Source organism: Anser brachyrhynchus (assembly GCF_964034855.1).
Source record: "Anser brachyrhynchus genome assembly, chromosome: 1".
In the NCBI taxonomy this organism is placed as follows: Eukaryota; Metazoa; Chordata; class Aves; order Anseriformes; family Anatidae; genus Anser; species Anser brachyrhynchus.
This window is the reverse complement of record NC_137694.1, coordinates 149,021,671-149,093,759: the sequence shown is the minus strand read 5'-3', so window position 1 is coordinate 149,093,759 and position 72,089 is coordinate 149,021,671. Positions and strand designations below refer to the sequence as shown.

Sequence of the window (72,089 nt, the reverse complement as noted above, 5' to 3'; positions counted from 1 at the left end):
CAGCTACCATTGTGTGGTTCACAGAAGATATATTTCCCTAATGCAACCGATTTGACAAGGACAGCGCTCAGATGCTTGCAATGATGGGAAATAGCGTAAAACACTAAGGCTGTCACCACTGTCAGAAGGGGACGTTTTTACCACGGTATTACCTGGTCACGTTAGCCACCTCGTGCAGAAATGTATTAGAATCAACTTTTTGCCATAAGACAAGCGAGATGTTAACCATAGAGGGGCACGTGGATGGTTACTTTGGGTGATAACCTACTTCCCTATAGGATTTTAGCGAGCTCTGTAACTAGAGGTAATTTTGTAGAGGTGGAATTGCTATAAAGCCTTTCTAGTTGTGACTGGGAGAGAAATTTTGCTGTGTTTTATAGGTGACTAGTCAAAACAGGTTCTGCTACTGCTTTCTAGTTCCTTCTAACTCAAATCTTCCTGCCTTTGTAAATATTCCATGTTAGATACCTTGTTATAACAGAAGCCTTCTGTGTTTGGGAAGATAAATCCCCAAATGAAATTAGGATAGAAAGATCTATCAAATAGAGATAAGTCTGAACATTCAGAAAATAAGAGCAGACAAAGACATGAGAAGAGGAACACAGAGAAATTGTACTCTGGCCATCTTCTTGAAGAAGCTGTTCAAGAGAGAGCAGGAAATGACAATATTACTAGGATTTTTTTTTAAACCTGTCCAAAAAAAAAAAAAAAATCAGATTTTGAAACTAGGTTTTGTATGGTTTTGAATTAACTTCTATAGAACCCTACAGTCTAAATCCAGAGATGTAAACAATGGATGAAATTGATCCATCACATTTCTCCTTTAAATAAAAAAATAAAAAGCATGATTTCCTTTGCTTGCATAATATATATATTTTTCCCCTCACAGGGTCTATAATGCTGTATTTGAAACTCTTTCCTGTTTCTAGGACTTTCCTTTTTCCCTTTTCTGTAACTCACAATTGACCCTGAATCTTGTTCCAAGAACAATTGGGACTGTTTTAAGAAATCAATAGGAACTTTTTATTGCTTGCTGTTCCTTGCAGGGCTCCTTTATTTCCTTGTTCCTAACTGTGCTGCTGTCCTATGATATATATATATATATATATATTTTTTTTTAAAATTAGCAGACTAGTAAGCAACCATGTAAATTGTCTTGTTGGTTCCTTTTCCATTTGGTCAAAGGAAAATTCAAACAGAAGTGCTTAAGAAAATTGCTTTGTGCAGGGAACAAAAAGAGCTTCTGTCAGTATTCCAGGGTGGAGGAGGATGGATGGAAGAAATGAGTGTAGGGGATTTTCCTTCCTTCTAGGCTTTGTTCCTATCTCTGGTTACCTAAACCATACCCTGATAAGCAAGACAGGCTTTACTGCTAGTTTATAAAGAATCTGTTCTCACATGTACAGAGCATCTCCTCTTCTATTACGTATGAAGAAACATATCAGATATGCCTGAGCTGAAATCAAGTCCTAACTCTGGCAGTCACTGAGAATAGTCATTACTTCTGGGTGTTTATCATCTTACAAAACTGAGTTCAAAGATACTTACAATGAGATAAAGAGAAATCTTGGCCTTTTAAAGTCTATGGGAGTTTTGCCACTGATTTGGCTGGAATCAGGATTTCACCTTGAATATTTAGCTTGTTGAATGTCCTAAACTGCACTATAGAGCAGATGCTTTCCAGTCTTTAGTGGCTAATGTCCCCAGCTCTTGTAGATCCCTGCAAGACTTTAATTCCCGATCTCTGCTTGTCACATGTCCTATAAGCTACTTTCTTTGAAAACTACTTTAGAAACAGGTGTGTACCCTGCACAGGTGTTAGACTGATGCAGAGTCTAAGTTGGCAGTCAGTTGGTCTTCTTGTGAGAGGTATTATTTATTTATTACTGATTAAATCAAACATCAGGCCTGACAGTGAAGTCTACTTATGATTTTAGCCTCCAGAAAAGAAGCCGGAGTTTCATTTTATTATGAGTTTGCCTTAGAATCGTTTCATTCAGATTCATGACCCTGCACTCATGTATTGATATTCAAGAGATTAATCTTATTTTAAATGACAGGTGAAAGTCTTCAGATCAGGCACATGGTACATATCTATCTGTGCAGCAAGTCTCCAAATGGATTCTTCCTAGATAATTAACAGATTTCAAGGCACTGACACAGTGATAATAATTCATCCCAGAGTTCAGATACATACTTGATTGACTTTAATTTAAATATGTTAAGGTAATAATAATAATAAATTCTGTAATTCAGGCATTGTAAGAGCTTAAAGGCAAGTGTCAGTTTGTGCTGCACCTCCCAGCAGATTAGTTTTCTAATATATCTGTTTTATAATGAAATTGAAGTGGCGAAGCTGTAATTTGGGTTATCTGCCAAATGTTCTTATGCCTATTTACATTATAAGCTTCAGCTGAAACTGACACATATTAGAAATTTCCCAAATACACACCAGATTCATAAAGCACACAGAGAGAATGAGACATTTTTAATTCAAGATGGAGACTCCTGCTCATCATAAGTCCATCTCAGTCATTTCGTCCCAATAAGCTTCTTTTAATAAGCACTAATAACTGTACTGATTGTACAGATTGCATTCTCAGGACCTGAGAATACCAAATCTCCTGCCACAAGGCTGAGTGGTCTAACTGCTTGGCTATTAACAAAACCTGGGGGCCATCATTTCTTCCTCTGAATAGTCAAGGAAGGTCGTGCCAGGGTGTTGGTCATGTTAAATTGGATCCCAGAGAAGACTTTGGTGCTTGGTCAAGTGATCTCCAGCCTTTGAGAGGGTGCCAGTCACTTTTTAAGGCTGGCCACAGAGAAGAGCCCTTTAGACATACAGGATACACCTTTACAGAAATTAAACAGCAAGCTGCTCTGTTACTACGTCTCTAGCTTATCTCTTACCATTCCTTTGCCCTATACCCACTCCTACTTACTGGTTCCAGAGCAGCCTTTACTCACATGCATGTCCTCTGCTTGCATGGTGGGCACCCTTTGATAAATCTGGGGGCTTACATATAAATGCCCTACAGGGCCTTTCGGAAAGTGTTTTGGTTGTTAACAAGAGTAAAGGGCAGATAGACAGTCGAGGTGGGGAAAGAAAACAACACCTCAGGACACAATTTTTGATAAAGGGAGAGAACTGTGTCAAAAATTTTGATACTTGCATTTTTCAGACCTTATGAATTTAGAAAATCTGAATAGTCAACACCTTACAGTAGGAAAGAAATCTGAATTGTTCGCATTAATAATGGGAAATTATATGTTTCTTCTGTATGTTTCAGGATTTCATTTGCAGCTCCCTGTATGACCCTAAATATTTCAGGAAGGAAGTTTGGTCACAACGAAATCACTAAAATAAGGATTTTTCTGCCATTATAAAAAGCCAGGTATTTTCCTCAGAACGCTGGATGAATGGCAGTTTCTGATCTTACTGATGCTAGGCTGAATGTGAAGAAATTATAGTGAAAGCACTGAACTATATTTACATTCATGCAAAACCAAGGGGAGACCAGAATCAGCAATAATATAGCTTTTTTATTTTAGAAAAGATCACCAGTATTGTCAATATCTACTACAGTCATAGTTCTTAAGGAACTGTACCCTGCTCTCCTATTTCTACTGATTAGTCCAATGAGCTCAATTAAAGCAAAGAAAGTTGTTTAGCATTAAGTTTGCTAAAAATAGGCCTGAGGCCTTATGGCCTTAGACAGATTAAGCTATTTCTCAGGTGGTGAAAGGACAAACTTCTCTGCCATTATGTCATTATTGAGCTATATCTCTCTGAAGCTAAACTTACGTGTTTAAAAAAATAAAATTATAATACTCAGCACCTTAAAAGAAATCACTATTGTCACCTACCTGTGTTTTCCTATCTTTTTGTCCTACCTGCCTACAATGTGGAAAGTATTAGAAGTGAACATTCGTTATTTCCCAGACTTATAAATAAATCATACACTTTTGTTCTGTCTGCTTTTCTTCTGATTGCACATCAGCGAGTGATTGCAATTGCTTCAGCATAGATATATTTTTGTAGAGTACATCCCACAGTCAAATAAGCAACTTTCACATTTCTGTTAAGAAAAACCTCTGTGTAATTTTATTCCTGTTTCACATTTCTAGAAATCCTTCCCCTAACCTTTTCTGAAAAGCATCAGTGTCTATAATGCTAGAGTTAAAAGCATCAGCTTTCTCACTGTGGCGATTAAGCTGCTCTGTGATTAGCAGTGGGTTATGCAATAGACTAGGAGACATTGCATCTATCCCTCTGCTTTTTCTCCAAGGGCTAGTAAAGTAACTTTTTATGCTATCAAGGACAGAAGCACCCTGAAAACCCATATAGATCTATGGTCCTGGAGAAAATACAACTGCCATAAATGCCTTTTTTTTTTTTTTTTTTTTTCAGTAACTAATGTGTATGTAGCTTGCACCTCGGTCCAAAACTTTTGAAAGTGAAAATCTTTTTCACCGGAAAACATTAGTCATGAATTTGGTACTGTGCAGGTACTGTAATGAGTACAAAGGAAATGCAATAAATGAATATTAACATAAAATTTTTACTTCGACAGGTTTATTTCTTCAGTAGTTATTTATTCTTTAGCAGTTTCATCATACATCATAGCCTGGCACAATATCTTAGTAGGATACAGCTTTTACACCAGGCTAGATACATTTGTACCAACATTTCTTATTTTTTGAGGGGTTTTATAGCTTTGTTGTCAGGCTTTCCCTTGGACTAAGCCTTGGGTGAAGCAAACTTCAATGCAGGAACAGCATTTAATTGTTAAAAAACATTCTTAAAAACCTGGATCTCTCCTTTCTTTTAGATCAAATTGTGGCAAGGAGACATCAATGACATCAGTCTGCTTACCGGAGCAACATCTCTCCTGCTGTGTTACTTTCTCATTCCTATTCTGACAACCCCTCTCCTCCTCCCGCCACCCCCTGGTCTGTCCCTCTGGCTAGATGTTTACAGGTTAGGGAATGAATGAGGACGCATTTGCTCTCTAACACTTTGTGATCTGATTCCACAAATAGTTTCCCAGGCACAGAGTCCAGCTAAGATCAATGAGATCATTCACATAAGCAAATAAAGATTTGCAGGATCAGGCCCTTGATCGCCTCCTCTCTTCTCCTGGGACTAATATCCTTTCCCAGCACCACCATAACAACACACTTTGGCATCTCTTACTGTTTTCCTGCCAGTTTGACCATTCAATATTTTTTCCATCCCTTAACTTCCTTGGAAGTTCCATTTGCCCTTTGCTTTCCCAAAGTTTGTTTGGGAAAATTGAAAACTCAGGTAAAATTAATTTAAATGGTTGTTTCCTCTTATGTTTAATTACTGGAGCATGATTTCTTCTCTGAATCCTGAAGTGTTAGTACATGCTTCCTCCAGAGGCTTTCTATCCTGCAGTGGTTCAGCTCCCATGCTCACTATGCCACAGAGAATTATCATTATTACTGAAAAATTATTTCTTTACATCTATGCACATCAAGAGCATCATTTTTACAGTGGGTTGCATCATGTGATGTCAGAGGTTTAAAGAAAACAATTTCTTAGTGGGAAAAATAGAGTAACCACCAAAGAGCCCAGGGCTGCTTCATTTGAAATCAACAGAGATTTGGACATGGAGTTCAGTGGGAACAGAATTAGCTCCCAAGACTGTAAGACCACACAGCCCCAGAGAGCCTGATTTACACAAACACTTCTTTCTAAAAGAAATAATATATTCCCCGAAGCAGTAAGGAGAAGAGCCTGTAAATGCTTGAGTGCTTCCTCCTGTGCCACCAGTACCTTGTTGCCCCCACCCGGTCTTTTTTATGGTGGGCTAGAAAGGGAAAAGGAGAGACTTTCAGCTCCCAGAAAATCTCTCTCTGATAAGAGGTGTTTTCAGATGGGGTTCTTGTGAGATCAGTGACGAGAGAGGGCTTATGGGGAAGGGAAGCATTTTCCCCATTTCCTTATGGGGAAGGAAAAGGTGTGCAGCAAGAGGCTGTGGGAAGGGACACAGAGGAGCAGTGCTACAGTGCTTCCTTTCCATTTTGATATTCTGATATTTAAAAATTTGATATTCTGATATTTAAAAATTAGGGCTTGTCCTACATTTGTTGCTTTGGTAGAAGCCTGCAAATTATACTCAGCTGTCACGTGGGCACCTGTAAGTGTACAGAATTGCTAGCAATGGATGTATAAGGACCCTGACAACCTCCCAGCGTTCATCCAGAAGTCTTCTGATGGAGATGGGACTCTTTGGCAAAGACTGGGTGTTTTGCTGAGAGGCAGGAGGGTCATGAGCAGGCTCCCCTTCCATCATGCCATGGCTGCATGTGGCCTGTGTGGGTGGTTAAGGGCTGAGGGGGGTGTTTGAACTACCATGTCAGCTGTCTGAACCTGCCAGTGTGGTCAACAGACTTGACTCCGTACAGCTACAGGTACAAAAATCCAGCAAGTCTCTCTGTAGACGTGCCTTACAGATAGTGTTGTAGACAGGCCATAGAAGTGCTATATTCATCCTGAGATCCATTATATTGAAAAATAAGAAGAGTTCCCTACCTGAACAGCCCCTCAGCCTTTCAGGACAGTGACCCATCCTTGCTCTTATTATTACCTGTGACACCTCCCCTGAGATGTCTTTGTCCCTTATGAATGGAGATGGGATGCCAATCCAATGGGGCAGCTAGAGAGAAAATCAGCAGACATAAGTCACAAGCTTTGGAAAGTTACCCAAATGTAGTCCTGCCATTTACCTTAATGTATTATATTTTATTCTGTTGCATTATCCTTGAATGCCTAAGTAAGCCTGTATTATGGCATTATTTGTTACCGGCAAGTTATTGGCTATGCGGCTGTATTTCAGTACAGAGAAATAAAAAAAAAAAAAAGTGTACAAATTGTGTAGTGGCTGTTCCTGGGCTTACAACCATTATATTCCCAGTGGACATGTTGACAAAGATTTTAACGGTTGTGAACCAGCTATTTCTGTGCTCGTGGCTATTAGAAAGTCTCCACCGAGAAGCCAAAGGAGTTTATAATGGTCATGAACCAGCTATTTCTGAGTTAATGGCTATTACAGATTCCTGAGAAATACCAGTGAAGTTTATCATGTTCACAAACTGAGTGTTTCTGTCTCACAGTAACTATAAACTCTACTGAGAAAGTGAAAGAGTTTGTAGTGGTCACACATGAGCTATTTCTAGGCTCAGTGCTATTACTAACTCAGATAAGAAGCCAAAAGTTCACAAAGTGGTATTTCTTTCGCCCCTGGCAAACTTCATGTAGAAACTGATAAAGCTACTAATGTTTCTCAGAAAACCACACTCTAATTCACAATAACACCTCTCAGAGTACTACAGTGGCACAAAATCTCTGCTCTGCTTAGAGCCACTGTGGCAACTTGCCAGGAGCCTGAGGGCTGCAACTCATTTATATATGCATTTACATAAATTTACATGAATTTTGTGTCAATTTGTATTCCATCAATGTTGCAATGAAACCTATACTGAAGTGAATAAACAACATATAGTTAACTGACTAATACTAACACCATTTTTCTATTTTTCATTGTATTTCCTTTCAAGCTCATTTCCTTTTCAGCTTTCTAATGTCTATTCCTTAGCCAGATTGACTTCCAATCTTGGACACAGTCTGTTTTGTAGGGTAAAGAAAAACGCTGTTTCATCTATGTATGATGGCAGGGAAGCATGGGGTTGTGGCTTCAGCAAATTGCTGATGCTGTACACTTAGCAATCTCCCCAACCACCAGCAACTAATATACATATTAAAGAGGGCAGTGCTAGCACAGTCCCTTGCTGACCTCCAAATGTGAAGCCCTCAGAATATTCATGAGATTTTAAATATACACATTAAAAAATCCTGAATATCAGAAGTAGTAGGTCTTTTTGAATGAAAATGACTGTAAAAGTAGAGTTTTCGAGACAAAAATATCTCAGTGGACTGAATTAATCATTTAATAGCAAAGGTCCCCTTTGTGACAGGATCTATTAGGAATTAATGGACTTTGATGCCATTATGTACATTTGCCTTCTCTTTAGGATGCACAGTTTATATAGTGCTTCATTATTCTTCAGTGCAGTTTTCAACAAAGGCCACTATGACTTCAGATAATTATCTGTATAAACCACAACCTCATATTCCACTTTCTGCTATCCTCACAAAACCACTGGCTTCGAGATGAGAAGAATTTCTCACTTGTTGCTTAAGGGTGTGACAATATTTTAAAGTGGAGATGGATTTAAATCTTTTGTGGGTTTGCCCTGGTCAGGTATCAAGAAAATAGCTTTAAAGACCGAAGATCCCTCCGCAATTATAAAGCACTCAGATGGCTGATAACACTTCCTTGAGAAACCTTGCTAGGTTAGAAGTGATGGAAGAGGCTACAGCTAACCACTGTTAACTTCAGTGTTTTTAAATGCTGCAAGTACAGTTTACTTTGGCTAAAACCTATTTTTAAAATGTTTTTCAATTTCTACTCTTACAGTCCAGGTAGCATGTAACTTTTGTTGGTGAACAGCTACAGTAATGAAAGCATTTTTAACAGCATGGTCCTGGGCCAGGACCACAGAAGCAGGAAGATTAGGCTGTATCACTGAGGATGAGGCAGGCAGAAACTGGTCTTACATGTCTTTGTGCAAAGTGCAAGCCATAATAGAGTCTTTTACTGCAGTAGATTCAAGAGGAGAATGAGGAGGCACTAAGAGCTCTCTCCCAGTACCTCTCCTCCCAAACCCCAGAAAGTTTTGTAGGCTATTAAGGTACAGAGGCAACATAACTTCTGTGCTGCTGCTGTAGCAGTCTGCAGGATATTGTGCCCACTTTAGATGCAGTGCCCTACAGAGCTCCAGTTACATCACTTAGGATATCTGTCAGTCTTGTATTCTAAGAGAATGGTCTTTTTTCCTGACGTTGGCCCTTCAGGGAAATAATCTTCCCCTGTTTTAAAAGATGTCCCTCATTTCAGTGTTGCACAGGCAAAGAGAAGATTGGATCAGTCAGTCAAACCATCGGACATTCACAGTGCAATGCTAAGCAATATAAATGTTGATTAAGTCTTGTTTTAAGTGCTAAATCCACCCTGGAGAAATCCTTTAACAAAAAGTAACTACCAAGCTCAGAAGAAATAAGGTTCTCCTTTCTGTGTTGTCTGGAGATTACACTGAATTGAAGGCTTTGTAAAAATAAAAATAAAAAAATAAAAAATCATGGATTTGCCTTCATGTTTTAGATTGCTGCTTAAAGCACAATGTTGCTTCACAGTTCTGCTTGGTAATACCAACAAGCAATTTAATGCAAGCAAAAAAACTTAAAAAAAATATTAATAGCTATATAAAAAGCAAATGGTTGACATTCACAGGCAGCAGACGGTTGTGAAGTGACTGAACACTGTGTGCAAGGTAGAGTTTTGATATGTGGTATCCAGACAACTTCTTGTGATGCAACCAGGATGTTTTTAGAGAGAATCATTACTACAGCTCTCTGGAAATCTCCACCTGGCTCAGTAGCTCATGACTGGAGAAGTGCAGTTCCTTTGGGGTTCGCAGCTCCAGGTGCAGCTGGGGAGAAACAGGTTCCCCTGGAAGTCCAGGCAATGACATGGGGAGGGTGGCAGAGGACAAGAGTAAAATATTTGTGGAAGAAAATGGGTTTGGAGTCTTTCCATTTCTGTGCCAACACACTGCTTGAAGGAAGATGAACCTAGCTAGAGTGAGGTAGGGACCTGGGGGCAAGCCAGGGAGGTGCTAGGAGTGCTCACTCAGAGCAACATCTTAGTGGTTTGATCTAATCTTTGTTGAAAGCTGTTTAATATATCAAAGCATTATGGCTTGAAATCAAGGTCTATACACTCAATCACAGCCAACAGCAGTTTAGAATCATAGAATATCCTAAGCTGGAAGGGCGCCACAAGGATCACCAAGTCCAACTGTTGGCTCCACACAGGACCACCAAAAAATCAGACCCAGTGTCTGAGAACGCTGTCCAAATGCTCCTTGAACTCCGTCAGGCTCAGTGCCGTGACCATTTCCCTGGGGAGCCTGTCCCAGTGCCCGACCACCCTTTTGGTGAATAAACTTTCCCTAACACCCTAACGCCTGACCCTCCCCTGTCCCAGCTCCATGCCGTTCCCTCGGGTCCTGTCGCTGTCCCCAGAGAGCAGAGCTCAGCGCCTGCCCCTCCGCTCCCCTCATGACGGAGCTGCAGGCCGCCATGAGGCCTCCCCTCAGCCTGCTCTGCTCTGGGCTGAACAAACCAAATTAACCTCATCCGCTCCTCATATATCTTGTCCGCTAGACACTTCACCATCTTCATAGCCCGACTTTGTATGTTCTCTAATAGTTTTATGTCTTTTTTATATTGTGATGCCCAAAACCGCCTGCAGTACTTGAGGTGAAGCTGCAAAAGCGCAGAGCAGAGCAGGACAATCCCTTCCCTCAGCCAGCTAGCAGTGCCGTGCTTGATGCACCCCAGGGAATGATTGGCCCTTTTGGTTGCCAGGGCACATTGTCCTTTCGAGTCCTGCATCCAAGTCATTTATAAAAATATTGAAGAGAACTGGCCCTAAGATGGAGCTCTGTAGAACCCCACTAGTGACTGGCCACCATCCTGATGTAACCCCACCTAGTGCAACCCTTTGAGCCTGACTTGTCAGCCAATTGTTCACACAATGTATTATGTATTTGTCTAGCTGTATGCTGGACATTTTGTCCAGAGTTTACATTTTATGTAAGTCATCTCTTGTAGAAGAAGTGCAACTAGATTCCCTTCTATGCTCAACTTCTTCTGGCATATGGAGATTACCACATTCCATGCATCTAACACAGGCTGAATATTTTCTATACGGGAACAATACTTAATCCTTGTTGTATATATAGTGTCTGATATATATTGGTCCTGTACAACATAAAGCAGTCTGAAGTGACAGGGGTCTGTGATTGGGTTAAGGCACAACTTCTGTATTTTCACTTGGCTGACTTCTTGTGGACTATGACCGACCAGTGACTCAGTGGCCACATTCTGACAGCAAGTTGGCATATACCCACTCAAAGGCAGAAACTGTCACTTTCTGCAAGGAATAAAGAAATGATTTCACATGGATCAGATCACAGTGATTACCATAAGACATATCACAATATATACAGAAGTGTCTCAGTTACAGCAGACTCTCAGATGTAGGCCTGCATACAAATGGAGCAGATGATTAAAATAAGTCTAATGTAACTCCAAAAGAAGAATGCTGAGAAAAAAAAATATAATGAGTAATGTGAAAATACAGTAAATAACTTTTTCTTTTTTTCTGCAATGGCAACAAAAATATTTTCATCTGCTGTCATGTCAGTAGATCACTTGATTGTGATAAGAAGTGCTAGCTTCCTAGCTTCATGCATAGCTAAAATGATAAATATCTTTGTGAAGAAGCTTTAGGTATAGCAAACACAATATTAGTGTTCTTTCAATTAAAGTTAAAGATATAAAAATTGACTTGAGAGAGTGTTTTCTCTTTGACCATGGATGCCTTAAGCCATGGAAATTCATGACTACTACTGGTAGTTTTCATCCCTCCACTGCTGATACAAGACTTTGCAGCACCATGTTGCAGAAACAGTTGTGTAGGCACAACTAGGGGAATAATGAGCTTTAGTACAAGGATGGGAGCTACGGATTGGGACACGGAAGATGGGAACTGTTTAAGCAAGTTTTAGCAAGGCAGGAAGATTTCAGTAGTTATTTCAATTTGTTGTCACTATTGCACAGAAAAAAAAAAATAAATTGAAATCTTCAGGCTTGTACTTACAAGACAATTATCTCTATGCTGCAGCAGGATCTCTCTCTCTCTCTCTCTCTCTCTCTTTGCAGGATCTAAAAAATATTTTCCATTTCAGTCTTTTGATCCTTAGAAGAGAATTACCAAATTGCAAGTTCTGTGCTCTTTATGAATGATGTAAAGGAAAAATTTAACTGCTACTTCTATTCATTTCATAAAATGCTCGAAATTATTATAACTTTAAATTGGGACAACATGCTTTGTATGTGCCAAAATCTATGACAGGAAGCATAAGTTTAAGTAAAGAATTGTTGATAAATTATTTGGTAAGAAAGGTTGCTTTTATTTGAAGAAATACGATGACAAAGCAGAACAAATGGAGAGGGATTTCTCTCCTGCATGTATTTTAACTCTTAAGTTCCTGATTTCACATTTGATTACAGCAAAAATTATATTACGCAGTCTTGATCATGTTCTTTGAAAGGTTTATCAGGAAACCGTGAGCATTACTGAAGTATTACAAAATAACAGAGGACTTGGTATGGATTTTTGGATCTCAAGATGAACGTTTGACATTGAGGAATTCCACAAACTGTGTGTAAATACTTTAGATACAAGTCCGATGTTCTACCTTTGAATACCATTCACTTAACGGAATTCCATTCACACTGCTGGAATGTTTACTCCAACTTCTGCAGCAGAACAAATAATTTTTTGTTGAGGTTCTTAGAGTCAGACCTACTAAATATGGTAAAGCTTGAATCCAGATTAGAGCAAACCTCTTCCACATTATTATTATTATTATTTTATGATTCAGTTACAATGAGGTATTGAAATGTATTCATACTGACTGTAACTCCCATTAGAAATAACATACTGAAACCTAGGGTAATTGAATTATATATATGAAGTTAACAGAAATGTACACTAAAAATAGTGTTAGAAAAGATAGTTTTTCTGAAATGTTTTTTGAAATTAAGCCTGGTTTTGGTTGGAGATTTTCAATTCATGTTTTTGTTCTTTAGTTATATTTCATAAATATGATTACCAAAGTCCTTTATTTTTATTTATCTATTTATTTATTTTTATTACAGATAGTTTTCTTTTTCCTCCCCTCGAAAATACTTTATGTCCTTTATAACAAACATTTATGGTGTTCAGTATTTTACAAGATAGAGCCCCATTAGCACAGTACAGAGAACAGGATAGTTCTCTACAGTTCATTACTGATAGTGCAATGAAGTGCTCTGTTTATTTTAGACCTCACATCACACTTGTCCCCAAAGTATCTTAGCAGCTCAGTTCTTGAACTTATCTTCCTGTGAAAAGCAAGATTGCTTCTTCTTATGCATGTGCTAGTGCCTTATCCAGTGTAGCTTGTGATGTGTCAAGATATGAAATTTCCACTGCTTCCCTTAGGAGGCTGTTTTACCTTAGTAGATCTCCCTGGCAAGTAGCTTTAGCCAGAGATGCGAGTTAATTTCGAGCTGATAGTCTGAATTTTTCCTTCGCTATTAGAAAGCTTTCTGGAAACCTCCAGTATGCACCAAGAATGCAAACATTCATTTATTGGGATGAGAAAAAATCTTGAAAGCATCTTCTGCTGAATGCTGATGCTGCCCCATCAACACCACTAGGTCACGAGAGTATGGAAATTCAATGAGTGGTGACTCATGTGCCTCTGAGCTCCCATTCTGTCAGCAGTTTCCATTCTTCTGCTTCACTGATGTAAACAACAATGAATCTGTGCTGATTTACCAAAGGAGAACTAAGCAGTGCAGTGTCCTTGTTTTGCTAAATTTAATATTAATTTTTGTTTGTTTTCTTCCCTTTGTGCATCTTTTCTTTGTTGTGGCTAAGATAAGATCCAGGATACAGCTACCTAACAGTAACTTCCAGGCAGGACAGCAGCTGATTTACTTATTGTGAGACACAGAAACACAAGCAATATTGGAAAGACTGGCAAGGCATCACCGAGTAGCATTTCCCACACATTGTTAACCAAGAAAAGGAAACAAAGGGATGTGGGTCACATTGGCAGCTGAGGACCTGAGTCTCCATGAGCTCTGGGTTCCCTCTCCCCCTGTCCCAGGTAGCTCTGAAGCAGCCACCCAGTTTGTCTCATGTCTGTGGAAAGTCAAAAGTCGAAAATGCTATTTTCTGAACTGGCCTGTGACTCTGGTCATAAGGAAATCAGAGCTGAAAAGTGGTAAGTATGCTGCATTATTCCTATGATTGCATGTCTGAGCATATTCAAACAAGTGTATCACTGCCCTGGCATCACTGCTAAGAAGAGATCAGAGGGGATTACGAAGTATTTTGACATAATAATAGTTAATCAGCTGGGCAGACTCAGACTGCCCTGATCAGTAGAAAAGGTAATGGGATTACTATCAACAATTAAATAAATAAATGGAGAGAGCACGCTACTCACTGTGCACACAAAAGCAGACACGATGGTTTGGGAACATATGTAACCTCACACAGATTGTTTTTTAAAGATTTCACCAGCTAATTCACTGTAAAATCTGTGGAATATGGGAATCAAGCTTGTAAAATACTGGGGAACCACGAATGTACACTTGTGACTAAATAAATCCAGTGATGAAAGAGAACCATATAGCAAATTGGTTCCAGTCTTTCCTCTTGGTGCAAAGCAGGAAGTGCAAGTGTTAAATATTTGGTATTGATCACTGAGACTCAATCTGATGAAAGTAATCTGAGGACCCAGTCTAAGTGGTGCCTATATTGCCTGCCATTTGGCAATGCTGCTGGCAGATGAGGGTGTTATTGACTGTAGTTCATGTTGTTTATACATTTCTCTGAAACAGTTAATTTTAGCACAGTGGGAATGAATGTCTTGCTACAAGTGGGACAGTCAGAATGAATGGCTTCATGGGACTTTTAATTACTTTCTTTTGTGCTGTCATCAATTAATAAATGCAGGAGCAGTTTTGCTACTGTCAGAAGACACTTTCAGTGTTGTTTGAAGAGGGTAACTACAAAAAGCCAATTAAAATGAATACTTCTGTGAAGAAGGTTCTTTTCATGATAGTGTACCCATTTTTTTCTTCTTGCTCTTCAACAAGGAATGAAATCTCTTTAATGGTGCACTGCATGAAATATTACCTTTGTGATCTGAATGCACTGCAGCCTCTTAGAAATACGTTCCTGCCTCCTTGTACAAGCAACACCGTGCTGATGCTTTTCATGACAGTACCAAGAAGCCCTAAGCTGACAGTATTTCTGTTCTCAATTACTTTTACAAGGCCTGATGTGTCTATTGTCAAAATGGAAAAAAGTATCTTTTTTTTTTTTTTTGATACCTCTATTGCTATTGCATTTGAGGACCTTATAATCTGCATTACCTGGAGGTTCAAAATGCTTCAGTGAAGTACCGTGATCCCTCACAGGGACCTCCCTGTGTCTTTATGAGTAGTCTGGAGCTTGCTTGTCCTGGTGAATTGCTAGGGTGATTCCTGCTCCGGTTCTGACCTAAATCAACTACTACTCTCCTGCTCCCTGGGAAGTACTTGGGAGCTTTATGGGGATGGGATCATTTCCCACAGGCGGGCTGGAATGTGGGCAAACTCTTCTAGAGGCAGAGAGCATTGAGAACACGATCAGTGGTAAGCCAATTGGATTCAGTGCCAGAGTACAGCTCATGGCATGTTTAATTCTCTAGTAAAGGAATTAAATAGTGCCCTGTTTAATTTATTGGACCCCCCCCCCCCCCCCCCCCACACACACACACAAAGGTTTGAGTTGCTACTGATGTAAAAGAGTGCTTGGGTAAGTAAAAACTACTTTAAAGCCCCAACTACTGTCATAAATAGGGAGATAACTATTGACACCTATAACAATGACAAGTGCCACAATGGTGTATATGGAATATAGAATTATATACTCTACAGAAACCACATAAAAGTAATGGAACACTATTACTAATATAAAGTCACCTAGGTTACAAAAACTCATTACTAAACTTCTTGCATTTCTAAGGAAGTGCAAATAAATGACTTTGCACTTACTGAGTTACCTAAAGACAGTGCAGGCTAGGGCAATAGAGATGAGTGACAGACACATTTCAATAATGTCTTTGTTCATGCATATGATTCTACCTAAGAAGAGTGGCGATAAATGCCTTCTAAAGCAAATTTGAAACCAAGAGGGCCAGGTTGCTGTGCTTTAGTATGTTTCCTCCAAAACAGAGACTTTCTGAAGCTTCTGCGAAGTATCATTTAGACTACTAAGCTCTCGGGTGGCAATTTGTGGTGGGGGCTTAGCCTGTGTTCATAAAAGTGATTAAGTGGAATGGAAGATATCAGTGGTATAGTACAAACCTCTTGTGAATAAGATCCAATAAAGCATTTTAGTCCTACTGTGCTGATTTAGCTCGGAAGTCCAATATTATTCACAGGGTTTAGTCCTCATAAACTCCCTGTCCTCCGTACAAAGGTTCATTAAAGATGAATAGCATTAGCACTCTGTTTTGCAGCTGATCCACATAAATAAAATGTAAACAAAGTACAACTAGCCAGAGCTTATTTTCTCAGCTGTTTTCTGATGCTTTTTAATTTCAGAGGAAATTGAGCTGAACATGGAAATTGCTAAGCTATTTTTTATGTGAAATCTTTCAAAGTATTTATTTGGACAACATAAAATGCATACTCTTTTCTAAAATTCTGAACTCTTTCTTAGTTATTTTGCACTTGCATGAAGCTTCTTTCAATGCTATGAAAAACAATAAATCTTAAAATTATTTACAACAGATATAAACTGACAGAGTGGTATCACAGTGAGGTATAACAATTCTTTCATTTTTGCAGATGGGGTAATTGATGAGGATAGCAGTTAAATGGACCTAAATTAGCCTACATTTTGGTGATAAATTACATGTTCTTAAGATTTTGTCCTGCTTTTTAGTTATAGTAATATTGATACTGAGTGAAAATATACTAATTCAATAAATTGAACTTTCCAACTCACCGAAAGGGATTCGTTAATAAAATGGCTTAGAAGCACTTTTTCCTACTGCAAAATCTCAAAGTCCCATCAAATATATACCTTTCTCAAAATGCAGTTCCATGGCTGCTCTCCATATTCTTTCACTTGCTTTGTGACTACTTCTGTGACTACATCACCTCCTGTCTTCTCATTCTCAGGCGCATCTGGTACACAGATATGTACTGAATATATGTTGTATATACAGACATTTCCCAGGATCAGGCAGGGCAACTCGTTGACTTTCTGATGTGGAAGCCAAAGAACTAGCATTTTAGATATAACCATGCCTCCTGGTCATTTACTGTGCAGGCAGCAGGCAGCCTTTGTTGATACAGGCACTGGCTCCTGCACTGTAAATATAGTCAGCTCAGGGTTGAAAGGAATAACCAGCACTGAGAAAGAGCACAGGGGCCTGATAGCCTCCCCTGTTCTATCTCTCACACAGACCAGTAACTGGTGATGAGGGGACGGTATGAGAACAAGCAGAACATAATGAATGCTCCTTAAATAAACTTTTCATCAGCTGTGGGCTAGGGTCTACCTAGCACAAAGGTGCTATCTTGCCTCGTAGTAGCTCACAATAGATTTCCTTCTGGGAGTCTGCAAAACTAGCTTTAAATCTTTTTTTTTTTTTTTTTTTTTGGCTTTCTACCACTCTGCAGCAGCCAGAAGTCCCATAGTTTAATTACATACCACATGAAAAAAAATCAAAAAAAAACAAACTCATGGACTAGAATTGCATGGAGCTTCCAAAATGCAGTGGCATAGTGGATTTATTCTACTGAGCATGGAGGACGTACATCTTTTTTTTTTTTGGTGGAGATCAACTAGCAGGTTGACATGCCTATAAACCCTTTCTTTTCTCTTATTACCCATCCCTCTGCTGTAGCACTTTCAGATGTGGCATTTGCTTTCTTGCAAATAATATGGATGTCAAATAATATGGGTGCTTCCTTAGAGTGGACAACAAATCAAAGCAACAGATATCTGAATCTGGCCCCAGTAGGGTTCATTCGATAGTTTATGTATGCATTTCCTAAAACTAATTGCTAAGGACTAATTGCTCCTGCTGAAGAACCAGGTCAAAGAAGCTTTCCATTAAAATAGCATGACCTCAGTAAAGATGTCACTTCACCCTGTTTTTTACCTCTCAACAGGATGGAATTTATTTTTTTTCCCCAAGCCCTCCAAAACAAAGCCAAAACAGGAGATTATGGTCTTCCTCAGAAGAGACCTATTTTCCTTATCTAAGAAAGTCTACTACGCACTGAGAAGAAATAAGCCATGCAGGGAAGTTGTATGCAAAGGTGTTCCAGCTCCCAGAATCACAGATAATGCTCTTGCAGCATTCATATGCCTCATAGCTTTTCCTGAAACCTGGTAGAACTGGGATTAACTAGTTTTTTCCATATTGCATCAGCTGACATTGTTAGCCTGTAGTATGTTTCTAAACACATGTCCGTGAAATGTCTCAGAGGGGTTATAATGTCTCACAAATTCAGCACTTTCTGAGGAAGTTTTTTATTTTTTCTCTTCCTCCTGGGAATCATTTTTGCAGTGGGTGATCAAGAAGCATGAAAAGCTGAAAATAAAAGGCAGAAAGAAATATGCAATTGCAGATCACATTATTTTATTAATTTCCTGAGAAAGTGCTCTAATGTAACTTTGTAGTGTTTAATTGCACTTACTGATATTTTGTGAGATGTATTTGTTATTCTAAAGGCTTTAATAATACAGATGCAACATTCTGTGACTGAGAAATAAAAAGGTGATACATATGACAGAAAACACAAAAGCTGACAAAAATACCGTACAAATCACTTTTTACTTTATTGTGATATACAAAGCAAACATACAAGATGCTTTACTACAGATGCTGAACAGCTTCATTCAGCATTTTGATGTGTTCAGGCTAATACGCTATTCTGCTCTACTAATCTGATGTTATTTCAGGAGAATAGTGTTCTCTCAGTTAAATAATACAAGTGAATATGAATAGTATTTTTTTTTCCTGCTGGAAAAATAATAATGTTACTGGAATGATGTTACTAGAAATAGGTTTGTCTGCAGGCTGAGGGAAAATAGCAAGTACCTGGAAAAACAACATAAAGGTAAAAATGCAGCCAGGAGCTAAATCTCTCTGCAGGATATTTCTGTGGCATCTACCATTCCTGCTTCCTCCCTGACAAGAGCTTTGAAATTCTCAGCAATTTCCAGCTCTCAGTGTAAGTAGCATAAAGCTATTAACATATGCTCTGATAAGAGGACCAAAACAATTGTACCAGAGAAATAACACAGCATGCCTTCTGGAGTGCAGAATAAGTGCTACCTTCACACATCGGATTCATCGGGACACAGTGAGGTATCTAATAGCAACACATTCCTGCTCTTTGTCTCTCTTATGTGCCTATTCTCATACACAAATACCTACAAAAGACTCCTCAAAGTTCCCATTGATCAGTCAGTGTGTTTGAGCACGAAGCATGGCTCTCTGTAGTATTTTTAGGGGCTGGTTTGCTGTACAGTTCTCTTAAGAGCAGGAGAGAACAGCTTTATTGCTACTGAAATCAGGTGTAGATCTGGCTTTTTATTTAAATATACATCTGTGGCATTACATCCATAGAACAATGTGTTGGGAAAAAAAGAAAAGAAAAAAAAGAAAAAAGAAAAAAAAAAGAAAAAAGGTGGGGCACAGGAAGTTAGAGGAAAATAATAGATTCAAAGACAGGAGACCATAGTCCTTTTCCCTATACCATTCTCATCTCCTCCTCATCCCTTTTACTGGTCTTACGTGACTAGTCTTAACTGGGACAAGAGGTTTTCTTTCTCCCCTTCTGCCAGTCTTCTTCTCTTTCAAATATTCCTAAATATCTCTTTCAATCAATATCTTTCCTGTACCTTTCATTTTCTTTCCCTGGACATTTTGCTTTGGCTGTTACATATTATTTTCAGGGCTACAAGATGCATTCCTCTGAGCATCCTCTTTCTCATGAGCTGGGAGAATTTATGCATTCCTTGGTCAGGAAAAATGGAATGACAGTAATTGTACTGCAGTTTTCTGGGTGTTTTCCATCTCCAGGAAGATGACCTTAGTATGGCTGTTCTGCTCTTAAGCCAGGTAACATTATGGACATCAGCTGCAAAAACACCTGTGGCAGCACGAAGCAATATATCTGACTGATAGAGCTTTGATGGGAAAAGCCAAAAAGCCTCTGTATAAGCACAACGATCCTGGCTAAACTTGCTCTGACCTCAGCTCTGGGGTTTAGCTATACTCTTGCAATGTAAGGCTTGCTACTGCGTCAGGATTTACAGTAAGTGTATACTGAGGTAACATATTGGTCTCCATCTTCCAGTGGTGCTTGGTACTTTGGTTCACATACTTTGGTTTGGGGGTAAAAATTAGGTATATCCACTTCTAATTGGCAGGCTGGCTGACAAGGAAGAGGTAAAAATCTCTCAAGCCTGATTGGCTCTGGGGAGACCTTATTGCAGCCTTTCAATACTTAAAGGGGGCCTATAAGAGAGATGGAGAGAGACTTTTTAAAAGGGCATGAAGTGATAGACAAGAGATAATGGTTTTAAATTAAAAGTGGGTAGATTTAGATTAGATATAAGGAAGAAATTATTTACCATGAGGCACTGGCACAGGCTGCCCAGAGAAGCTGTGGATGCCCCATCCCTGGAGGTGTTCAAGGCCAGGCTGGATGGGGCTTTGGGCAGCCTGGTCTGGTGGGAGGTGTCCGTGCCCATGGCAGGGGGGTGGAACTGGATAATCTTTAAAGGTCCCTTCCAACCCAAACCATTTTGTGATTCTGTGATCTTGGGTGTTGATTTGGACCCCACCTGTATGGCTCAGACCCTTATTTTCTGGGGCAGCGAGACTGTCTTTTTATGCAGAGTGTGCATAGCTATGCATGATGGACATCATGCAGAACAGTTTAACCAGACATCTAATCTCGCCTGGAGGGAAGAATGTTTTTTACAGTGTGTGTATTCATTCTTTTATTCATTTAGCTCCGTGTTTCTGCACTAGTGGGTAGGAATAAATCTTTACATTGTATTCTTTGAATACTACTAGAAATGCTGTCATCTAAGTTTATCATGCGTCTTATTATGCTGTAAATATAGGGAATTTCAAAACCAGACATGCAACTTGTAACAATTCAGGAATACATGTGCAAACAGGTAACTGAACACACACTACACTCTGGAAGCTAATTTTGTATTTATATGCTGTTTTTTTAATGTTTTCTTATATATATATATATGTTCCCTCCCATGGAACTATGACAACCAACAACAGATAGTACGTATATTTCTCATACACGTATGATGCCTGAAATGATCCCTATATCCAAGTGCCTCACCCCCTAATATGTGTGCCACAGTAGTGCTAACAAAATCCTCCAGATGTAAATCTTCAGCCTAGTGGTAGACTAAGCAAGAGAAGTGGCTATACTCTCTTTTTCCAGACTGAGTGCCTCTGGAACAGCTCTCCTGGCTCAGGATTTGTGGAAAGGTTGATCAGCTCCACAACATGTGGAGATACCCCATGGTGTGAAAAACATAACTTTCCCGGCTGCCTGCAAACTCCAGCTGCAATCTCTGCATCCAGATCCAAACTTGCTCAGCATTTGTGCAGCTGGGATAAGGCCTGGGGCTTGTTTCTGTTTTAGATTTTGTAGTTTTTCATGCTTTTCTTTGAACTCTGCTGACCCTGTCAGTTCAAAGTGGACACTGTGAACATGAAGACCTACAAATTCTAATTAAACTAACTGGCAAAGGAATGTGAACAATCTTAGAAAGACTGTGGGGCAGAGACTGATAAAACTTGGATTTGGTTTGTAATTTAAAATGCAGATTGTGTTAGGATTAAAACTTGAATAGAATTCTTACACCCCCGTAAGGACCCAGATAACCAAAAGCAGCAGAAAGGAAGCTTTGTGCATTGTAAGGAATGAACACATTCAGGTGAACACAAACCCATTCCTGCCTAACTTACTTGCTCAGCATCATGTCAGGGGCTGTTCATAATTACTGGACCATCCTGGAGACCTGGAGTCTTTTGTGACTCTCCCCTCTGAAGGAGGCAGATTTTTAACAACTCCTCTCACCCAAACAGGTAATTGCTTTATTGCACACTGTGACTCAGGGAGACCTGCCTTACTTCCTGCAGTATACCAGCTCAGCTACATTGTTCAGCCTTACCCAGATAAAATCAGATCTTAAATTCTACATGTCTTAGTGGGCCTTTAAGGCAGGGTTTCAAGATGCAACATCACTTCCTTCTGGGAGAAAATGGGGAAGAAAGGAGCCACCTGCTCACTCCCATTCTGCACCAAGGAACCCAGCTGGGGGGGAAGGAGAGGAGCAGGTAGAGGTGCCCGCCCTCCTGCCTTCTAGGGCAGCAACTTGCCATCAGCCACACTGCTCTGCCTGACAAATGAGTGATTGCATTTATTTTACTGGAGAACCTCAGTTAGTAGGACTAGGGAAGTAAGTAAGGCTTTCTGGCTCAGGACCAGCACTTGAAAAACACTCTTCAATATTCCTACCAGTGTAACCCACAGGAAAATGAAAGCCATCTCTGATTTCTTGACTGCCCTCTCTTACCAAAACCCCAGATCTACTAAGCATTAAAAATGTAACCCAAAAAACCACTTCCAATGAAACCTTCTTCATATGTTGTGACTCACTGAAGATCTTACAGAAGGCATTGAACATCCCAGGAACCAAATCCAGATCATCAGGTAGTGTGAACCAGCATTAGTGAATAATCTTAAATCACAATCGGTGAATTTGCTTCTGAACTACGGTAACTGTGTGCCACCAAACAGTATTTCTCTCTCTCTTTTTTTTTTTTTTCCCTCTCGAGATGACTGGGACAAGGAAAAGCTGCATTCTGCTGAAGGCTGCAGTCTTTGGATCCTGAACTAAGGCAGTTGCCTCTTCCCTGCAAGAAACCCTGGGTGGCCGGTGCTTTTGGTCTGCGGAGCAGTTTGAAACCCTGGGTCAGTGTTTGGTTCTGACACCATTACATTTAATCTCTGGTTTCACAGCATGATAACGTTAAGGGCACAGCATTTGCCTCTGCTGACTGCAGATAATAGAGGCTGAGCACTGAAGTCTTATGTGCTGCAAATTGCTCCAGCCCTATCTGATGCTGTACATTACACTTCTGACTCTCAAAAGAGTCTGCATTTGTCTTCCCTGCCTTTTTTAGAGGTGGCTTGAGACATTTCAGAAAACTGCATTTTAGGTGACTTATTTTCACAGATTCGCATTCTACTCTGGCTCTGATTCATTTGCCACAAGAGATCAGCAAATCTGAAACTGCCATGCTAAGTCTTCACAACTAAATCACACAGGATGGACACGCAAAGTGCTCGAGGCATGGCTGGGGCTTCAGGGCTGCGGCTGCCCAGGACTGTAAGGGCTGGAGGGAGAGATCAATAAACAAGAAGGCATCTGAGATTGTAGCCACAGAGATGCTCCTTGGCGAGAAAGGAAGCCCTGGGTCCTTGCCCCTGCTTTTGATGCTGTTCATCTGATGACACAAATTAGGAAATGCATAAGCAGTGCCAGGAACAGTGCCTTGTTTACTCTCTTACTGCCCCCAGTCCCAGGCTTGCACCAGACAGATGGAAAACAACCACACCCCTGCCTTGCCCCTGTGGGAGTTGGCGGGCTGTGGGGAAGGGGAACATGCCGGATGCCACCCTGGGCCTGGCCCAGCAGGCAGCGTGACTCAGAGCGCTGTAGGTGAGGCATGGAGGCCTCACCACCAAACCTCAGCAGCTGCGAGCAGGGAGTGTCTCTGGAGGGCTGGTGGGGTTCCTAAGGGTGAACACGGATTTACTTCCTTGGCTCTACCACAGTTCACATCAAAGTCCTATTTCTGTGGTTGTTTAGACCCTCTAAAGAGTGATGTGGCTTCCACCTGCCTTTCCTTTCCCTCAGTGAAGGCTGGTGTTACTACAAGATGAGCTTTGTTTGGATATGGGATCATGGCACAGTCATGGCATGCCCTTAGGCCTGGGCATGCAGAAGGCCTTCTGCATCTGGCTGGACGTTAGATCAATAAGGCTGTATCTTCATGTTAAAGGAAGACTATGTGCTTTCATCATGCTGCAGGTAGTCAGCCTACAAGAAGTATGTTTAAACAGGACAGAGAATTTTGTGCCTTTACTCTACTGCAGTTCATGGTACTAACTGTTTTCCTCAAAGTAGGCACCAACAGAAAAGCAGACAGCAGCATAAAGCACTGAAGTCTCAGCTTTCCTCAGCCAGGCCAGGAAATGTTTCATACTCCCAGAAAAACGTCTTTTTTTTTTTTTTTTTTCTTTTTCCCCTGCATTATTTTGACATTAATGTCCAGAAAGCAGAGGATATCATCCTGGCATTACCCTTTGCCACTGAAATTCAGCCTTATGGTCGCCTGTTCTGCTGTGGATCTCACTTCCTTGTCTACATTGTGTCCCAAATTTCCAATCCCAAAGATGAATCAGTGTTCTCTAAGTCCTGTTACAGCATCTTGCTGAGATGTGGGAACCCAAAACAGGGAAGGCTGTCTCCCACAGCGATGAAGAGTATACTGAGTACAGTAACCTATCTATTGCTTTCATTTAGTACTCCAGATATGCCCTGTTTTTCCATCCTTCACCCTTAACTGACTTGCTTGAATTTGATGAGTAGTGAGCTTCTGAAGAAGATGGTGAACTGTTTAGATGTTTCTGTCTAGAAAGAGGCAGAGAAAACACTCGCTTTTGAAAACTGACTTTGGGCGTTTGGTCTCAAACATGCAGTGCCTCAGGAGACCTTTCAGAATAATCATCTGATGCAAGATCAATTGGACAGGATCACCAGGGCACAGAAAAACTGGATCTCATTTTAGGCATGTAAGCAGCCATTTCTTGACTTTCAATTTAAAAAGCAATTGGTGCCTCTGGCCACTATGAAGCTGGTCAGTGCAAACCAACATCTCTCAAAACTATTCTGTTGTTAGCAGATGTCAAGTTGGCAGTTGACTCTTGATGGTCCTGATCCTGCCTTTCCACATGTATTTAAACCGTGTGTAATAAGTTCCTGAATGCATTCTCAGCATTACACTTGCTGGTCCTTCCTTGGCTATATGGAAGGTTTAAGTTCCTGTGTACTCCTGCCCAAAGATCAGGTGAAACAATGCTTGGTGAGGAGCACAGGTTAGATGTGTCGGGCAAGACTGCTGCTGGAAAGTGCCTGCAATAATGTGCCTGAAGGTTCCAGTCTAAATCTTTCCCCTAGGAAACGAATGATGTGAACGGGTGCCTCATATACTTCAAAGCAATTCAAAGTAAGTTGGGCACTTAACTACTATGACTACCTAACATATTTAGGAGCTTTAAAAAATCCAGTTAATCAATTTAAGTACTTGGAATTTCTCACTGCTAATCTGGCATAAATTCATTGTACAGATATTACAACAGAGTTCAAAATCCCTCTTTTTATCCAGTTTTCCACTTGCATGAGTGTGTGTGTGTGAGTGTGTGCACGCACGCGTGTGTGTGTGTGTGTGTGTTCAGATTCTGGAGAAAATTAAGACCAAATGGACCCCATTTATCTGCTGCTTGAAGAGTAGACTTAGTTTTTCTAAAATGGTGGTACTGTCCATTTACAGTCTGTGTAAAGGAAGGCACCAATAAGTTCAATTTACATCATATATTATTCCTCAGGAACATCACAGTGTTATTATCATCTTCAAATACTGTCTTTTGTCCCCAGATTATTATTTTTTTTTCTTGAACTTCAATTAAAAAATGTTTTTTTAGGCTAAAGTCTCAGTTTCATTAGCAACAGCAATCTCTGCCAAATATAAAATTTGATACTAGTGCTCATGGCACACATGAAATATTATGGGGTCATCTTTACCATCATGTTCTTCCTGCAGTTGTGACAGAACGTAATTGATGCAGTTGCCTGCACAGCACAAGATCTGTATATTTAATAGTTTTTTAACAGGCATTCTAACCCTGCTAAATTCCTTGAATATGAACATCCAGACTAGGTTTTGTGTTAAAGCTTTTATTGCTTTTTCTCTGTGCAGATTTTGCAGGCTGGAAGTGCAGGAGTTAACCAATTTAAATTTTGCATGAAGCCTAATAAGTGATCCGACTTAAAGTAAACAACAGTCCGAGCTGCATAGTTTTCTTTTTATTAGCTGACCTTGCAAGCTAATAAATTCATCCTGTATTTTTCTGCTACTGCCAATTTGCAGCATACAGGAAACTAATCTTGTACAATAACTACCTTCCTGTACTCAGTTCTTAAATGGAGCCAAATGGATTGGTGGCGGAAGAGCTCCCCAGCAGTTCCTGTGAAACAGTGCTGAGCGCAGCAAGACCTGACAGAGGCTGGTTGCTATTATTGACTTTGACAATGTAATTATGTTCTCATTTACCTCCCTAGCACTTAAGAAAAAAAAAAAATCCCCCCAGTACAACGACTACAACAATTCTAATGTCAAATTAGATGTGAGATATGTATATGTAACATGCTAAATATATGGCAATAGCTCTGATTTTTGAGAAGTAAAACACACAAGCAGTAGCCATTATAGCACAATGGTCTTTCATGTGGATCTGGCTTCCGCAGCAACACTTCACTCCAGACAAAGGATCATGCTCAGCAGTGAGCTAATAAAGGATCTGTATTCAGATTAGAAACTCATATGTGGTTTTTAGCATTAAAGACAGACTACTGCTATCAGAGGGTACTGCAGTATACTACAGATGAATCTAGGGTCATTTATTTATGGGCTAGGCTCTTTCTATCAAGTTGAGTATGGGTATTTTGCATACTTATGAGTGGTTTCTAATTGCACATAGTGAAATCAGTTGCAAGAGCTACCCAAACTTCATTTTTGCAAGGACAAATGCGTGCACTAATCCCCAGTGTGCTGTAGCACTGTGGACATGTGCAGGTGGAGTGCATGTATTTGTGCAAGCTTTTATTCTCACTTTGCCCTGTGTGGGGAACAGTCCTTTGAAAGGGAGGTCCCTGATTCAGTTGAGTGAGGTAACTGTCTGGTCAATATGGAAAGGAATGTGGAAAAGCTTTATTTTTTTGGATCTGTCATGAAGCATTTTTACAGCTAGCTTCTCTCTCTCCAAAATTAAAAAAAAAAAAATCAAACCAAAAAAAAAGAAAAAAAGAAAAAAAGTCTTGAAACAAAACAGAACAAACTCTTTGAATGACATTTTTGAAAAACACGTTTGATTATATAGCTTCCCCGCTCTGGTTCTTGATTATGCCTGACTCCTGCTTCATTTACCCTCTTAGAAAAGGTTAAACACTAAGTATGGTTCATATATTGCTCTCCAGGGCAAATGACCACGATAGCTTCCGAGCTGTGGCTGTCATTACTGTAAAGCATTTATGAGAAATCACAAAAGCTACTCCACTAAAATGGATACATTTCTCTGCAGCAACATTTATTAGGGCTCTGTACCAGCTGTAGTTATGAATACAGCTGGGCGGATAAAAAAGGAGAGAAAATAGAAATGAGTTTCTATGTTCTTTCTGTGTCATCTTTTAATTCATGATTTCTTTTAATTTAAAACCAAGACTGGAAGCTGAACTCAGGTCCTGGAGCTCTGCAATGAGTTTCAAATTACACGAAAATATGCTTTATACATGCAGATCTGTGGTAAAGGTTTCTGGGTCTGTTAGGTGAAACAGTTCATTCAAGAGAAATGAGTGGTTTTGGATAGAGGTCTTCTCAATTAGTGTCTTAATGGACATTTTCTGCTGCATATAGTGGGATATACTCTTAAAAACTCTCCACAGGAACAATTGCTGGAGTGACTCTGGAAATGACAGCTATTGATGGTTAGGAAAGAGGTCTGCAGATAAAGCTGAAACATGCACTCTTAATTTAATTCAAATATGGGAATATTTGCTTTTAAGTAAATTTATCTACTATACATTGTTGGCTTAATCTTCCCCCTTTAACCTTCCTCAGTGAGTACCTTTAAGCTCCCAGAGCAAGTGTCTTAAATGAATATACTTTTTTTTTGCACTCATAGAATGAATCACAGAATCACAGAACTGGTTTGGGTTGGAAGGGACCTTAAAAATCTTCCAATCCCTACCCCCTTGCCATGGGCAATGTTAGTTCTGGTCTTTTTCAACCTTTGAATTAACTTTGCAACTTTAATATTCTTTAAAAGGTGTAGAGTTTTTGTTGTTGTTTGTTTGTTTACTAAAAATAAGCAGATAAAACACCCACAGGAAAAAAGCAGCCCCTTTCCTATAGCTATTTAATCAAACAGAATAATACTGGATTCTGATCTGGAGTTTACTAAGCAGGTTTCAGGCATCTGGCTCCCCAGGTTTCTGCTGTATCTACTAATGAAAAAGCCAGTGGCAACTCTGAGCTGTTAATGTCTGTTTAGGCAGCTGATTAGACAAACATGGAAAAGGACAACGTACTTTGCCACACATTGCACAGACGTGTCCTCTGGGCTCAGTTTCTAATTCTGAAAAAGAGTGTGCTATAGGCAATCCTGCCTGTGCAATCAGCATGTCTCCATCTCTGTTCTCCACCTACCCAGTGGCCATTCAGCACAGCTTTTGTTCTCCACCACTGTTTCCTTTTCTCCAAATCAGAGAGAATTTATCACCTTCTTTCACTCTTTCTTCCATTCTCGCCACTCCTTTCTCCTGCCTCTCTCTTTAGCTCTGTTTCCAGCCCCCAGCCCATGTCTCCAGGTGCTGACCCTCTCCTGGTCTGTGATTCCTGCTCGCTGCTCATTTACTCTTGACTCTGCATCATCTTCCCCCAAACTTGGAGGCTATCAAGAGAGGATGGGGAGTACGGCAGCTCCTCCTCTGCACCAGGGACTGCCTCTTGCAGCTGAGTGCAGCAATCCTCCTTGTAAGAAAAAGTCTTGATTCCTGAGGTTACATTGATCTATGAAACGGTGCAAACACAGTTTGACCGTGTGGAGGACCTGCAATGAACATCTCAGTCAAAATGTACTCTTCAGTCCATCCAAAGATGATGAACTCCATCACCATCCTCATCAGCTCGGTGCAGTCCTCAAAAGATCAAAATTACCCAGATTCTTTTATGACAATAAAATTTTTCTTAGGGATAGCAAAAGACAGCAGAACAAATCGACTTGAATTAATTTCAAGCCTTTACTCTGATGTACATGAAAAAGATTAGAGATTGACAGTAAAATGACTTTAAAATAATTTTCCAAATAGGGAAAAATGTGTATTTCCATGATACTGTTCTTGGAAACTGTCAGGCCCTTCGCAGAAATGTTCCCCAATACTTTCAAGGGACAAATTTATAATGTATATCTGAAAAAAATAAAAATAAAAAACATAAACATACAGCTGAATGGTTCATTTAATAATTCACTGGAAACATGATCTTGTAATAGGTATTTGGGCAACCTTTGATATAATTTTCATTAAAGTTCTGTCTATGATATTTATAGAATACTCTTTTACAGGGGTACATTTTTACATGGCTACAGAAGCTGTATCATCACACCTGTCAGATTTATTGTACACATGTTCAAGATGTCACCTATTTAGCTTTCCCTGAACCTCTAAGACACACATGTTTACTTGTTTTTGTACAATTCATCTTCATAGTTGACTGCACTTTCTCTCTATACTTCTCAAATCCCAAAATGTCTTGTTTAATCTGAATTGACAAGAACAGAACGCTCTGTTCTAAGTGGAGCCCTACCAGGGAAATGTATTATTCTCATCATTATCACTGTCTTAGGTACAGAGAAAACCTGCCGTGAATGCTATTCTAGGGGCTTATTTAACTTCTTAGAGTCAGGAGCAGATAAGTACTCCCTCACCTGTCTATCAAACCAAATTCTCTCTCTCTTTTTCATCCAAAACCAGATCTGGGTGCACAAATTTCTAATCCTTTATTTTCAAAGGAATAATAGTTCATCTGTCTGCTAGTTTGAGTCAATCTTTTTGGTGCCAATGAACAGTTTTTCAGTGCTGTAGGTATATTTCTTCTAGCATTTCTGATTTTCTGAAGTAAACCTGTTTCTGATTTGACTAAAAATGTGACCTAGTTCCCAATTATTCATCAACTAGTTTGTATGGACCCTGAAACTCACTACCATTTACCCACCAGTGTGGATATTTGTTACTCCAAATAACGCCTAATTTATTCATAGTCATCAGTTGCAAATTATTCCATTAGCTTTCTTAATAGTATTGTGTTAACACCATGCTCTGCTGGAAGTGTTTTAACTGCAGAAGTATCCCTAAACGCAAGGACTGTATGGAAAACAGTCAAAAGACTATTCATAACAGCAAGTTAAGAGTACATAGGAAGTTCTGAGATTCGGTACTAATGATCTTAGGTATTTAGCTAGATATCTTGGACTAAATTTTTTTTTTTTGGCACCCAGTGCAAAAAGGGCATGAAATGCAGCCATTCCTATTAAGTTGCATTTTACCCTCCTTTTGCTGAGTTGTACATGATTCAGCAAAATGCAGAGAACCTGGCCTCTGTACTTTTCCCATTGACCCTGGTTTGCAGGTACTGTGGCAGAAGGACAGATGCGTTTCTTTCTCTATGTGCAGTTTTTAAAAAAAAAAAGTCTTTGAATACTGAGTGCTGACTCTCTCACTTTCAGACTTCTGAGACCTACTGTGAACTTAGCAAGTTGTCTGTGGTGGGGAACTGATCTGTCACAACACATGAGGATAAGCCCCATCTGTGCTCCCTGAAGCCATCAGTTTGGAGTTGCTCAGAGTTAATACATTTCTGCTTCCCTAGTCTGGAAGTTGCCCAAGATATCAGACAAGTAAGTATTGTGAGGGTGCCCATTTTAAAGGTTCTCTCTTTACTCAGTAACTACATTTGGGAAGTTTTCATTTCACACGTGCTTTGTGATGTTGCTGCCTGTCCTACCCTGCATGACTCTAATTCCTGAAACTTCCACTTAACTTCAGGGTCCTGGTGTATGCTGTCTTCCTACCTGGGTCTTCTCTACGGATTTCTGCAAGGAGAGTTGAGAGCAATCTTTTCTGAAATTCAGTTCAGTTTCTTTCTGATGAGATCCACAAGATCTACTTTAGCTACTACAGTACCTGACTATTTGGTGCCCTGAAGGCAAAATTCTGATAAGAAACTGGGTGAAATGGCACTGAAGTGCATCACAGGTGAAGAAATCCTGGGCACAAGCCATGGACTAGCTTTGGAGTGGGTGCTGTGGTTAAAAAAAGGATGTTTACCTGTAGGTTATACAGAAGATTAGAAGCAAGAAAATGCATGTAAGCACACAGTAATTTTTATTAATGCTTAGCTGAACTACGCTTGCTCTCGAAGACAGCACAACACTTTCTAGAAAGAAAACAATATTCCCTTCAGTGTTGTGCACTGATATGAATGTGTGATAAGGTGCTATGTCTTTCTGGAATCACTACAGTGAGTTGTGAATTATTCATGAAATTAAAAATCCCAACTAATTCACAGAATCAAATAGTTCTGGCAAGTGGTATATAATGAAGGGAGAAAAATATACACTACTTATTAAATAAATTATTCAGAAAAAAACTTTGTTATCCCTTAAATCACTGGTTCTGCACTGTTTTCCTTACCCTCAGGCATGCTGGTACTTTAAGTCTTTAGAAGTGTTTTTTTTTTTCATTTATCAGCATTTAGATATTGTGATTCTGTGTTGTGAATACGTTACAGTATAAATGGATTTGTAATTAGCAATCAAAAAGCTTTTGGAAAAAAAAGTAGCCAGTAAAATTTCACACCTTCATATACATATATATATGATAAATAAAACTCAGGTACAATGTTGTTTTCTTCTTATTGTAATGAAAAAACACTTCAGAAGGTGCAGGGAAGGAGTAGAGAAGTCATGCCAAAAGTTTGATTAAGAAACACTCATATTTTGCCAAAAAGTGCTTGCTCAGATTTGGTTTCAAAACCCTCAAATACAGAGAATGCTGGCATTTGTCACAAACTGCAAATTAATTTCACTTTTGCATAGTTTTCATCTTAAAAATGGATCATTTCCAGTAGAGGTGTGTCAGCTCTCTAGTTAAATCATTATAACTGATCTTTTGACTTTGCAGGGGTTTGCAGGCAGTTTACTGTTTCCCGAATTTGTTCAAACACAAAAGCCCTGAAAGGTGAGAAACAAAACCAGGAAAATGTTATGAGAACTATTCAAGTCTTTACCCAGCCCCACTTTCTTGGAGGATGCATATGCTGCCATTTGCAGTCCCTTGTGGATAATAAATAATACATATTCTGGATCTGTTCCACGCCTGTTTTACTCAAGGGTGTTACCAACTGCTTGAAAACCAGTGGAGGTGTATTGCACTAAAGCTCGAGCACTGCAGTGGGGCGTCAGGTTCATTTTATATCTAATACGTGAAAGCAAGATATACAGATATGTGCTTCCATTATACCATGTCTTTTTATTCTTTATGTTGAAAAAAAAATAAAAATGAACTACCATTATCCCAAGTAAAAGAGCTGTTACATTTACTCAATTACTCGTTTCCCTCGTTTTCTGAGCTCATCAGGAACATAACCACACCTCCTGAAATAGCCCTTTTGCAGCTCAGGGCATTTTCTTTAATTTTCATTTTTCCTCTTTTCAGTCTTTTTCTCCAGAAAGAGGCACTTGTGTGCAGTAGCTCTGATCTGTTCAACATTAGGAAACTGGACAAATAAGGAGTGGTACCTGATTTGAGGACAATATCTTTATCAAAAGTCAAATCTCTGGGAAAAGCTTCAGGGGGCTAATACAAGTCCTTGAACTTTCAAGGTTTTATCTTTCAAGTGTCTTCTTACTTCCAGGTATTCGGTTTTGAGTACCAATGGGGGGAAAAAAAACCTGCACAACGTACCAGGAGCTGAAAAAGAAAACTCAGAAGGACTCGTGGATAACGGTGCAAAACTGCCTGCTACTTCCAAGAACCAGCCCCCCCCCCCCCCCCCCCCCCTTTTTTTTTTAACATGCATTAATGAATTCTCAAGTGCTTTGACCTAGGTTATTTTGGAAGTCCTAGGCTTCTGAGAATTGTTCATTCACTTCTATCTAGGTCAGAGTCAGTAGGGTGTGTATGCTGGTATATCAAAGTGAATGTAGATATGGAAGCACCCCTGGAGCTAGGGCCGCTGTGCAAAAGGAGAACAAAGAAAGGCTAAGAGAGTATCTGGAAATAAGAGGCCAGGAAAGGAGTTCTGATAGCATGCCTGTTATGAAGAATTGGACCAATCTTTAGCAAATGATTTCATCTGCAAAGGAGAGAGTTGTGGTATGGACAGAAAGACTGTAGCCAGCATCCTGTACAAAATGTCTGGCATAAACAAGCAGCCCAGAAATTTCTCAGTGTTGTTTATTTGACATGGGGGTCTAAGACAAGAGAATTTGTTGGGGCAATCAAAAACTACATCCTCCACAACTCTGGATGCTATGGAAATACTGCATACAGACAATCACACTCAACCCAATGTAAAGTTTTCTCTCTCCCTGCAGCTCTGTTCCCATGGCTTCATATTCGTCTCACTTCCTTCCTTCTTTTCTTCTAAGAATAATACATTTATTACACATCAGTTCTGACCTTTCTCTTCATCATTAGGCCACTGGACAAATGCTAACTGGCCCCTTGTTTTCCCATAATATAAAGATTAAAATTCAAGTCTCTGTAGAAACTGCTTGGAAAGAAAACTTCAAACATTATATGCTATTTCACAGTACAACTGCAAGGAAAACTACTTCTGTTAAGCATTCAGACTATTTTGGAGAGAGTTGAAAGCTTTGCTTGATTTTTTTAATGTTTTCTGGGTAATCAATATCTCCCTGCAGATGCACAACTGCACAATTTATGTGGTTATATATGCAATTACTATCTTACTACTTTCCAACTATCTCACCTACCTAAAATCAATATAATTTCTCAAATGTTTAATCTTTCTTGGAAGAATTAATCTGGAAGTTATCACATCTGGAGCAGTAGGACGCAGCACTATGAATCTAGAGAAATGACAAATGTTATCACAGCATAAAGACTGGGGAGATGTCTGCACTGGAGCAGCTCTTGTAATATAGTTAACACAGGCATGGCTAAGAGTATGTGGCATAGCCGGGCAGAGCTCAGCTGAAAATCTCATCCTGGACCCTGGTTAAAAGTCAGGAAGGAGACTTCCTTCCTATGCTGACCTCTGGGAAAACGTTTTTCACTGAAATAGATATAACTGTTAACTAATTTAATATTTATCTGTAAATACGTCCTTAGTTTTAAATAGGTCCATAAATTTTAAATTAGGTTTTTAAAATTAGGTCCATAAATTAAATGTCCTCTAGGAACAAGAATTAGAATTGTACTTCTTTTTCCAGTTCCCCTTGTACTTGCCATTCCTTGGTCAATGCAGAGTCTCCAGTCATCACCTGGAGAACATCTATCACATCATGAACTATAGGGGAGAGAAGGGATGGAGGAAAAGTAGACAAAGAGCTGTTTTTGGAACTTAGGTGGTCATGTTTGCTGAAGGGTTATGACAGCAGAGTTTTGAAGGGGCACTTTTCCAGTGAATTTTGAAAAGGTGAAAATGCCTGCATCAGTCTGGAGGCAGAAGAGACTTAGGTAGAGTTGGTTTTGAGCACCTTTTCTTACATGGGACAAAGCCTGTTATTTTTTTTCCTTATCCTGCATGGTATAGAGATCACAGCTCATAAAATTGTCCTATAGGATGTCTGTTTCAGTATAAACCAAAATATTAACCCTGTGAGTAATGAGAAATATATATTCTATACAGGAATTTTGAAAATGCTCTTTATTTTCCATAGTCTTCCTACGCTTTAAACCTTGAACCCTGTTCTTGTTTAACTGTTTAGGCTAGCATTGAGAAAGTAATATTTTACCTCTTCTTTTTGTTAGCAGATCTACTCTCAGCAGACATAAATGCTCTCTATCCAGTTCTTACCAATGATTATGCTGCTGCTGACATTCAGCAGAGTGCTATTTTCCACTGTGCTGTATTAGTTAAGAAATAATATTGCAAAAAAATAATGGCAATCAGGCAGTTTGTTAACTTTCTATCTCAGATTTTGCCTAATTTGAGGTACACATGCAACAGCTAATGGCAAGATGAATCAGAACAGTGATTTTTGGTAGAACTAAATAGTTGCACTGTTCTTTTTTTTTTTTTTTTTTTTCCCCAGGAAAGGTCTTGCAATTAAGGTGCATAAGCACAAAGTTTCATTGACACTGTGATTAACAAGGAAATTAGATTGACTTAGATAGCAGAGTGGAATGAACAGTTTATTAGAGTTGAGCTGCCACACTTATTTTCAGTGAAAGAAATAAGGAGATCAGCACGATATTCCTGTGCAGATACAACCTAAATGTCAAAGATACCGGTCAAAATGATCCAGGCAAGATACAGGGTGAGAGGATGCTCAGTACTCCCTCTTCTTCAGTGCCAGTAGCTCTCAATAGTAATAATGTAACTCAATAGTAACTCAACAGTAGTCAATGGCGGCTTTTTCTCATGCTCTACTTAGCATCTTCTCTGATTTACAACTTTGATTCTGACTTTAAAATAAATTCCAAAAAACAATTCATTCTTGAGCCCAGGAAAAAGAACACACAAAGTTTCTTAATAATTATCTCCCCAAACGACATCAACTTTTACCTTTGCACTATAATCCTTAGAACTGTATAACTTTTTCTTTAGCAATGTCTTTATTTTCTAAAAAGAAGTGTTAGCCCTGATCCAAATGAAACTACTCAATATGTTTCTTTCAAGGCTTTACTTTTACTGTAGATCAGCATAACAAATGCACAGAAAGGTACAGAACACATAATTGAGAATTACTCTTTTTGCATTAGGATTTTTATTTTCCCAATGCAGAGTGTTGTCAGTTGCAGATGCACTAGACCTTCTTGGCATGAATGCGGTGTTATTCACCAATGCATGCCAATTTGAACTGACGTGGTGTGTGGCATACTCTGAACAGGACTGGGTTGTGTTTAACAGAAAGCAGACGTGGGCTACCATGCTGTGTAATCTGCAGGTCTAATTTCTGCCGTCAGTCAGGCTATTCACCAGGAAATTGACCCATGCCATGGAAGCCTATTTTTATTTACTTGGAGAGATTTCAGGTGCTTGATGTGTTACTTGAACTGTTAAGGGTGGAGATTTCATTAAATACTTCTCTTTCCTTCTATTCTTGATTTGTTAGACCCAAAATCGCACAGCTGGAGAAGGCTTTCCCTCTCTTTCTCTCTCTCTGTTTTTGTTTGAATCATCATTTTGAAAGTTAATCCAGCTCTGAGCAGGAACAGTCAGCATATCCCCTTAACCATAAGCTCAGATGTTCTGCATTGACTGCTGTTTTGACATTCTTGGATGGAAATCCATCCCTTAATACTCAAACATGATGCACATACTGGTTCTCTGGCATGCCTTTGCCTGTGACCATCTGTTGGGGTGGCACTGTGCCCGCTCAAAAAACTCTCTGCCAGTTTCAAGAGGGCATAGGTATCAACCAAATATAGAGTTAGAACGATAGCTAGCAACATGTTAGAGATATCATTTTAACTGCAAGACTATTCCTCTTGCTGATAAACAATCCCAAATGGAGTGTATACATTTCAGAATAAGCCTTGCAGCTACATCATAAGTATATCCTAAGCATGTATGTTTACACACACACGCAAAGGTAAACAAATCTTATTAAAACAAACAAACAACAAATCTTATGTCATGTAGAAAATGTCTTCATTTTCTTTTTTTTTTTTCTTTGCAAGAGTGGCACAGACCTGAAGAAAACTTCTTTACAAAAACCAGCCATTGCAAGCAAACAAATTACTTTCTTTTTGAATAGATGTAGGTGTTTGTCATACCTATCCCATTTTAAATTCAATGCATTGACATTAGGCAGATATTGTTAAAAAGGATTTGGGAATCTTTACTTGAATAGTAATTAGGGATCACTTGAAAGATATCTGTTGCTGGGTTGCTCAAAAAAAAACACATTCTTTGGATGAATTTAGAACACAGAAATACTCATGACAAATGAAACTTGACTCAGGTTGCATATGCATGCAATTACGGTTTGAACTTTGCAAAGCTGATATCAAAGGCAGGGTGTCCTTGCAGGGTGAAATCAGAAGTTAGCATTTTCAAGACTTGTAGAACAAAAATTTTGATCATAATTGAGATTTATTTGCAGCTTACAAAAGGAACGGGACCTACTAGTATTAGTAACACAGAAGAATTTTGACATGCTGACAATGAATAAGTAATAAGTAGTAATAGTACATACTTATGCTGCTTTTTCCTACCCAGCTGAATTTAAACTAAATTAGAACAAATGAAAACATAATATGGAATAACATGGACAAGCTGAAAAGCAGATTGGAAGGAGTCTAAGAAAGTGAAATAGCGGGAAAGAGGAAAAAAAGTTAAACCAGGCTTGCCACAGGAACTGAGGATTCCTTTGAGCAGCAGTAGTTGCTCAGTCTGTGAGCTCTTTGCTGGAAACATTTGCATGCATCCCACTCTTTTGCAGTACTGTGCCAGCTGTGTGGTCATCAATACTTTCTTTTCCATGTAAAATAGACTTGTCAAAAAACAGGCCAAGGTATAATCTTTAGCTACTCTTTTAATTGGCCTACACATGCCCTTTTACATACCTGTTTTTCGTCTTTGCTTGGACTTGATTTGAACTTCCTTTCTCAAGAGCTGATTGCCCTTGACACTACCCCTTCCAAAAGACTGGAACAGCAGTTGGCTTATTTGCTCTGAGGAAAGTCAATGGGACAACTTGGGCACTTGTCATGAAGACAATAACCATCTATCACAACAGACTGTACATCTACATGCATCAGGACTTTGCTGTGCTGAGAGCCACACAGAGAACAAAGAGATGATCGTTGTAGCAAAGCAGTTATAATCTAAATGTCTTCAAAAATAACGGTTTCAGTATTTCACTGATTGCTCAACTGCGCTGTATTTCTAAGTTTCAGTGTTTCACTTTTCTTGATGAGAGAATGAAAGCTGTGTTTGTTCTTCAGGGTCTAAGTTTTCTCTGACAGAGGCTGTGTCACTGGAAAAGAGGGTCAAGATTTGCTACAGCCTATAAAAACCCCTGGCTTTGAATCATGAGCATGTACCTAGGGCTGACACTTTCTGACTAATCTGTTCAGTGTGGCAGGGTGTGGGAGAGGTTCTTACCTGACAAGGAGAAGATCAGCTGGCCATGGAGAAGGCTCCCAAGGGCATATTGTCTGCTGTCCATGGCCCTAGGAATAAATCGTAACAAAGAGTTTTGGTTAAGCAGCAAGTGCAGATGCTTTTTACCATACTTACAACTCTCCTAATGCACAGTTTTACAGAGGGAAATATCCAGTAACAGTGAAACAATTAAATATTGACAAATGTTGACTCTTGTCTACCCTGGAAAAGAACAAGTAGAAATGTCTAGAATATATAAGAGGTGATTAATTTCTCTTGATCCCTGAGAGACAAACATGGAATTCATCTATGAGAACAGGTGCCATTAATCCAATATTATTTCCTGTTATAATCTATTTGCCTTGACCTACGACATTCTCATAAACCTGTATTGAAATAGGCGTCTGTTTTAAATTCCCATCGGTATGTTTGACAAAAGGGTTTATCAACAGAGGGAATTAAAAGCTGCAGCTGAGCTGGAAAAGAAGAGAGTGTATCAAAGTTAGAATGCATAACTTTTTCCTTTGGTGGTGTTTGAAAACGTTTACAAATGGATTTGCAGCTTTTGAAATGCTTATTTCTTTGAAGAGTATAGAAACAATATGAATCCAGTGACGTATGCCTTGGAATGATTATGAAGACAAAATAGTTTCTTAAAGAATATGTATATATATCTATATCAATGATTTGCATAAATAAATTTATGTTTCTAATTTGTAATTTAAAGTAAAAGGAATTTTATACTTTCTTAAATCAAGCAAGGAAAAAACATCCCTATTTTTACCTTAAGGTAAAAATCTCTCTCTGTTTTTGAAAGATGAAACTACTTTCCAGATAAAAAGAGAATTAAAAAGGAGTCAGTTTCATCTCTAAATTACAGCTCTGTGCCTTTTAACAGCTGCATAAATTCAATTCCTGTTTGAAACTTACACTTGTTTACTCTATGTCAAAAATAAAGTATTAACTACAGCTCTGGAAACATGCAGTGAAGAAGTTAGCAAGCTATAATTAATTCAATTCATTATGGTATTCCCATCTACAATGATGTGCGTAGCCAATGTTTTATAATGTTACAATAGTCAGCAGACTTTTTCATGCCATATGAGTGGTCCATAATCTTTTTCAATCTTGGTCCATCAAAGATTGGCAAAAACAAGATATAAAGTTCTCTCTAAGAGAGCACTTATTTGTTACACAATCCTTCGTGTTTAAAAAACAACCCAGAAAAGCAGATCAAGAAACAGTGGTTGCACTGCAAAGCAAATGCAATTACAAAGCCCAGAAGTATTCCACGTGGGCTTTTATGACAGGCTCAGCATAGCGGTGAGCTATACCTTAGTCCTTGGGAACATGAAGAAGGATATGTATTCCTAAAATCATTTTAAAATTCAAGAGCACTTGGACTGCTGTAGGAATGTTTTCAGGGAATGGTACGTTTCTTTACTAGAAGGTGGCTGCCAAGCAGGATCACCGAGTGCTTAATCACCCTAATATTAAAGCTAAGATACATGAACTGAAACACTTATTATAGGGAATAATTAGAGATCAAATTAAAAGCATTAGAACTGGCAATAAGATCAAAGCAAAGCATTCCCTGTGAGAAGTGGACACTATGCTGCTCAGAACAGGTAGAAGCAAAGATTTGCACTGAAGATTGCGTTCTCTAAAGTGGCACTGCTTAAGAACAGTTAAGGTACATCTAATCAACAAAGAGACAGAATCAGATAACAGGGGCAAATACCTGCTTGCAGGAAGTGTGAGGGCAGGTGCACAACAACATCAAGAGGAAGTGGTCCTATTTTGAATAAAACCTGAAATTTTGCAATGCAAAAACCAGCAATTCCCAGACATATCCCGCAGACTCTAAATTAAAAAAAAAAAAAAAAAAAGGGGAAAAGACAGGAAATTGGCAGAGCCGTACACAGAATATCACAAAGGTCATCAGTTCAGAGACGTGTGGTCTGAAGAGAGAAGTATCTGATGATTCCCACCCTTTGAGGAAAGTGGCAGCAAAAGTTAATGATATGAGGAGATCAGAAGACAAGAAATATCTGGACAAGCTGGTTGCCCTTCATGCTGGAACAAAGACTAATTGGCAGTCTATTAAGATAATCTCTCCCAGTTGTACCAAAAATATGTGTATGTATTCTCCTTTCATAGACAAGACAATGAAAATATATCCAAGTTGACCAAGTGAGTTTGTTTCTTGGTACTGCTTATCGGTACTGTGCAGAATGCTATGCAAGTGTCTGTGAAAATCTCACCGCCCTCCCTCCTCCCCGAGAAGGCAGAGGCGCATCAATAAGCAACATGTGCAGGTAAGGGGACAAATCCAATAGTTAAGCTGGGGAGAGGGAAGTTTTCAGAAGATCAGAGGAGCCCTGTGACTTTGAAGCATTAGTTACTGAATGCATCCCACAAGAGGGAGAGAACACTTTCCATTTTGGGAACATCAAGCTGTCTGCCCTTCTTCATCAGGTTGTATTAACTGGCTGTATTAGGCGGTAATGCATGTGTTATTTTTAAAAATAATGAGAAGTTGGTGTATCAGCAGGTGCTGGAGTGAGACAAGGTACTGGCTGCCCTGACACATAGCAGGAAGAAGGCACAGCATCTGGTAACTTTGACCTGTGTCATATTGCTGGCTTGGGAAACAGAGACCAGTACATTGTGCTTGCATGTGTCATACCATTATAATAACCAGTACTGCTAAAAGAGTAAAAATGTAATCAATGTATATATATCAAAACAAATTATTTCAGGGAAACAATAACTGCAGCGGCACATATCATGCTCAATACCTAAATCAATACTATTGGGCTGAGCTAACAATAAATCAAATCTGCAGAATCAATCCCTCTGCTGGAAATGAAATCATTAAAATTCAAATACAGAAGCATGTGCCATCCATAAGATTTCTTTTGACGATTTCTGTCTCTTTGACTGTAAGACATTCACTGTCTGGTATCTAAGGTCATTATCCCTTTACTTATGCTTAATGTGGGATGTGAAGCAAAATACTGTGAATGAGGTGCATCCCATATGAGTGAGGTGCACTTCTGGAACAGATCACATTGCTATTGTGTAGATTTTCTGGGTTTAAAAGATTCAGTGTGTTTTGGGCTTCTGGGGTCAGAAAACATGATGGCGAAGTAGACAAGAACAGTCCAAAAATTAACCCTGGACTGAGTATAAATAAATAGGCAGATCTTTGTGTGATGAGTCTCCTTGGTCATTTTTACTTAACGGTTTTCTGCACAGTGAAAGATGCAGCGCAGGCGGAGATGGGGATAGCTAGATGGTGGCATGGAGCGATCATCTCGCCACAGCGCTCAAGGGTCAGGCACAAAAGCTTTGCATTCATGGGCTCAATATCTATGGCAAGACTGGAGAGAGATGGGGGTGAAGGACGATAGGGACAAAAACAGATGGAAAACAAGAATATAGTATCAGTAAACAAGTTCTTGGACTTGCTGAACAGCCTTTGATCTGTGAAGAGCCTTTCTCTGTCTCGTTGTACTGCTCATTGGGTAATGAACTGCACTAGCACTTCTCACATGTTTCTGGTAGGGACAGCACTGAAAACCAAACATCTGGCATGATCCCAAATCCCAGCATAACTGTTAGATGGTATATCCCACGTCACTCTTGCTACCCTCCAAACTGCCCTGATCCCATTTAGGACTACTCTCTTGTATTCTGAGAGAGGAAATGAAAGAAGAGGATAATATTTCAGGAGAAATACTTAGCATCTGGAGTACTGTGTCCAGTTCTGGGCTCTGCACTACAGGAGAAACATGGAGTTACTGGGGAGAGTCCTGTGAAGGTCCATGAAGATGATGAAGGGACTGGAGCATCTCTCCTGTGAGGAAAGGCAGAGAATGTTCAGCCTGGAGAAGAGGAGGTTCTGGAGGATCTCATCAATGTATGTGAATACCTGAAGGGAGGATTCAAAGAGGCCAGAACCAGGCTCTTTTCAGTGGTGCCCAGTGCCAGAACAAGAGGCAACGGGCACAAACTGGAATGCAGGAGGCTCCATCTGAACATCAGGAAACACTTTGTTCCTGTAGGTGTGACTGAGCACAGGAACCGGTTGCCCAGAGAGCAACCTGGGTGTCCCTGCTTGTGCAGGGAGATTGGACCAGATGACTTCCAGAGGTCCCCTTCCAGCCTTAATCATTATGTGATTCTGTGAGGATCTGTGTGTAGTCAAATATCTAAGGAATACAAGAGAGTATCATAACACTTTAGCACATACCTCTTTCCTGAAACTTCTTCCTACAAAATCACTTATTTCTAATGAAATGTATCACGCATGAGTACTAGTATTGCAGTCAAATACTTCGCGACTGTTCTAAATCAAAGCCTTTCTTCACAAAACAGCATCCTTTTTTTTTTTTTCCCTAATCTTTGTTCTCAAAATGACTGCAGTACCTGATTTTTATAAAGTGAGAGGTCTCTTATAGCCAACTAAAAAACTGGTTTATAGTCTGGTAGAGACTATTCTACTATTTCTGTAATCAGTAGAGAGATGTGAAATGTCTCTTGGAGATACCTATTTTTCTTTATTCACTCTAAAGGGAGCCGATTCAACTAGCTTAGATTAAATGCCTTGCTTTTAGAAACCTAAAATTAAACATTTTAAGCCTTTTTACTACAAAGGTAGCAGCAGCCATTGAAGAGAAGTGTGCTTTAGAGAACGTAAAATAAACTACTAATGGTCACACTTTTAAAACTGAGCCAACAACCTGGACTAACAAATGTAGGTTGAATAACAAATTTTGCTTTTAAAAAAACTAAGGAGAAATTTAAGCTTAAACTTTTCTCCTAGTTTTCTTTGTAACAAAGCAATCTAAGGGGTGTTTTTCATTTCTTCACTCTCAGAAGAAAAAAAAAACACAATAAAATGAAAAGATAAAACTGGAGCAAATGAAGGAGACTTTTAGTGTATTTTATTTTGTATACAAGCAAAGTCAAATTCAATATCAGTAAAAAAACAGAGAGCTATATTAAACCTATCTGTATTAAGCCTAGCCTAGAATTATAACTACTAAAGAGACCTAAAGTAGGCAACTCTGGATAGCAGGCTGTAGAAACTGCACACTGCTGTCTTGAATTTATATGCTGCAGCAATCTTGACGCAGAAGGTGGTCCAAGTACGACTCCTGCAGATTTACTGGATGTCACCCATATCTGCACTGTTTTCTCCCAGCTGAGTTTGACCTAGGACACTTACTGCTTTCAATCTTCATGTCAGAGAAGACGAATGTAAACTAAATATATACATTAAGAAAGAGATGTAGTACAATACAAGTAAAAAAAAAAAATCAGGAAAAGAACATTATCATTTCTCTCATCTTTTGCTAAGAGACAAGAGAAATGAGAGGCAGATGTGCTTCTACCTGAGCAGGGGAATGAGGCTGGTAAAGCCTGCTATTGGGAGAGAAAATTAACTCTGTAGAGAACAGACCGAACCAGATACACACAGAAACATGTGCAGACTCTCTCCTTCCCTTTCTCCTTCCCCCACGTCCCCCACCTGACTGCATATCACTGTGGCTTCTCTCCAGCTGCAGCAGAAGGGAGCAGGAACAAGGGACTCCTCAACCTGTCTGCACCTCCTGGTAAGTCCGTATCTGCTGAAACTGGTTGCACAAATTCCCCTGATTTTGAAGAGCTCTTTAAGGTTTCACAGCCAGACAAGCTGATACGGGGACTAATGTTGCTATAGATTTTACCTTCTCCCTAGTAAAAGTCCCTGTTACAGCCAACCCATCTTTTCCTTTGTTGGACAGCTGTCTGTGAGAAATGCTCTCGTCTCAGAAGCAATTCAGCTTGGATAGCCAATGAGTTTTTTGAGTTTAAGCAAAAAAAAACACAGATGCAGGACATCAGAAAGATGCAGAAAAACTCAAATAGAAACCCTCAGAATATTTCTGTTTCCATGTAAGTAACCTTTGGTAACAAAATAAAATAGGAGAGAAAATACGGAAAGTATATACAAAAATGAGTTACAGAAGAATGCATTAACATAAGTGTTTCCAGAGACAGAATAAATCCTTGGTGAGCAAGCAGCAGAAAAAAAACCCTGCATTGTTTAGCCATAACTTTCTGCATGTGTTCTTGAGCCCTTCTTCCCTCCTCATTTAGCATTACAGTCCTTAGCTGATACTGGGCATATAGCTTCTTACTGAATAAAGTAAGTTTTCTGAATCAAAGAAGGCTAAGCAGCATGCTGAAGCACAGGTCTTCTGAGCATCCAAATATCTTAATTGTCAGCTCACCCCTGGCTCTGGTTTGGACCACTCTGGCTAGCTCTCTCAAGACAGTAATTAGACACAGAGTACTCCAAGGATTGCCCCAAAAAAGCGTTATGGATCAGTATGCCCATCAGCACTACCCCAGAAGCCTCACACAACTCTACATGCCCTCCTGTCACATCATGGATCATGTACCATGCAGAGAAGAGGCAGAGTGAGTCAGCCTGATGTGCCAAGACAGCTAGCCTTGCACAGTGAGGGCACGAGTAAGTACGTGCCACTTGATTTCCATGCTGTGGATTGCTCCCTCTTTCACTTAGCAGTATGGACAGAGCCATAGATGACAACTACCATTGCCTTTTTTCCAGCCTGAAATTTGTTATGGACTCTTGCATGTCCATATGGTTTGAAAGGATGATTTATCAGCATCTTGTCAGCAGGTGGGAGAAGCAATCAGCAGGTTATATTGAAACAGCCAGGTAGCACGGCCCTAACTCCTGAAGGTGGTTGAGGTTTTGGTCGGGTGCTTAAAGCCCTTCTCTCCAGGCAAATCTCTTAGGCATGAGTGGAATTCTTAAGTGCCCTCTGAGTTCAGTTCCAAGGGCACAAAAAAGTTTCAGCTGTTAGTAGCATATTCAGATATTTCATTCCCACCTCTACTGACATCAACAGATATTGGTAGTGATCACCCTGACTGATAAATCAAGCAAGCAAACCTGCTTGCTGCTGATTGTATCTGCACTTTTTCCAAACACACCAACCTCCTACATAATATCCTCCTCCATCCCAAATTGAAGGAAGTACTGAAAATTGGTATTTGTCATTTTTTTTCCCTTGGTCAGGAATAAGAACACTCGAAAAATATGCTCTTTCCAGGAAAGATTTGACCATTTTTTCTGCCTTTTTTTTTTTTTTTAATTTTAATGGCAGCAGAATGGTTTATAACTTGACCTAGAATTTTATTTTATCCTTTAGCATTGCTGGTTGTACGGTTAATTCCTGCATAATGCACCATGGTAAAATGAGGAATTCATCTCTTGTATTCATATTGCTCTGCTGTACTAGCAGATGTCCAGTTACAGCTGTGTATCCCCTCTGCATTCCCTCTCTGAAAACATCCCAAGCCTTTCTGTTTCTGTTACACTTCTTTCCAAACAGTGTGGTATCAAGAAACATGCATCAGTAGAAGCTTTGACAAAGATTTCACTATAGTCAGCTGTGAAGGCTGTTACTGTGAGACAAGTTAGTGACAGCTCCCTAGCAAGTGTGCCTGCAGGTTTATTGGTGCCAAAAGTGCTGGGAAGTGAGAAAGCTAGTTAAATGCACGCAGATATTCAGGCTATGCCAGGCTTTACATTCTATCTCACTTTGGTAATCAACAATTCCCTGCAGTATTTGAAATATTACTCATTTTGAGCATTTGAAAATGATTTTGTAACTATGTGGGCGAACTGATATATTTCTGGAAGAGCAAAAGTACCTACAAAAAATATCAAAATGGGAATTTTCATTTATTTAGGTACTTCAAATATCTTTTGGCACCAAAGTTCCCTCAAAATGACCTTTCTGTATTTCCTTGAAATATGTTTTTAAAGTGTCAGTCAGCCACAATTAAATAAATTCCAGTCTCTCTGTATTTCTTCATTGAAATCAACAAAAAAAAATCACAGTCTTCAGGAGAGGGGCTTGAATGTAATTATTTTATTGGTAGTAATATAAGAAAGCCCACTCATATTCAGGTAAACACTATTTCTTGTATAAAAAAAAAAAAAAGCTAAAGCAAAAAGAGGTGTAATTCTGCAATCTAACTGCAATCTAAATATCTATGCATGCACATATTCTGATACTTGTTCTGCTCATGTCATCCAGAGTAATCCAATACATTGATGAAAGAGAGGTCAGGACTGACTCTGTACTGCGTTGACTTTTGTCTGCATGCATTTGGAGCCTCACATAAAAGGCTCAACACTACTTCTAGCACCTGCAGACCCCACTGAAATCAATGAACTAGTATCCATCCACATCAGGTCTGAATCTGGCTACTGCAATCAACTTTTATTAGGCTCTTGCCAGTACCTTTAAGTGATCCTGTTGGTTAGAGGGCAAAAGTATGAGCACTAAAGCATAGAGTAGGTACATTCCAAGCCACATGTGCTCTATTTATTGTACAGCATGAAATATGAAGTCCGGGATTGTACAATATAGATAATTTAAACCACGTGTAGATCAGTGAATGTAAAGCTCTGTGTATTTGATCTCAAAACCAATTAGAGCAGTTTGTTTGCTTTGATCTGAATGGAATGCTGCAGTATACACGTTATAAAACTGACTTCCAAAAGTTATTGGGCTAATAAACACTAATAATCTGGATGCTTTGTATTCCTGAGTTCCAAAAAGAAAATTGCACATAAGAGTTGCAAGACGTTATTGAAGGTGTGACTTTTAAAATTAACCAAATTCTCACAGAATCGCCTGAAGAGAGAAAACTGACTGGAGGGAGGAAGATGTGAACACTCGTGGCAATGACACCTTTGGAGTTGAGCCCACTTACTCTGGAATTCCTCAGTACTCCAACAAAGCCCAGTCTGTAGTTTTACCTAATTATTAATACACTTTATAAGGAAGCTGGGTTCTGAGTCTGTACTGTCCCACACAACTAAGGAGCTTTACTTTAAGGATATTTAAAAGAGGGGTGAACACAGGCAGGCAGGTAGCTTAATCAGGCTGTCCTGGAAATATGTATCTACATCACTCAGAAGTCCAGTTTTGGGGATTGAACCATAAGACTACCTATCCCTGAAAAGGAGGAAAGCTTATCTTAGTTCTAAAAGTGCAATTCTGAGTCACTGAAGCACCTCAGAGAAACCACTGAGAAAGGTAAGGTCCTGAATCAAGGCATCTTTCGCGGTTGGTGCTGGTGAGGCAGCAGCTCTAGCTCAGAGAAAAGATGAACGCCTTCTGCCTTCGCACTTGGCCCTGAGAGATAGTTCCTTGGCTGGGTGGGCTGGAAAATAGTTATTGGAGCCACTGCTAGTGGCCTAATAGTCACCATCAACATCTCCATGTAGGTAGAGTCTTTCCTCAGTCCCACTTTTATTAAAAGAAAAAAACAACAGCAACAAGCCAGTGTTCTTAGGTGATTCCTTCTCTCAAGTTTTTTTCACTAGGAATGGCTTCCCTCTGGAAAAATAAAATAAAATAAAATAAAATAAAACAAAACAAAACAAAAAACTAACGTATGTAATTCTAGATGAAGCAGCTTGGAGAACACAAATATAACTGAGATGCAGATCTGCTTAAAGTACTGTCATAAAAATGATGACAGCTAAATGTGACTGCCTCCACAATTTTTGGAGGGGTGTCTTTTGTATAAAGATTTACAAATCTGTGAGGTAGCAAGCACTCTTTGCATTTTTTTTTTAATAGCTGATTCATATAATACTTATATACCTGTGATATCTATATTACAAAAATGGTTCAGTGTATATGCTTGGCACTTACAAATTGTAATGGAGAAAAGATGATTAACTGCACAGCAGAGCTCTTTGACAATTTGCTGAACCTATGTATCACTGACATAAATCTTTCTCCCAAGTGCCCTGACTGTCATTAACTTGAAAAATCAGCCAAGCAAAAACCTTTACAACTGAGTTCATGGAAATAGATAGACATATTTTGTAGCTATGGTATGCAGCAGACAGCTGGGAACAGGAGAATGCTTGCAGCAGGATAATATGTTTTGCATATTTTTCAATAATATGCCATTTCTTCAAGATGGTATTTATCTGGACCCTTGTACCGTACTTAGCATGGCTTGTTTTGCTGGGTTGTGGTGACCTGCTCTGTAGATTTTTTTTTTCCTGTCATTTGCAAGTACCCTCAAATAAAGCAGATGAATTCATTTCCTTCTGTGGCCTCAAAGAGGCCTGTGCTCTCTCTGCTGCTCCTCAGGAATTCAGCATCCACAAGCCACATTCACTTAACTACACTTCCGTCTGAATAGCAAATGCTAATTGCATTTGTTTCTAGCCTTTTCCTCACTTGAGATCCTATGTTACACAAGAGGATGGGAACCTTCAGCCCAAGAGCTAAAGTATAAATTGAAGAGTCTTGAAGGAGGGGTTTCTGTTTTGTGCTTTAAGCTTCTGTAAGTGCTGAAATACAGCTTACTCTCTAAAAAATGGGCAGTTCAATAATGGATAGCTTATTACTGAAACCTGTATTTTGTATTTTGCCAGACTTGTCTGGACCAAACTTGACTGAAATCAAAAGGACGCTTGGCACTGATAGTCTTTGCATGAAAATTGACTAATTCAAATGAGCTAAATTATATTAATAATTCAGGTGAAAAAAAAATCTAGCCATAGTTGCTGTGTGTGTATCATGCAAAGACTCATAATATGGTTTATTCATTGCATTTCTCCATTTTTGATGTTCATGTGTGCAGACATTGTTTTTTACTAGGATCATCTAAATCTTCATTCATATATGTTTTCACTTGCCTGCCTGAACCACTTTATCCAAGAATGGAAAATAAATTGTGTAAGAAATGAAGAGGTTTACTGAGAGGTAGAAAGGAAATTATCATGTTTGAGATGACTTCATAGTCACACAGAGGTGACCTGGACCCTGGAGACCAACAGGAGGTTAGGATGGGACACCAACCTCACCTTTTGATTTGATTTCCTCTCCAGTGAAGCACACTTTTCACCCCAGCTACCATGTCTTGAGCTTCTGTGCCTATAAATTGCCTCTCAGCTTTGAGGCACCTCTTCTAAATACATACAAGGCAGTAAGAGGGCATTTTGGGTGCAAGTCTTCTGACCAGATGTATACGTCAACAGCTGTTGAGAGGAACTGTTGCCTAGGGATGCTCATGCATTTCACTGCATACAAGGAGAGCCTCCATTGTCTGTCTCAGGTACAGACGTTTACAATGCAGATGTCTAAAGTTCTTCAATCTATGCAACCATTAACAGACGTGATAAAGCACAAGCCTGGATTTACTGGGGACTTACAAGAAGTTGGGATGTCTTCCTTTCCTCTAACACCCTTACTGTCAACATTGATATGCCGCACACTCCTCTATCCATTTCTCAGCCAGCCACATCTGGGCCATCCCTGCACAACTAGAGTAGCAGGTAATAAAAGAAATTCTTCTTTCCTCATCCACACTTCTGTCAGAGGCATAAGCTTGTTGAGGAAAGCAAATTCCAGGTGGAATCAAGTCTGCCTACTCCTATGGAGACTAGAAATATTTGCTTTACCCTAAACTACTCATCCCCCTCCTCTGCCTGTCTGAGTATCTTCTCCTTTTGTTGCTGCTGACATTGAGAACAGGATGTGCAGAACAGTAGCTGCTGCTGTACAGGGTGTCTGTCAGCAGCATCACTAGCACCCATTGCCTCACTCCCTATTCCCAACATGATTAGTAGCAAAAAAAGCCTAACTTTTCAAGAGTTATGAATGAAGTTATATCCCCATAACAATGAAGTTATTTCCCCAAGGACAGCCCGGGTGCAGTTCAGATGCTTGTTCACAAGTATAGCTTACAATGTGCAGATATGTGTAGAGATCTAAACCTAAAAATACTAGATCATACACTTAACTTTAGGTAGAGCAGTAGTTCAACCACTGTTTATCTGTCTCTAAACATGCCATAGTCTCTAAATCATGCAGCTGGCTCTTGCACTGGGTGACTAAGAAAAGGAAGAATTGAGAGCTGCTATTTGATTTTATTGTGTGTGGGTTTTGGGATTCTAAAGATCATAGGAAATATTTTGATCATGGTGTTTGCCTTTGCAACTTTGTGTCATGAATCAAAACCGAAAAGTCCATGTAGTCCTTTGGTCCAGGAGCCATGATTTTGAGAATACGCATTGCCAAGATTTCTTATATATAGATGGTTATGGATGTGTGTGTATGTTTGTGTATGTACACAAAACAGAAGATGGTGGTCATGATGCCATGATTCGTGTGGGGCCACCCACATGAATAGAGATTAAGCATGGGATTGTTTTCAGAAATTTCAGGGCCTACATTATACAGCTAAGAAAAGTCCTTGGAATCATAGAAGCACAGAATCTCCTGAGTTAGAAGGGACCCACAAGGATCACGGAGTCCAACTGTTGGCTCCACACAGGACCACCCAAAAATCAGACCATATGTCTGAGAGCATTGTCCAAATGCTTCTTGAACTCCAGCAGGCTCGGTGCCATGACCACTTCCCTGGGGAGCCTGTCCCAGTGCCTGACCACCCTCTGGGAGCAGAACCTTTCCCTAACCCCCAGCCTGACCCTCCCCTGTCCCAGCCCCATGCCGTTCCCTCGGGTCCTGTCGCTGTCCCCAGAGAGCAGAGCTCAGCGCCTGCCCCTCCGCTCCCCTCGTGAGGGAGCTGCAGGCCGCCATGAGGCCTCCCCTCAGCCTGCTCTGCTCTGGGCTGAACAAACCAAGGGACCTCAGCTGCTCCTCATACATCTTGCCCTTTCCACCATCATTATTACTCTCCTTTGGACATCCTCTAATAGTTTTATGTCTTTTTTATATTGTGGTGCCAAAAACTGAACACAGTACTCAAGGTAAGGCTCCACCCATGCAGAATAGGGCAGAATAATCCCTCCCCTTGACCAGCTAGCAGTGATGTACCTCAGTGTACGGTTGGCCCTCCTGTCTGCCAGGGCATGCTGCTGGCTCATATTCAGCTTGCCATTGACCAAACTCCTTAGATTCCTTTCTGCGGGGCTGCTCTCCAGCCTCTCATTCCCCCAGTCTGTCTGTATATCCTGGGTCTGGACCATATCTGGACCATCCCTGGTCCAGAATCCATCACTCAGTCTTGTTAAACTTCACATTGTTGGTGGTTGCCCAGTCCTCTAATTTGTCAAGATATTGGTATGGTATTTTACCATGCATAAATAATGATGTGAAAGGTTATGGTTGGTTAGACACTGGAACAGATAGCACAAAGACATTGTGAATGTCCCACCCTTAAGTTGGATGAAGAGTGTCCCTGCTTCTGGAAGAGGGGTTGGACTAGATGACCATTAAAGTCCCCATCAAACCAAAACTACTCTGTAATTCTATGATTTTATGATTGTTATTGATAAAATATCACTATTGTACTATTGGGTTCATCAAAGAACAGATCCAGCAACCTGTCAGTGCTGGCTTGCTTACTAACAGATAAATCTTAGAGAAAACCAGAGAGAGAAAAAAAAATAAATTATAGTGTATAGAGAAAGAGCGAGCCAGATGAAAATGCCCATATACAATATAATAATAGATGTCTGTAGCATTTGTTCCTTGGTTTTAGAGATAAAGAAACACAGCCTAGAATATGCAGGAAGGTCTACTAAAAGCTATTGACTTTGGAAAGCACCAGGATAGAGAAATTTAGAGCAGCTGAGTTCAGGTGAGGAGGCAAATTCCAGATTGTAGGAAACTGGAATTCTTTAAGAGAAGCTGTTAAGCATCTAAAGAAATGAGGCTTTTAATATGATGATAAAAGTAGATGACAAAGAAAATGCTTAAGTTTTTCTTTCCATAATAAAAATATACTCTTTAGAATCACTTTTTAGGCAGTCACATAACAATATCATTCGGAATGTACACACACAAATAAATATATGTATATATACACACATATAAAGTCCTTGTTTGACGAGAATGTATTAGCACCTTAAAGAGTGACTAATATAGAAACCATTTAGCCTATTGAAGTCCTTTAAGACTTCAGGAAAGCAAATGACTGAACAAGGTAGATGAATTAGAAAACAGAAAACAACCCTGTTCTTTTGATGTAAGCTATAATTTATTGATGGAGAAGCCTGTGGTAATGAAATAAAGCAGTTTGTTTCAATATAGTTGATGCACAATATAAGTACACTTTTAACACAGATAACTAGACATAGTTATCATTATTGATGTCTGCATTTATTTCAGTAAAAAGAAAAAAGAGGAAAGCAGAAGGATGCTTCATGTTTATACACATAATCCTTTTTACCCACAAGGGAGGTGCAGATAGATCTCACACTTGGTACAGATCACCAAGTGACTTAGCATGCAACTGTCATTACTATAAAGGCAGGAAACACACTTCAGTCAAAGTCTTCTGTCTTTAACATCCCCCTGTGTGTACAGTCAGCACATAAGTTCATTTATCAGTTGGAGGTCATGCACAACTCCAGCAGGGCCTGGGGCATCATGTCCCAATTTAGACTTTGTGAATTGTCTATAAAAAGTTCAAATGCTTCCAACGCATGCTACTGTACACCAGGTACAAAGGGCCTAATGTCCTGGGTAAATTATTAATCCTCATCTTTCATAAACAAAAATGTTCCGTATTTTTAGTAAACAGATCTGTAAAACTCAGGGGTAGTACAGTCAAAGGCTTATGAACCCTCCGAACTTTGTCATCCTTGGTGTGGTATTTCCTCTCTCTGTCCAATGTCCTCATGTGCAAACTGGAGGTAATAATACTTAACATAATTAGTTAATGCTTCCACACTGTTTTGAGCATGGTAATCTCTGTGTAAGTGCTTATCTGTTACTGATACATTGCAATTAAATAGCCCTTACAATGCGAAAGGTTTTTCTGTTTACTATGCATTTGATATGTGAAGAACAAAACCTGGCCCCCGAACATATCGGGCTACAGTTCCAGGGAGCAATCTTGGAAGCAGCACAAAAAACTTTGAATTATTTGAATCAAATATATCTGAGGGTGGACTTACAGTTAAGAAAATTCCTTGAAACTCGTCTTGAAACTCGCTGCTTCTTCTTCTTCTTCTTCTTCTTCTTCTTTTCTTTTTTTTTTTTTTAACCTTTCAGAGTTTTAATTTCTTAAATAAAAACAGTCTCACCCCCAGCTCCCTTCTGTTCTTTCACGGTCTGCTCATCTCCATATTCTGTTACCTTTTTACTTTTCTTGATTGCACATTTTACCGCCCTTCCTTTTTTCCTTTATTTCTCTATCCTGTCTGGTCCCTTCAAGGAAGAGCTGCTGCTATTGTTCCTCAAGTACTGAGTATCATAGAATCATAGAATCATAGAATATCCCGAGTTGGAAGGGACCCATAAGGATCATCGAGTCCAACATCAGCGGATCATCAGCAGGTCACTTTTGGCAGCACTCGCGTGGCCTGTCTTTGTCTCTAGTCATCTTCTGACTCTCAATGTTGTCTCTTCCTGCTACTACAAGTACTCTAGGCCTGGACATCCCCCTGACATGTAAAGTGGTATTCACAACAAATTCAGTGAAAGGTATTCTGCAGCTCAGTTGTGTGTTTGCTCTTTTGATTGCTGTTAAAGAGGTTTTCAGCGAACTGTTCATAGACATATCTAGGTCTCTTCCTAAAGTATGTCTGATTAATTTAGATTCAGGTGCAAATATCTGAAGTTCGGGATTTTTCACATTCAGAATTTCCATTTGTTTCTCTCCTGAGAAGCAATTCATAGACAAAGTCATGAAGTTAGTTTTCTGCTGAACTTCACAGCAGTATTTTCTTTAACCTATTTGCTTTTCGTTCCATTTGCAAAGGTCTTGCAAAACTAGGCCAAACAAATCATTAATTAAGAGATTACTGGAAGAGAGAAAAAACATGGAAAAGAATAAAAGCAGAGATCATTAAAACTGTCTCCTTGAAATTGTATAAAATATGATGGAGTTCAAAATCTTGTTTTTTCTTAAAAATGTGTCAAAAAAATTAAATGTAGTGCCAATGAAAACTGTTGCTTTGGCAATACAGTATGTCATTCAGTGACTAACAAGCCCAGCTAGGTATAAACCAGTAACCCAGCTGTTAAAGGATACATCTACCTCCCCCTTGCAATCATCTCTTCCAAACCTGTTTGTTGATTCCGGCATAGGGTGTTTGCCTGGGAACTACTGAATAGATAGATATTCCTTGCCAGGATAATATCTGCAAAGAGAGAGGTTTCAGTTTCATAATTAAATGAGAAAGCTGAAAAGACTCTACTGAAAGATAAATTACTTCACTTTTTGTGAAAAGAGGTTTCTAGAATGGATTAATCAATACTAACAAAGTAGACTTTGAAAACAGAGCAATTTCCACAAAAGTCATACCTATCTGTACCTATCTCTAAACATATGCACACACTGAAATACACTCTACATACCGATGCACGCACACACGTATATCTTTTGTAAAGATATCTCACATATTATGTATTTTTTTCTCTCTACAAAATGAAGCAGTCATTTTCAAATGTATAACAAAAAGGGAAAATCTCCAAAATACTCAGAGAAATTCTGTGTAATCTTTACACAGTTTAGTGTTTTCTTAGTTGGCCTAGGTTTTATAATTTGTAAGGATCAATATGCAGGTAAATAGTAAATCGAAATGAATCTGCTTTGGCATTAAATATATAAATAAACTTGCATGAAATTGTTGTAAGGACAAAATGATCTCTGATGGTTCTAAAGCAAAATGACATGCGTATGCAAAGTCATGCTGCAGAGAAAGATATTATCAGTTTTAATTAAAAATGGGTCAAGATGGCCAAGTTTTTTCTTTTGGCTGACTTCACTTGCCCTTTCCCTGGCAAAATCAAAGAAACCCCAGTTTTTCCTAGGACACAGCATGAGTCTTTGCATTTCCCATAGAGTACTTTGCATTTCCCAGCTTCTTCTTATGCATTCAAAACAGTATAAAACAAAATTAGCAATCCCTTGCCCCTTCTTTCCTCGGATAATCTGACCCTATTTGTAGGATTACAAGTGAAAAGAGATGCCAGCAAGCAGACAGACAAATGAGCAGAAAGACCGCAGGGACCCTCAGGTCATCAGTGTGTGCCCGTGCATAGTCAGGTGCTTGCAGAGGCAGCAGCAAGAGTGTGAGGTGTCTCTGCGGTGCTTCATGAAGGGAAAAAAGTGAAAGTTTTTCCCCATGGAGAAGGGTGAGAGGAGGAACTCGATGTCTTTGAAGTCTGTTAAGCATGGCTTAAAGGAGGTGGGTGACAGAGAAAGAGTTTCTTGGGGAAGGGAAAAGGTAGGTGACAGCCATTTTGAATATGGGAGTGAAAAACAGGGAGGGGGGTCAAAGGAGACCCGAGGAAAAGAAGTAAAGGACAACGATGGTGGGTAGGACCTGGGGTGATAACGATTACAGGGAGAGAATGAACAAATAGTGAGGTATTTGATGCTATTTCCTTACATTAATTCCTCAGTAAATTCTCACATCTTGCTATAAAATCAGCACAAGACATAAAGCTGAGCTGGACTCAAACATTCTCTAATGTGAGGGCAAGAATCGCTCTCAAATTTGGAGATTTAATCTGATCCACAGCTTGTACTTCCCCTACTGTTTTAACTTTCCTACTTGCATTTAGCTGGGTAATTGAGAAAGGGCTTATGAAGCAGTTTGTCTGTTACATTACCAATTTGTCTGGCATCAGGTACTTCTTCTAGATTCAGATCCTGACTTACCTTCAGGATGTGGGCAAATGACTTATCCTTTTATGTTCTGGCTTCCACATCTTTTGAAATTATTAATTATGCTTGCCTACCTCATAGGAATGTTGCAAGGATTAGCTTGTACAGACCTTTGAGAATGCTAAGTATGGTAGTTATATTCTTTTCATGGAATAAAAACAAAGCAAAAACAAAGCACTTTACTCGCTACAATCCCACACTCGCAACCACCACCCATCAACAAAAAGTGACTCACAAGCACAATGAGCCAAGGATACGGTGTTTACTCCTGCAGGTTTGTTTGCACAGAAAGAACGAACTCTGCTTCCGAGTACGCCTAGCTAACCACCTTCCCAGTACAGTTGAGTGAGAAATGGCAGAGTCCAGAGGTGTGGCCCACGGCTGATAGGCAACCCATATTGCACTGAGTCCTTTCACTAGGGAGCAGAGCTGAGCAGGAAGCAGAATTATGGCAAATCAAAGTAGGCAGCTGCAGCAGTGCTGTTTGGGAATCAACTTCAGTGACCTGTTCAAGAATATCATTATCTAGGTCTTGAAAGTAAAATAATTATTGCTGAGAGATGTTGTATACACACCTATTGGTGGACTAGAGAGGACATCAGAGATACCAGATTAATAAACATGAAGGGAAGTTTCCGAACATAGTAAAATGAAGTCCTGGTAACCATGGTCTGGGCAAGCCTCATGACTGGGGTGCCAGCAGGGTCAGACACGACCATGAGCAGTGGCAGCGGGGGCAGGTGCTGTTGTTAGGATGGCTGCTGGAGAACATGCTGCTGCCAGGGGTAGTGGCTGGGGGAAGGTGTCTGGTCACTGCAGCAGCCTTGTGTCTTTATATGGGCTGTGTGCACACCTGGTGTCCCACCAAGTCTCTCATCATGATCCCTCTTTTGTAGACTCTCATCCACAATCAGATCTTTGGCCTTGAGTCATCTGCCCTTCTGTACTTTCCTGGTCCTATCACTGAGACCTCAGCCTCCTAGTACTCTGCTCCATACTACTCATAACATCCAGCACCACAACACAGCTTATTCACCCACCCAGCACCTTTCTTTACCTCTCAGTGCTCCATTCCTCTCCTTCTTTTGCTCAATTTCTGAATCCTGAGCCCGTGTCAAAGTCTAGTGTGGTCTTGGCTCCAGCACACACTGGGGAGCAAACACAGGACCTCACAAGATGTCAGTTGTATTCAGCAAGAAGACATTGCTGTTCCATCTTCTCTGAACTCATACCGCTCAGATACAGTGGTGCTCACCTTGACTCAGGTCATCCTGCACACAGGCAGTAACAGCATATCTGGTACCCAAATTTTCCAGGCAGACTGAGGCCTCCCAGCAGCTGCCCACACAAGCAGAAGTGACAGCTGTCACTGCTTACTTCAGTGGTATACATACAGCCAGGTGTGTTTGAACTAGAGGTTTGCTCTAATGTCCTTGGTCAAATTATTCCTCCTATATTCACAATCACATTAGTTAAAGCTTAAAGAGGTCAGCTAAATCACCTGTTATGGCTTCCTGCTTAATGCCAGTCACAGGCATAGACTGTTGTTTGCTGATCCCTCAAAGAAGTGATATCTGCATGAGTCCTTCTTGTTTCAGTAGGTATATTCAAGACGCTCAAGACTGCTCATGTACCCTTGAGGAGTACAGTGATCTTGAGATTTAGCACCTTGAGAGTGTGCTAAAGGTACAACACTTCACAAGAATGACACCTCTCTTGCCTATATTACAACCCAGACATACCAATACCACAACAAATATTTGCTGCCAACAAGGCATAGGGGCTAAGCAAATTAGTATTCTTTCTTTGCCAGCATATTGCTACCCACTATAGTAACAGAGATATTATTCCATTGGTATTTTACACGTATGAGTGTATCTTTTAGTAACCTTGCATGTTAAAATAACTAAACAAATATAAATGATCAATAGTTATTTTTAATGAATGCTGTCTGTTCTTGCATATTTTTCAGTCAAGGCACCAGAGCCAGGAGTCAGTGCCCTCACCTTGCTCTGCTACTAACACAGTCCTTCAACACATTGCTTATTTTTTCTGATCCTATTACTTCTTAGTTGCCCCAGGCTCACAGACAGTAATACTTTACAAAGGTTCCCATTCATTTTTTGAACACATTAAGTCATGATGACAACCTCATCCTGCCTGTCCAAGTAAAGGTGGTCATGTAGTTTACATTATCTACATATGGTAACAGTAACATTTTGCTTTTTTGTAGTTCTTAATTTATAACAGAATAGAGTTTTATATTCCAGCTGGAGAATTATCCCATTATCTACATATATCTTTCCTTTTTCTCATTTAAAAACACTTCTTCACACTCTTTTTAGTTTTCCAGCAAAATATGGTTAAATTATAAAATGGTCACTCTTGGACTGGTCTTCATTAAGTCTAAAACAATCTGATTGCCTTGAAAAGCAAGGCTGTAATTACTGGCTGGAGCCTTTATACAGAGCTTGAACACCAGAATGTTTCCTTCAGTCTTGCTGTGTGCACATTTGCAGCATATTCATGTGTGAATAGAAAACTCAGCATGCAGATGTTTGAACTTAATACATATGTTTTGGTCCAAACCGCCTCTCCTTTTAAATGAAAAACTGGTAAGAATGACACATTCAGGTTTAATTGTCCAAAGGGGAAATAGTTTCTCAGCCAAAACAGAGTATTCTCAAGTCTTATTTAATTTGTATTATGCTAATTTCTAACAAACTCTTTATTATCTGGTGTTTTTGTCTTTTTTTTTTGTCTTTTTTTTTAGTTTGACTGCAGTGGTAATATCAGTCTATAATGTTTTTACATTATTGAGAAACATAACATAAAAAATTTAAAAGCTGCAGTTTACAGTACAGTTCTCTTAATCAACAGACCAACAAAAAAGCCTCTTTTAATGTAGACCAGAAAATGCAGCGCATCATAACAGAAAGCCACGTTATTTTGCTAGGAAAGCCAAGGTGGGATAAGTGCTGGAATGGGTAGGGTTTGCAGCCTAAAATCCTACAGGAAGTCTATTTGGATGTTCTGTTTACATGCAAACATGGAAATATGCTCTCAAGGCCTCTGGTAACCTCGTCATAACATTATACTAATTAATGTGACTCCTGTGTGAGTTCAACATCAGCATTGTCCTATACAAGCTGTGTATTTATAAATAGGATTTAACTTCCAAATTAATCACAAGAATAGCTAATTATAGTTATTAAGAATCTGGGCCCTATAACCCCTAATACATTTATTCCTGAGAGAAACAAGTAGCCCCAGGGAAACTGGCAAATCTTGGAGTTCTAGGAAAAGCAATTGCTCTTCTGAGTACTCTTTCCTTGCTCCCTTCTGGGAACAAGAAGCAAAATGGGAGAACATTTTCATGACGCTTAATGGACCATGCAGTGCCACTAGATAAACACTGGCTGATCTAAAAAGGGACGAGCTAGTGCACTGAAAATGGATTATCTTCCCCCCCTGCTATTTAAAAAAACAACGGTGCTTTCTAATTAAAGTTTGCACCATGAAACACATACAAACACACAGTTATAAATGAGTACTGAAAAGAAAGTCAAAGCAGTGCACTGCTTTGCAGTCCATGTGGAAAGCAAGGAAGAAGACAATCCAGGCAATCAATGCGATAGAAATTGTAAAGACAATGGCAAAAGTAAAAATAGTAAAAGTGTTCCCCAAGCCTAAGGAAGAGGAAAGGGGCAAATAATAACAGGATCTTTATTATGCATGAGGATTTTGTGTAGGCTGCCTAAGGACATTTGGTCATGATTAGCTGTTGCTCACCATCAGCAGATGACTGTAGGTTTCGTAAGACAGGATTTCAGCTTAACCTTTATTTTTTTATTTTTATTTTTTTCCATCAATGTTGATCCCTGCAGTCTGCAAAAGCGAGTTGTCCTGAATTATATACTATAGGTCTCCTAACTGGAGAAGAGGACCTTCATCGGAAATTGTCAAACCCTTTGTCGTTCAGACCAACCTCACTTTCATTTTCAGCAATATTTTGATCATTTTCTCTCTCGTCACTATAACTGATGAGAAATATCCCATGGGGCAAGGGTAATTTGTGTCAATCCATTTACAAGAAGGACACTTTATCTTACTATGTGAGGTAAAAAAAAAAAAAAAAAAAAAGGCCCACTGAGAAGAAAAAATATAGAACCAGCCAACCCCCCAAAACTATACTGGTTATGCAGAGAACTTTAACTGAAGGACATCCTATGACTTTTAATTCTACTAATACCACGCATGAGGATAAGGGTATTCATTAGTTAAATAAGGTGCTTTCCAATTTAAAAGCACATTCTCATTCAAGGGGTGACCATCAATCTTCAACAAAGCAGAAAAAGTGACACCTCTGGTCTTCCAAAGAATAGTTGTTATCCATAAAGAATATATCATTTGCCAGGTGGTATTTTTTAGTGTTCTCTGTCTGGATACAGCTGTTCTATGTCGAGTTGGTGATGTGTAACACATTTTTTAAAAAGCCTATTAACACAGTTGTCAGTTGGGTGTAGATGGCTGTGTACTATTGTCTGCCAAGTCTCCCCCTCCTGCCCAATTAACTTTCTTATTGAGAAGACAGAAAGCAAAATGCAGGATCATTATGCAAAACATGCTTTACTATTTACCTGGAAATTTAGGGGCAGGTTATTCTCAAACATGGATGCAGTCCTAGAAACAAAACAAAATAGTTAAATTAGGCATTGTCTCTCTAACAGACCTGACACAGAGGAAGACTAGTTTTACAGAGGAATTGTGCCCTGAAATTAATGAAGTCTTTTGGAAAACAGGAGGAAGTAGGGTGTTATTTAGAGGTATTCTTCACCAGTTCTTGGGAACCAAATGTAAACAATATTAGCAACCTTCATTTGGAATAGTGTCAAACATGACAGGAAGCAGGAAGACGAAAAGGCTTTACATATTTAATGCTTATTGACTTTTTCATCGGGTTTGAGATGAATCACTTCAGGATGAACCTACAGATTTGAAAGGATTACCTGAGAACCTCACTTATGCCACTTCAGTCCCCCGCTTTTATCCATTAAGTTGTGTATCCCCCTAATTTTAAACAAGCAAATGCCTGAAGAGCAACTTCATCTGAAACCAAAATGCTGTAATATAGCTAACGCAGTAATGAACAGATTTTTCGTAAACAAACCTGTTTATCCACAAGTTTCTCTGGAAGAGATCTGAGGATCCAAGTGAATATAAAAACAAACAGCTTAGCTGTTGCTTTCTTTGGGCAAGTCTTTGTTTTTATTTAACATGAAAATACAAGGAACTACATTTTATTGATTTGAAATGGCAACTGCCTCCTTTAGTTCAACATTATTATTTTTTTCACAGAATGTGCTGTCTGATTATTTATTTGTTACTGGAAAATGACTGCAGATTTAGCAAATGTAATCACTGACAGCTTCTTGGAAAAGCATAATTTTTCCATGTACATTTAACACCTTCTTACATAACTGGGTTAGCTTTTGTCTGAACAGGAAGTTTCTGACAGACACCGGTTTTTAAATCTCACAGAGCCTTCTTGTAACACGAGCAGAACATGTTCTGAACACCAGGGTCCAGGCTGCCTATGCCAGCCTTTTGAGTGATCTTGTAAGTGTATCCCCTTGACCCCTTCTCCTAACCTGAAATGCACCTTAGTGCTAAAATGGTCCAAAGTGGAAAGTGATTTCTCTATTATCACGCAGGAACCTGTGGGACAGTCAGGCCTGGCAGATTCAAAAGGGGGCAGGGAGCCTTTTCAAGGCTCACACGTGTGAGAGGAGACTGGACTTGCCGGCTTATCTCTCAGGAAAAGGAGCCAGGTCTGTTGTACAAAGGGATGTAGGCTGAAGATCACTCTTGATAGCCTTCAGAGAAACACCCAGACATTTGAATACATATCTAAATTGAATGCAAAGGCCAGAGAGAAGATAGTTTTGTGGTTAAATTTCAGAGTATGACTTAACAGATTTGCATACTGTCCCTGTTTTTTTTGCCGTAGAACTTGTATATGGTCACGTGTAAGTTACTTTCTGTTTGTATAGCTCAGTTTCCCATCTATCAAAGGGCAGTAATGAAGCCTTTGATTCATATCCTTTATTGCTCCTAGTGTATTTACTGTATCAAGCAATTACAGAAGTAAAAACAAGTCTTTTAGATTACCTCTTTGGAGGAGCAAATATCCAAACACTCACTGACAGATGTTTGTCTAATTGGTAGTTAAAATCTTGTAGTGGATAAGATTCAAAAACTTGTTTACTGATCCTTCAGAGTTGCAAACAATTTAATTTACACCATTTTTTTTTTACAGTAATTTAAGCTGATTTCTTCTTGTCTTGCCATCCTACGTATGGATTCATAGAGAGAACAATTGAGTGTCAGGGTCATTATTACTTTTTCATTATTTCTTGATCCCACTTGACATACCTGGACAGAAAAAGTCAGCTCCTAGTATCACAGGAAAACAAGGCAGCAAGTCACCTACTCCACTTCCTTCATTACCTCCTCTTCCTCTCTTTCAATAAAGTATATGCAGAGCCTCCTTTCCTTTAGCATTATGTTTTCCCTGCTGGACAACAACATTTGTACCCATTTTCCTTAAAGTATGGGGACAGTGAGAATTATTCTAACCTAAATAGAGTAGATTTTTTAGAACCTAAATGATTCTATGATTCTAAAAGGCATTGGACACAGACCTACATTAGCACAGTTTTTCCTCCTATTCACCATACATATTCGCATGTCCCAGGATAAGTGCTATCTTTTCTGCAAGTCAGATATTAGATTTATGAATCACTCCCCCTCCTCCCCCCCCCACCCCCTTTTTTTGCATCATGGCAACTAAACAGGCTTCTTATTTTGTGTTGCAGAATGGAGTTATGTTTCCTCTGAGTATTCTGTACACTTGCATTTATTGAATTCCAGCTTGTGATTTGAAGTAATTTTTGTAAATAATTTAGATCATTCAACTTCTATTCCCCCAACTGCTCTGTAATTCTCACTTTTTGAGATATCTAAGAAAACTAGAAGCATACTTGATTTCATTATTGATGGATTGAATCCAGCTTTCTTCTATTAAACCTCCAGTTTATAAGCTTAGTAAATTGTCCTTCTAAAATAAGTGTCTGTATTTCTACTAGGCAATGAAGAAAAATAGCTACCTTTGAGAATATCTGGAAGAAGATCCTCTCTGCCTAACTGGTCAAGGTCTTGTTCATAAGACAACAGGCAACTTACCTCTTTCTTTTTGGTGAGAGACTTTACTTTAGAAGAACTACTTTACTAGACAATAAAAATGGTGACACAAAAAACTTGGGCACCTGCCCCAAAAAGTAAATTAAACTACTGAATGTAACTAGGATCAGGAGAGACCTATTTCAATGTCTTCCAGACAATTGTTTGTCTAGGAAGCAATTTGTAACTACCTGTCTTTTTTTTTTTTTTCCCCAAGCACTGTGCACTAGAACATGGGTTTAATCAAAGACATATTTTACAATTTTCTTCTGAAGATGCCATGTAGGGTAGTTTGAATTTAAAGACAAGATAAATAGCATAAAATGATAAAATGTCTTTTGTAATTAATTCTGAATTAATTCTTTATCCAATAGGCCAGCTGTCCTGGTAAAGGAGTAAAGTAGACTAATGTGTTACAATTTGTACTGACAAATTGATATTGGTTTATCACTTGATTGTTTTTCAATCTCTACAAATAAATTGACTTCTGATATTTCAGAAGTAGGAAAGCAAATCGACTGGCCTGTTTTCTTTCTCTTTTCCTCAGAAGTTCATTCTCTGCTTGCCTTTCTTTAGTCCTTTGGTGCATCTCCTGCTGTTATTCTTGTTCTATCTACTCCTATCTCTTCATTAAAATTAAGTATTTTTAAAACTTGATAGCTCCTTTTTTTTTTTTTTGATAAGGAATGAAATAGAGACATTCTCTGTATCATTTTGCTCCATTAATGGAGTTATGTGTTCCTTTGTCTAATGGAGACTGTAGACAATTGAACTTTTTGGCAGTTGAACTGTATGACTGAACTGTGGAAAACTGAGCTTTTTAAAAAAAAAACAAAAACTGAGCCTCTTATGTTTCCCACTACTTGCTGTGCCCTGAACTTTAGGACTTCTATAACAACTGTGTATTTATAATTCTACTATTCATTTAGACTGATCCTCAGTCATATCTTCTTCTTTCACATATATATTTGTATTTTATTTCTGTAAAAGTCCTTGAAGAGCTCTTAATGCATCTCTAACAGCATGCTGTGACTGTCTTTCATCTCAGATTATTGGTCTTTTAGGATGGGGAAAAAATATTTCTGTGAGTTGGAATTTCTGGATGTTACCATAATATAAATAACAAGAACCTTGTGAAGTTTACCCATCTGTACTTGAGCACATGCCAAGAGATATCAGTTGTTTTTTTTTTTTCCTATCAGAATTCCTTTGACTTTACTGTAAGTACGATAAAAAAATTGCCGTTTGTCAGGGTTCGACCTCTCTGATTTCCAAATCTGTATTTCAGTCTTCTGTACATCTTCACTCACCTTTACCTGTACTCAGTCTCTTTGAGAGAGTGGATATTGCTCATTGTATGGCAGTGAAGAGAATACAGACCCGAAGACATGGCAGAGGGAGAAGGAATATAATGAAAGACTAATCTGAACTAAAGAAGGGTATACAGATTAACAGGATACCTTGATGTGAACTTGAGACTTTATTTATTTTTTTACACAGTAGATAGGAAATGGGAGATAAACAGATATTAAAATTTCTTTTGAAACTTTGGTAAGCTCGGCAGTCTCCTTAAACTAGAAAAACCATGAGGAAAAATAGTGTCTTAAATTCCTGGCTCTTCTTATTCTTTTCCTTAAACTAACTCAAAGCTGTAGTCATGATTTCAGTTCAGATTAGGCTTCAGGATTTAAAAATAAAAACAAATCTGAAAAAAAAAAAAACCACAAAACTTCCCCTCTGTTACATAGCTTAATGTTAAACTCAAATACTAAACTTTCATTTATAGTAGACTGTGCTTCTTTACTGTAGAAGACGGCTAACTTGAAAAGCCTCACTGAAAGTTTGCCTGACCCTTCCCTTACATATTTATGTGCGCATTTATTATATAGTTAAAAGGCATAAACAAGGACGTGCTGTGTGTGCAAGTTTCTGGAATCTCTTGTTTTCCCTTCCATGGTGCACAAACAAGTCATTTAGGTGAACAAAGTCTGAAAGTGAATCATAAACTTGTGTTGTTGTTGTTGTTTTTCTAAAAGAACTTTCTCTGGTGGCTTTGAGAACAGAGGTACCCTGTGTCAGGGCAAAGCACTGGATTAGCACCTAGAATTCAATGGTAGTGCAGACCTAATTTTTGTGGACAGGCTGACAACATTTTCTAGTATTTCTGTGCCAAGGATAATGACATTATGGCTTGGAGTCTAGCAGAAAGCAACATTAGACTCTGTTTTGAGGGGGCACAAGTAAACAGCTCTGTTTATCACTATGTTAAGAAATTTGATATAAGCAAATACCTAGCTCTACGTAAAAGCCATACCAATGAAACCTTGGGTAAGATGGTGGTTTGACTTAACAGAAATGCACTATTATGTTTCAAAAAAGCATTTCTTCTTTAAAAAATGTTTTGGTCATATTTTGATGATTAGATTGACATAAATTCCTTGAGAACTTTGTACATTTCCACATCTTGATCTTTGACACTCACCCCTATGTGACTGCATCTATATTACAACCCTCAGCTCATGGGCCTGGATGTGTGCCTCTGCCATGTTGTAAGCAAGACCCAAGGAAAGAAAAGTCAGGCATACGAGTCAGACAGGCACTGTGGCATGCTCCACCTAGGAAGTCTAGACATGGCCCATGTGCCTAACAGTGCAAAGATGAAACTAGCAGATAAATACAGCCCTGTAATTGGAGCTGCTTTCATTGGACTCCAACTTTAAATCAATGTTTAAAATACATTCTTCAAATTAGACTTCTTTTATGGGTCTGTTGAGTCACAGAGACATGAAATTGATTTTACCTTTCTGCCACCAATATTCTGTGTGGCCTTGGGCAAATCACTTAATCTCCCATCCTTATCTATAAATATTAAATGTTAAGCCGCCTTCTTGCTCAGCATTTTTAATGAAAATAAATAAGGGATGAAAGACCAGGTACAGAAGAAAGGAAGATGAAGCAGGGAAGCAAATGGAAGAGACAGAGGCGTGTGTGGGAAATAAGAAGTGGACAAGGATGAAAGCATACAATAGGAAAAAGTGTACAGGCAGAGAGCATTCAGAGGTGGCTAGTACATACTGAGAAGATGTGGACCTGCAAGTCATTTGATAAGGAAAGTGGCAGATGCAGTAGTTAACATCTGCTTGGAATAAACTGCATGTATGTGCAGGGGACTGTTGGTGGGGGAGGATAGCCAGTGCTGCCTGGAAAAAAAAAAAAAAAAAAAAAGAAAGAAAAAAAACAGCTCTCAAGTGATCAAAGAGTGTTGACTTTCTTAGAGCACAATGACCCTTTGATCTGTGACTCTTTCTGTAGATAACTTCTGGGATAGAGAATTGAGGGGTTAAAAGTGAATAAAGTGACAGAACAGCACAGAAGTGTCCTATGGCTTCAGATTAGTCCCAAGGATCTAGATACAAATCTCCTATGTAAATTAATAGCAAAAGGAGGAATTTTGCCAAGGTTACTCAGAGCCAAAAATCCAGTTGAGACCGTATGTGTAGAAATGTAGTGCCTAAGTTATTCTGATATTCAAAACTCTGGTTCTGAAAATAAGTGTTACTAATTGTGCAAGTTAAAAATCATGAGTCACTCTTGCAACAGTAATAGGGAGGATTAAATACCTTAAGATTTAAACAAATGTATGCCTTATTCTTTGTATTTCTTTCTGATTCTGTAAATCCTGAGAAGTAACATGGTTCCAGTTTCACCATTTTTCTGTAATCATGATTTCTAGGAAGAAGATTTCTTTTTATTTAAAATAAAAGGTGAGATTTTCATGCATTCGTATAATTCTCAATTCTAGCAGCTAAAGCTTTGGGAAAAAAAAAAAAAAAAAGAAGAAAAAAAAGTCACTTACTGTGAACCATGCAATAAAATGTCCTGGTAGTTAGTTAGCCTCTCTGGAAAATTCTACCCCAAATTTGTCGCTCTTTTCTGAGTGGCCCAGTCTAGATTCCTTACATAGTGTGAAAACTGTGATGAAACTATGTCTTTAAAAAAGCAAGGAAAAGCTCTTTCCATGTAGATTCCTAAGCTGAATTGTTTATGGTCATAAAAATCCCATAATAGTCAGTAGAAGAGTTGAAAGTACACTAGACTATTTGATCACGTAAGAATTTTATTAAACTGATTCATGCATGGATTCTCACCCATATTTAAGTACAAGAATCACTTCTGCCTTGCAAATGGCCTGGAAGTTGAAATACCAAACATTTTAATAAGATTTCCAGGACTTAGCTACATCTCCAGAGCACCATCAATTGGACCCTAAGTGCATTGTGCAAATTAAACGGTGACAGCAATAAAACCTGGAACTTTTTAGAAGAAACCAGTCTCTGTTGGCTCATAGAAGCTTCAATTCCGATAACTGAAATCAACAAATATTTAAACAAAAGTTACTATCATAAGATGTTGTCTAATAAGCCTTTGCTGGAATGTCCTGTTCACTCTTCTGAGGATGGTGATGACAATCCAGAAGTCAGCTTCCATTTTCAAACAAGCAGTTCCTTGCCTCCAACCTCATCATTTTCCATAGCCATTGAGTATGTAAACTTTATAGTTCTTCAAAGAATTACACTTGTGCCTGGGTTCCTGGAATTGTCTCTTGCCCTTCCGAATTCCTCTTAGAGTCCTTTGTTCTTTTTCTTAGAAGACATTTTACAAGTCTTCTGGTGTTTGGAAGTCCTCTAAATTCCTCATGTGTTAAAAAGGAGCATTTGTGTTAGAACTCGGGAGAATGGCATTGACTAATATGCAAAATCCCACAGACATGGATTCTCTAGACTTCCACAAATCAAGTGCTGTTCCTCTTTCTCTGTGGCCATGAAGTCCCCATTGAATTCAATAAGGGCATCCCTTTTGAGGTAATATACAGAAAAGGTTAATAAAACTGAAACAAAAAGGCTCAGAAAAAGAGTTAATCAATCACATTCAAACTTATGTGGATTCAGGAAACATTCAGTTATTTTACTGGTAGAATTTACAAACTTGACAGCTCTATGGAATTTAATTTCTTACTTATCTGAACACAAGCTAATATTCTGGAGGAGTAAGTCAAATTTTCAGTGCTTCTATCTTATCAAGCTTGACTTGCAAATATCATCACTAGATGATGGGAGAGAGGATGTGAGTTACCATATTCAAGAAGTTCTTCATCTAAAAAGTCTAGACATTGCCACCAACAAACAGAAGCAATTTTTATTGATTAAAGCACTGTTTGTTTGTTTTATTGCTTATTTCTTGTTGTGTACTCCAGGGATGCTTACAACACTACAAAAACAACTGATGCCATTTGTTCTGAAAGTCAATGAGAGGATAATTGTAGACACAGTTTTGGTCCCAAGGCAATCTGAAACTGTTCAGGAGAGAAACCTGACTAGCAAAGAAATCAAGTGATTTTACAACATGTGCACAACATGAGACAGTGTTCATGGAGGACCACAAGCCCCTTAATTCCCTTCTCCTGGTAAATGCACATTTGGGATAATACACATAAAGTTGTTCAAGATGGCTGGGAACTACTTAATAGTTGCAATCTACTGGATGGTCCAACAATGTTCCAATCCACAGTATACAGAAATTAATGAACACCTGTAATATGGTCAAAATTATAAAGGTATTCCTTGTTCAGTTTCAAAACACTGATCATATGGTAATTGTAAATGATAAAATAGAAATGCTATTAACTGCATGAAAGTTCTGTTATCAGCTTTTCCAAAGTTTAGTTCATATTCTGTCTGAAAGATTTTGGTAACATCAGAGAAATATGTGATGCTTTTGAGTACTTGTAGAGAATGGGCCGCTCTTTACATTTCATAGCTGAAATATTAACTTTGTGAAGTCATTTTACTTGTTTAGTGTGTGTTTCCTGGATTCAAATCATAGAATCATAGAATCATTTAGGCTAGAAAAGACCTCTAAGAACATCACGTCCAACCATTAGCCTAGCACTGCCAAGTCTACCACTAAACCGTGTCCCTAAGAACCACATCTACATATCTTTTAAATAACCTCCAGGGATGGTGATCAAACCACTTCCCTGGGCAGCCTGTTCCAATGCCACACAACCCTGTCAGTGAATTTTTTTCCCTAATATCTATCCTGAACCTTCACTTGCACAACTTGAGACTGTTTCCTCTTTCCTATTGCTTGTTGCTTCAGAGAAGAGAATGACCTCCACCTCACTACAGCCTCTTTGAGGTAGTTGTAGAGAGTGATAAGGTCTTCCCTGAAACTCCTTTCTAGGAAAAATAACCCCAGTTCTCTCAGCTGCTCCTCATAAGACTTGTTCTCTAGACTCCTCGCTAGCTTCGTTGCCCTTCTTTAGACATGGTCCAGCACCTCAGTGTCTATCTTGGAGTGAGGGGCCCCAAACTGAACACAGTATTCAAGGCATTGCCTCACCAGAGCTGAGTACAGAGGGAGGATCACTTCCCTAGTGTTGCTGGCCATTCTATTTCTGATACAAGCCAGGATGTTGTTGGCCTTCTTGGCCACCTGAGAACACTGCTGGCTCACATTCAACCAGCTGTCAACCAATACCCCAGGTCCCTTTCTGCCAGGCAGCTTTCCAGCCACTCTTCCTCAAGCCTGTAGCATTGCATGGGTTTGTTGTGCCCCAAGTGCAGGACCCAGCACTTAGCCTTGTTGAACCCCATACAGTTGGCTTTGGCCCATCTTTTACTATACAAGCTGAGAGTAGGAAATAGGACATCAGTGGATTGGTGCATATGCCAAGTTGGCATGTTTGGGCTGGAGGGCTGGAGCAATGACACCCACCAATATTTGAAAAAATTCATTCAGCAGCATAACAAATATTTTTAAAGTGTATATATTTTCTTGTTTGTTTAAATGAGTTCTGGCAAGCATCCAGGTAACTTCTAGGGGGCTCACCTGGGAAAAGGCTTGATTCCATGAGGAAACTAACCAGAGATTTGCATGCCAAAAAGGGTCTGTAGGTGATACAGGAGGGTTTCCTCAGTAACTGTTTCAGAGAAGGAGGGAGAGACAAATAAAACTGCTTCCAGGGAGGATGAAAAACTTTTTGTTTGATCACAGATTTATTTCCAATGCCTGGAAGAGCAGTTATGTTCAGAAATGCCAGGAAAATGGAAACATCCTGGATCTTCCTTCAAATTCAGAGAAATGCAAACAGGTGTTTTCTAATTTACTTTAACATTCAATTCAAAATAAATGATCCTGGAGCTATCTAAAATCTGGGTAACTGCTTCTTGTTGCATTAGATCCAAGCAATAACTATTTAAAAGTTGAAGCTGTGAGAGAGAGACAAACCCATCCAACACATCATGTTCAGAATGTCTATGTCCAAGAAGAGCAGTAGAGACTAGTCACAGAAACATTCACTTCACCCTACTGAAATACAGGGAAGCCTCAATTGGATTGATACTATCGGTATCCAAATTTAAGAATGAGATATAGGAGTTCTACCATAGCTTTGTGACAGCATTAAAGATATTGTCATTTTGGAGGGAAGGTACAACAAATCAGATTTCCATGGTAGGATCCTCACCTTTCACATAAACTTGGCAAATCATGCTCTGACCAATAACAGTACTGTCCTTTACCAATTTTGAATTTATTTGGACCGGTTTGTCTAAGTCTCAGGTAAGCTTACAAAATGAACAGATGTTCTGTATTTGCCTATGGCCTTAAATAACCAGTTTTGGTGATCTTTAAATAAACTTTTCCAGGTTCTAGAAGTGCTATAGAAATAACTAGATCCAGACCCTTTCTAGCAGACTATAATTTAATCATCTAAATAAGTGGTATGAACAAATAAAAATAAGGGATGGAGAGAAGAGAGAAAGAAAGACAAAAATGACAGTGGGTTACCCAGCTGGACTCAGCTGGAGGCATGCACTCCTCTAGAGACCAGTACTAATTTTACATCCATCCATCCTGTCCACACATCTTTTCTTGGTGATAAACCGTAAGTGATATTTGAGAGCAGGTCTAAAAGAGGCAAGTGCAATTGATTACCAGCTCAGAAAAGCATTCTAAGTATAACAAGTAATGTGCAAGAAAGCACAGATTGTGTGGGAAGGTGGCACTGCTAACAGAGTGGAGACTGGGTAGCAGGAGGAGAGAAGATCAAGGACGTACATAAAGTGATGCAGTGCCTTAAATACAAGAACCTTAAAGCCTGTATGCTCAGGCGATTAAATGATTTGTGTCATGTCTTGAGCATTGAGAGAGTTCTGCTTAGCAAAACTCAGGGTTAAAACTCATCTTTACACATGTTCAGTATTTGGCATTATGACTATGCATTTTAGATGTCCTTTTTATTTACAAAGAAAAGGTTGTTCCTGAAAGACAAAATACCAACTGCAAATCAAAACCTATTTCTTCCAGACAGGGGCAATAAGTTCCAAACTTATCTAGAGAATGTGCCAAAACTAGAAAAATTTGTATGTTAATTTTCAAAGGTAAACTAGGAAAATTTGTATATTAATTTTCAAAGGTAACTCCTCAGGATCTTTTTATGAAAATTTTAAGTTTTTTTTTCTTGAAATTTTCTATCTGAATTAAAAAAGAGTGCTCTGGGAAGAAGTACTTATGGTTTCTATGTGTATGAAGGGAGCTCAACAAGAGTTTATAAGCCCACTCAAGCCATAAATGGATCATCACACTAAGCATTCTCCTCCCTCTAGGACATGGCTGTAGGACATTAGACAGGTGGTGTTTTCATGATACACTTACCAAATTAAACTTCATTCAAAGATAGAGGCTGGAAGCAGCACCTTCATTGGATTCCCCATCCTGCAAGTTCCTTAGACCACTAGTTTAATGCTCTATACAGGGAGATGACTTTAAAATCTTCAGTGATACTGTCACAAGGTAAGTGTTGCGCCCAGGTAATCAGCTGTGAGAACCAGATGCATAGTTCATATATGAACTTAGTGCTGCTCTTAAAGTGTTTTCAGCACATGTGCTCCCATCACTCAGCTCTTGACAGAAATTTATGCTGTAAAGATATTGGCCATAGAAATACTGCCATATGTTCTTATCACCCCTGATTTTGTTTGCTTGCCTGTGAATTCTTTGTGGACTAGTTTGTCCCCTCTGACCTTAAATGGTAC

The 72,089-nt window shown here is 39.2% G+C and overlaps 1 long non-coding RNA gene across 1 annotated transcript; it reads right to left on the bottom strand.

Moving 5' to 3' along the window:
• Window positions 1–35,806: 35,806 nt before the first annotated feature.
• On the bottom strand, window positions 35,807–56,122 carry LOC308200073. The gene is made up of 3 exons (XR_013955205.1): window positions 55,985–56,122; window positions 54,143–54,217; window positions 35,807–38,105 (listed from the first exon to the last, which is right to left on the bottom strand). It is a non-coding gene; the product is annotated as an uncharacterized lncRNA (long non-coding RNA).
• Window positions 56,123–72,089: the final 15,967 nt, after the last annotated feature.